At 38.9% G+C, this 70,452-nt stretch overlaps 7 protein-coding genes, 2 non-coding genes and 2 pseudogenes across 11 annotated transcripts; 6 read left to right on the top strand and 5 right to left on the bottom strand.

Annotated features, from left to right (window-relative positions):
• Nucleotides 1-18,086: 18,086 nt before the first annotated feature.
• Nucleotides 18,087-21,363, top strand: LOC121769562 (polyadenylate-binding protein 8-like). Of its 2 annotated transcripts, none has more exons than XM_042166418.1 (8): nt 18,087-18,373; nt 19,451-19,560; nt 19,631-20,266; nt 20,352-20,429; nt 20,503-20,592; nt 20,764-20,853; nt 20,922-21,035; nt 21,114-21,363. In XM_042166418.1, the coding sequence occupies exons 1-8, from the start codon at nt 18,163-18,165 to the stop codon at nt 21,306-21,308; spliced, it is 1,524 nt and encodes a 507-aa protein (XP_042022352.1). In that variant the 5' UTR covers nt 18,087-18,162; the 3' UTR covers nt 21,309-21,363. The 2 variants fall into 2 exon arrangements, with proteins under 2 accessions (XP_042022352.1, XP_042022349.1); XM_042166415.1 differs by having other exon boundaries at nt 20,662-20,853.
• A 1,370-nt stretch (nt 21,364-22,733) lies between these two features.
• Nucleotides 22,734-23,198, bottom strand: LOC121768904 (annotated as a pseudogene).
• A 2,484-nt stretch (nt 23,199-25,682) lies between these two features.
• On the top strand, nt 25,683-33,079 carry LOC121773612 (annotated as a pseudogene).
• A 1,971-nt stretch (nt 33,080-35,050) lies between these two features.
• On the top strand, nt 35,051-36,208 carry LOC121792625 (transcription factor bHLH95-like). The gene is made up of 3 exons (XM_042190635.1): nt 35,051-35,350; nt 35,625-35,957; nt 36,107-36,208. Exons 1-3 carry the CDS (start codon nt 35,054-35,056, stop codon nt 36,206-36,208), a joined length of 732 nt encoding a protein of 243 aa, XP_042046569.1. The 5' UTR covers nt 35,051-35,053.
• Nucleotides 36,209-41,580: 5,372 nt separating this feature from the next.
• Nucleotides 41,581-41,653, bottom strand: TRNAR-UCU. Its single transcript has one exon. It is a non-coding gene; the product is annotated as a tRNA-Arg (tRNA).
• A 113-nt stretch (nt 41,654-41,766) lies between these two features.
• Nucleotides 41,767-44,930, top strand: LOC121760955 (protein DJ-1 homolog C-like). The gene is made up of 8 exons (XM_042156545.1): nt 41,767-41,997; nt 42,186-42,386; nt 42,521-42,670; nt 42,771-42,950; nt 43,283-43,360; nt 43,494-43,694; nt 43,930-44,067; nt 44,336-44,930. Exons 1-8 carry the CDS (start codon nt 41,767-41,769, stop codon nt 44,540-44,542), a joined length of 1,386 nt encoding a protein of 461 aa, XP_042012479.1. The 3' UTR covers nt 44,543-44,930.
• Nucleotides 44,931-48,921: 3,991 nt separating this feature from the next.
• Nucleotides 48,922-50,954, top strand: LOC121760941. Of its 2 annotated transcripts, none has more exons than XM_042156533.1 (4): nt 48,922-49,110; nt 49,554-49,700; nt 49,795-49,966; nt 50,333-50,954. In XM_042156533.1, exons 2-4 carry the CDS (start codon nt 49,566-49,568, stop codon nt 50,428-50,430), a joined length of 405 nt encoding a protein of 134 aa, XP_042012467.1. In that variant the 5' UTR covers nt 48,922-49,110; nt 49,554-49,565; the 3' UTR covers nt 50,431-50,954. The 2 variants fall into 2 exon arrangements, with proteins under 2 accessions (XP_042012467.1, XP_042012471.1); XM_042156537.1 differs by having other exon boundaries at nt 48,924-49,075.
• Nucleotides 50,955-52,503: 1,549 nt separating this feature from the next.
• LOC121763554 (EKC/KEOPS complex subunit Tprkb-like) lies at nt 52,504-54,101 on the bottom strand. Its single transcript, XM_042159599.1, has 6 exons — nt 53,899-54,101; nt 53,429-53,495; nt 53,228-53,350; nt 53,075-53,158; nt 52,907-52,993; nt 52,504-52,791 (listed from the first exon to the last, which is right to left on the bottom strand). Exons 1-6 carry the CDS (start codon nt 53,970-53,972, stop codon nt 52,705-52,707), a joined length of 522 nt encoding a protein of 173 aa, XP_042015533.1. The 5' UTR covers nt 53,973-54,101; the 3' UTR covers nt 52,504-52,704.
• Nucleotides 54,102-54,838: 737 nt separating this feature from the next.
• Nucleotides 54,839-54,911, bottom strand: TRNAR-CCU. The gene has a single exon. It is a non-coding gene; the product is annotated as a tRNA-Arg (tRNA).
• A 2,019-nt stretch (nt 54,912-56,930) lies between these two features.
• On the top strand, nt 56,931-57,362 carry LOC121773603. The gene has a single exon (XM_042170497.1). It carries the CDS (start codon nt 56,931-56,933, stop codon nt 57,360-57,362), a length of 432 nt encoding a protein of 143 aa, XP_042026431.1.
• Nucleotides 57,363-57,499: 137 nt separating this feature from the next.
• Nucleotides 57,500-60,473, bottom strand: LOC121768126 (B3 domain-containing protein Os01g0234100-like). Its single transcript, XM_042164507.1, has 8 exons — nt 60,271-60,473; nt 60,118-60,156; nt 59,959-60,042; nt 59,402-59,439; nt 59,165-59,324; nt 58,881-59,087; nt 58,453-58,543; nt 57,500-58,375 (listed from the first exon to the last, which is right to left on the bottom strand). Exons 1-8 carry the CDS (start codon nt 60,316-60,318, stop codon nt 57,666-57,668), a joined length of 1,377 nt encoding a protein of 458 aa, XP_042020441.1. The 5' UTR covers nt 60,319-60,473; the 3' UTR covers nt 57,500-57,665.
• Between the last annotated feature and the right edge of the window lie 9,979 nt (nt 60,474-70,452).

The raw sequence follows: 70,452 nt of genomic DNA, 5'->3' as shown, positions 1-70,452 counted from the left end.
CTAGTTGACCACGCGGACCGTAGTTCTAATTTGAAAACTCACCTATTGCTTTCCCGAGCAATGAAAACGAACGACAATGAAAAGTGGGGCGAAATTTCCAAATTATCGAGATATGAGACTAGAGTATCGAGATAGAGGATGGAGACCAGTGGACCATGAAATTTTTCTATTTCTTGGAATGACGCTATGAACTTTGTATGCGAACATAGAGTGCCTAAGAAGTATGTTAGATTAAATGATATCGAATTTAGTTGTTGACAACTGCAATATCACTTTTCCGAGTGATAGGACAAATGGAAATATGTGGTGTGAACTCGAACTTTATCGAATGATTACAAATTCAGAATCGTTTTTCCCTGAATGACGAGAACAAAGAGAATGCGAAAGGACGTAGCATATGATAAAGAGTTTAAGAAAAGAAGAAGTGCAAATTGAAGAGATGTTCCAAACGAGAAAATGTTCGAGGCAAGAAGAGATGCGAAATGATCCTACAACGGATGTAGAGATCATACCTGCGATCTAATAGATAAATCCTATCTTCGGTCAAAAGTAGCGATTCGGCGAAAACGACCGTTATAGCATGTTGAGAGCGCGAGTATAACTACAACGTTTTAAGAAAATGACGATTATCACATGCAAGGAATATATGAAGATATGGCTTTCGACTACTGTTATTAGTTGTAACGACACGATGAATCTCAACTTGGAATCCGCAATTTCGTAGAACGATGTTACCATGTTCGGCCTCAGAAAGATGAACGAGAGAGTGTGACCCTCGTGGCTATAATGAATGATTTTAATCAGCAGTACTTACTTGGATCCTAAGAAATTCTTTCTACGTTCTTTCGATTAACGGGGAGCCCTGTTCAATTTAAGACTCTGTTTGACTCAAACCTTGCAAGTAATACTCATTATTTCTTTTTCCTATGTCAAGTCATGACTCATTTTTCAGTTCTTGAAATTTTGTGCTTGTCTTTGTAACTTTGGACATCTTGATTAGTAGTCTTCTTTGATTCATCTTTTGTAAGGACAATATTTTGACTTTATGAACTTCCGCCTTTGAGCTTCATTTCTAAAGTTGTTTGCAGTTATGACTTTCAGTACGATCTCATTCCCAAACATGTTTCTTCAAAGGATGGAATATTCTTCTTGGAACTTTTGTACACCTTTTTATTTCGTAACTATGCATGCGGCAAGTTCTTCCTTGCAGAAGTGAAATTTTTTTAGCTCAGTTTCACTACACATATTGTTTCATGCTCAATGATTTTCTTTCTGCAACACCAAGTTAAGGCTATTGTGTCTCTTTTTCCTTCACGTGGTTGATCTAACCGATCTTCCTAAAAAAAAGTTCACTTCACGTTGGTTGCAACCCTGTGAATCCATTGATGTGACATCATTATTCAATAACATGATGTCATCGAACTATGATCAGTGCTACCTCATGACATTTGTCTATGCTTCTAAATCCTATCACGATTGATCATCTCGTGTCATGACATGTGTGAACCATCATTCATTGATTTTGCAAATTTAATTTGACAATTGAAATATCTTATTTGGCAGCTTACTATGTAATTTGAGACCTGATTCAGTTTCATCCTGTTTTCAAGGCCTATCTCATATTCTTTCGAGCTCTCGTCAGAAGTAAAGTCTCAACCTTTATGAGTTTATTTGAAACCTTAATTTCCAGAATGAACATGATCAAGATCAATGAAACTTAGACCCTGCCTTATTTTTTTCAAACCAATTTCTGCAAGTTGGTGATGAGATCTAAAAGAGTCGAACTAGAAGTGTTGTTCTTGTTTTCTTGATTAATTCTACAACCTTTCTGATTAAGACACCTTCAGCAGTGTTGCTACAATTTTGAATTCAGTTCATATCCAAGTAAGACTGCATGATCAATTTTCGAGTTCTTGATACTAGACTTGGAGAAAAGGGAGGGGTTGAGCTTTTCGAATGCACACGGGGAAATAAGTTTCTATACTCAGACATGCGTAAAAGTGATGCACCAGCTAGAGGCAAATTTCTTTTCAAACCCCTGGCGACGAGCCGACTATTTTTTTGTAAGGGATTTCTTTAAATCAACAAACCTCTATAATCTCCGCATTGCAAGCAACCATGATGATAAGGAAAGGGCGTCCGGCGTATCTTGTGTACTTGAACGGAGAGGAAAGGAAGGAATTGAGAGTGGAAGAAGTGGCAGTAGTACTAGATTTTCTCGATGTGTTTTATAGAAGCTTTGTCTGGACCGCCAACCGACAGACAATTAGAGTTCACTATTGATTTGGAACCAGGGCCTGCGCCAGTATCGAAGGCGCCATACCGAATGGCCCCTAAAGAGTTGGCAGAGTTGAAGATTCAGTTGCAAGAATTGTTAGACTTGGGTTTTATCCGACCTAGTGTGACACCGTGGGGAGCGCCGGTGTTGTTCGTAAAGAAAAAAGGATGAAACGGTGAGAATGTGCATCGATTACCGTGAGCTCGACAAGATGACCTGAAGAATAAGTATCCACTGCCGAGGATTGATGATTTGTTTGACCAACTTCGAGGAGCGGGCATATTTTCAAAAAAAAAATGGACTTGAGGTCGGGATATCATCAACTAAAGGTCCGACGATAGGATGTACTTAAAACTGCTTTTCGCACTCGTTATGGCCATTATGAATTCGTGGTGATGCCATTTAGGCTGACCAACGCCCCGGCCGTCTTCATGGACTTGATGAACCGAGTTTTCCACGAGTATCTTGACAAGTTCGTGTTAGTCTTCTTCGACGATGTTTTAGTATACTCGAAGAACGAGGAGGAACATGGAGGGCATCTGCAAACTGTGTTGGAAACGTTACGAAGGGAGAAGCTTTATGCCAAGTTTAGTAAATATGAATTTTAGTTGACTCGAGTGAACTTTCTTGGTCATATCGTGACGGCAAATGAGATTCAAGTAGACCCCGCAAAGGTTTAGACTGTGCAAAATTTGAAATCGCAGAAAACGCCGAGTGAAATCCGCAGTTTCTTGGGATTGGCGGGATACTACCGATGCTTCATCGAGGGATTCTCTAAAATCGCGAGACCAATGACACAATTGTTGAAGAAAGGAATCAAAGAGGTTTGGACGCCGGAATGCGAGGCGAGTTTCCAACGATTGAAATAAAAGTTGACCACAGCACTTGTTCTAACGGTGCCGGCAGCCAACAAGGACTTCGCCGTCTCTACTGATACATCAAAAGTAGGACTTGGATGCGTGTTACTGCAAGATGGGAAGGTGATAGCATATGCTTCCCGACAGTTGAGACCGAATGAGCTGAATTTTCCGACTCATGATTTGGAACTACCAGCAGTAGTGCACGCACTGAAAATTTGGAGACACCATCTCTATGGAGTGTGATGTGAGATTTATACGGATCATAAGAGTCTCAAGTACTCGAGCAGAAGGAGCTAAACATGCGACAATGACGTTGGTTAGAAGTCGTGAAAGACTATGACTGTGGTATTCACTATCATCCGGGCAAGGCGAACGCAGTAGCCGATGCTTTGAGTAGGAAGAACCAACCGCAAATAGCTTATTTCCTAACGCAAGAGGAAGCGTTGATTCGCGAATTCGATAGAATGAGATTGGAAATAGAAAAAGAGCCCGAGACAGTAGGAGAAAGAATAACGACGCTAGTGATCGAGCCAGACTTGATAACCAAGCTCATAGAAGCCCAACGACGTGATGAGAAGTTGGAAGAATTACGTGTGAAGGTGAGAGCCGAGAAGCTCGATCATTATCGTGCGGAGGCAGATAATGTTTTGACGTACGATGGACGATTGGGTGTACCGAGCGATGAGGCGCTAAAAGATGAGATTTTAAGTGAAGCGCACGACACGCCTTATACTGCTCACCCCGGAAGTACGAAGATGTATCTTGATTTGAAGCAACATTTTTGGTGGAATGGGATGAAATGAGACGTAACGTCACATGTGGAATGATGTCTAGCGTGCCAACAAGTGAATGCCTTACACCAGCGGCCATATGGGAAGTTGCAACCACTCGAAATTCCCGAATGGAAGTGGGAGCATATAGCCATGGACTTCGTGATGAGTTTGCCAAAGTCACATAAGGGCAACACTGCGATTTTGGTGATTATCGATCGACTGACTAAAAGCGCGCACTTCTTACCGATTAAAGATTTCCTATGGATCGGACAAATTAGCTAAGATCTACGTGAGTGAGATTGTACGCTTGCATGGAGTGCCAAAGACTTTTGTGTCCGACCGCGATACGAAGTTCACATCAAAGTTTTGGATGAGTTTGCAACGAGTTTTGGGCACGAAATTGAACTTCAGAACTGCTTATCACCCGCAATCGGATGGACAGTCAGAGAGGAAGATTCAAAAGCTTGAAGATATGCTACGAGCCGATGTCTTAGATTGAGGGGAAAGTTGGGAAACTGTTCTGCCGTTGGTTGAATTCGCCTACAACAATAGCTACCAAGCGACGATCGATATGGCTCCGTATGAAGCTTTATATGGCAGGAAGTGTCAATCCCCACTATATTGGGATGAAGTTGGCGAGAGGAAGATGTTAAGACCCAACGCTATAAAGGAAATGACCGAAATTGTGCATCAAATCCGCGCAAGGATCAAGGAAGCTCAAGATAGGCAAAAGTCGTATGCTGACGTGCGTCGAACGGAAATCAAATTCGACGTTGGTGACAAAGTGTTCTTAAAAGTATCCCCGACGAAAGAAGTTGTGAGGTTTGGAATGAAGGGCAAGTTGAAATCGCGCTTTGTAGGACCGTACGAGTTTATCGATGAAGTAGGTCCTGTAGAGTATCGTTTGGCGTTACCTCCCAGTTTTGGGAATGTGCACAACGTGTTCCATGTGTCGCAGTTGCGCAAGTACGTGTTTGACCCCAAGCATGTGATTCGTCAAGAAAAAAGTGATCCTAAACCCCGACATGAGCTACGAGGAAAGGCCAGAGGCAATCCTAGATCAAAAGATACAAGAGTTGCGAAACAAGTCGATAGCATTCGAGAAAGTGTTGGAAACACCATGGTTCCAAGGAAGCCACGTGGGAGTTAGAAGATGAAATTAAAGAAAAGTACCCCGAGTTGTTTATGTAAGACGATCAAATTTTGGGACGAAATTTCTGTTAAGGTGGGTAGAATGTAACGACCCGTTAAATCGTTACCTACACGAAAGAATAAACCACGTATCAAATACACTTTCGACAACAAATCGAGACGAAAAGTTGGATAAGAATCGCGTCACATCAGGCACGTTTTCCAAGTGGATAAGAACCACGTCGCATCAGGCACGTTTTTCAACGCCGCATTAATTACTCGTCACCTCAAAACGAAAAGACGTGAATTTTTGTCTTTTATGAAATTTTTTTCTATAATTATGACCTCCCTCCTCTTTCATTTCTTTTACTTCTACGAACGAATCGAGAATCCGAGAGAGAGAAGAGAGAGGGAGGAGCCGATGGTGGCGGATCCGCGATGGCGGATTCGTGGCAGCGGCGGCAGCGGTGAAGGGAGAGGGACGAATCGTGTCAACGTTTGTTCTACCGATTCGTTTTGTGTCAAAGAAGGTATATTGTTCACTTTCTATCATCCTACCCGTTTTGACCATGTTCTTGAGTCCTACATGCATGTAGAGGGTGTAGGTTTGATAGATCGCAAGTTTAACGGGAGGGAAAGTGTGTTTCGTAAGAACTTGTTTGATTTTGCGCTGTTGATTGAAATCATGTGTGTTGGATTGAAATATTTGGTGAATAATATGAGTTTATGTGCAAATATGTGTATGAGGAACGTGTAAGCATGATTATGTGTTATCGAGCATGAAAAATCGGTGTTTGTGTTGTGGAAGTTTTAAAAACCATATTTTCGAACTTGAACCAGAAATCTGTGATGCACGACCAGTGACTTATGATCTGTATTTGACCCATCAAACGAACGAATTTTTCTATGAAATTTTTACTGAGTAAACTTCAAGTTGTTTTCTGTGTCTCGTATAAATTTCAGCCCTTTTTGTCGAAAAATGAATTTTTGAAAAATGTTTGAAGTTGACTGCGCAATTCTGCCAGTAACGTGTGTTCTCGGCCAGAATGTTTCGAAATCTTTTTGACCGACCAAATGACCTCCGATCGATGTGATTCTTGAACTATATGAACATTTAAAGTGTCTTCTGAGTCTTGTGAAAATTTCAGCCTTATTGGACATCGTATGAATTTACGGTGAATTTTTCAAATGAACTGCGCAGTGCTGCTAGAATTTTATGTTCCGATCAGAGAGTTGCATAAATGTTTTGACTGACCAAATGATATGATTTCAGTGTGCAATTTTAACTGGGTGAACTTGAATGTGTCTAATGTGTTGTGACCAAATTTTAGCATCATATGAGGAAGGATGAATTTTTGGTGAATTTTTGAAGTTTACTGCGCAATATTGTCAGAAATTATATGTTCTGACCAGAGAGTTCAATATGTGAAATGACTGACTAAATGGCGTGATTTCGATATGAAAATTTTCATGGATGAACTTGAATGTTTCCTCTGTATTGTGACCAAAATTTAGCATCTTTTGAGGTTGGGTGATTTTATAGTAATTTTTACAAAACGGTCGCGCAATTCTGCCAGTTTTCTGCCTTATTAAAATTACACCTAGTTTCAAGATTTAAAAGTGTTATATGATGCATGTATGTCCAAGAAACGTGTTTAAATGTTGAAATCACTTGTGATTAGTTGAAATGTGTTACGCGTGTCTTACACCTATGTGACGTATGCTGGGTTTGGGAAATTGAGGAAAACGACGAGAGAGAAGCGATAGGACATGCATAGTAAGATGATGTTGTGTGAGGCTGACTTGTGTTGTCATTGACAAGGGTGTTGTGTACTCGTGAACTCGAGGATCGAGAGTTGCTAAGTTGGGGTATGAATTGCTAAGAGAACGAGGTGGGCTTTCTTTTACTAAACTCTTTTACAACTTTCAAAAGCATGATTATGGTGTAATAAGGGTGGTTTAAAGTGTTATGTCATGCCATGTTTGTTTTGATGATGAGATTGTGCCTGATGCCTAGTTTGTGAGTGCGCTCCATTAGGCTATAGGGCTATGTTAAACGAATTCGGGTCTGAGTAGGGCCGCAAACCCTATCAGGCTAGTGTACACAGGTGGGATCGTGAGCCGTCCTTGCTAGTCGGCCGGTCTCGTGGGCGAATAGTGTGGCCACACTTTCGTCGCACTATGGAAAGAGAATGTGATTGAATGATTGATGAGAAAGTGGGGAGATTGATTGTCTGGCCAGACTTTGAAATATTTTTGTGTTCTCGTGATATTTCTTAACTACATAAAACTCGAGATCACTGGTATGGATGACATAACTGTTTTTATGAAAATGTTTTCGGCATGAGCCCATTGAGTACAACAAGTACTCAGCCCTGCATGTGTTTTCCCTATGTGCAGGTTGAGCGGGATGTTGCGGTGGATGTTGAGTCGGCATAGGGAATTTGGATGCGTTGTGTCTTCATACATAGGCGTCATCCTTGACTCTCTTTGAAACCTTATTTCCGCTGCTATATATATTTTTGAACTAAAATACTATTCTTTTAAGCTAATTGAGCATTTCTTATGAACTGTTATCCTTAAATGCTATACTTAAATGTTTGACCCTGGGTCACGATCGCCTCATTTGTAACACCCCTAGTATGGGCGGTCGTGACAGAAAACATAACCGATCATAGATCTTCTACTATCGACATCTCCAGCATAGTCAGAATCAGAATAACCAGTTACTGAACAATGAGTATCACCTCCATAAATGAGACCAACATCAGACGCACCTCTCAAGTAGCGAAAAAATCTCTTCACGGCTTGCCAGTGCTCCTTTCCCGGATGTCCCATGAACCTGCTGACAACATTAACAGCATGTGATATGTCTGGTCTAGTACAGACCATAGCATACATCAAACTCCCTACTGCATTAGAGTACGGGACTCGAGACATGTACTCCTCCTCAACTTCAGATTTCGGTGCATTATCCGATGACAGGTGAATATTTGTAGCACTTGGAGTATCAATAGGTTTAGCTCCAGACATGCCAAATCTTGACAGAATCTTCTCAATGTAGTTTTTCTGTAACAAACAGAGCTTCTTCTTTGCTCTTTCCCTAGATATCTCCATGCCCAGAATTTTCTTCGCATCACCCAAATCCTTCATATAATATTCAACACTGAGATGAGCTTTCAACTTCTGAATTTCGGACTTCGACTTTGCAGCTATAAGCATATCATCTACATACAGAACGAGATAGATCACAGAACCATCATCAGTTTTGTTGTGATACACACAACAATCATACGGACTCCTGCTGTATCCCAACTGGATCATGTAGCTGTCAAATCTCTTATACCATTGCCTCGGAGATTGCTTTAGTCCATACAAGGACTTCTTCAGCTTGCAAACATAATCCTCATTTCCAGGAACCACGAATCCCTCTGGCTGAGTCATGTAGATATCTTCTTCAAGCAATCCATGTAGGAAAGTTGTCTTCACGTCTAGTTACTCAAGCTCCAGATCATAATGTGCAACTATTGCTAGTAACACTCTGATGGAAGCGTGTCCGACCACTGGCGAAAAAATCTCATTGTAGTCAACCTCCTCCTTCTGCATGAACCCTCTTGCAACTAGCCGAGCTTTGTATCGAATACCCTCATCTACTGTGGTCCCTTCCTTCTTCTTGAAGATCCATTTGCAAGTAACAGTCTTTCTCCCCTTAGGCCGTTTGACTAGCTCCCATGTCAGATTCTTCCATAGTGATTCTATCTCTTCTTCCATTGCAGCGAGCCATTTAGCACGCTCACTGCTCGAAACAACTTCCTTATAGGTGGATGGTTCTTCAGTAGATGGTTCATCTTCCACCTCACTGGCAACTTGTAGTGCATATGCCATCATGTCCTCAAAGCCGTACTTCAACGGAGGCTTCACACCTGTCCTCCTAGCTCTGTCAATAGCAATGCTTCTCTGACGAGCTTCTGGATGAACATCAGAACTAGTAGTATCAATAGTAGCTTTAGCAGTAGTGTGCTGATCTTCTCCACCTTGGAGTTGTGATTCACTCTCATCGTGAGTGACTTGCAGCTCCACCTGTTTATCAACACCTTCCAAATCCTCTGCAGCAATAGACTTCACAGTAGAATTAAGCATAGAATTTTCATCAAACACCACATTCCGACTGAGAATAATTATATCCTCTGAAGGCGACCATATTCTGCATCCCTTAACTCCATTCCCATAACCAACAAATATACCCTTCTTAGCTCTCGGTTCTAGTTTACCCTCACTGATATAATAATAAACAGTACAACCAAAAACTCTAAGCGAAGAATAATCTGCAGGCATATCATTAGACCATACCTCGTAAGGTATCTTATAGTCAATGCCAGTGTAAGGACCACGGTTGATCAGATAACACGCCGTGTTTACTACATCTGCCCAAAACTTCCTAGTCAAACCATCATAAAAGAGCATGCATCTTGCTCTCTCCAACCATGTCTGATTCATGCGTTCTGCCACACCATTCTGCTGTGGTGTATGTGTAACGATGTGATGTCGAATGATCCCTTCACTCCTGCAGAACTCATTGAACTCAGACGAACAAAATTCCAGACCGTTATCTGTTCTCAATCGCTTGATCTTCTTCCCTGTCTGGTTTTCAATCAGAGTCTTCCACTCTTTGAACTTATTGAATGCTTCACCTTTACGTTTCATCATAATCACCCAAGTCATCCTCTAGTAGTCATCAATCACCGACACAAAATACTTGTGTCCTCCAATAGATTCAACACGTGAGGGACCCCAACAATCCATATGAATGTAGTCAACTGTCCCTTTCGTTCGATGAACACCCTTCTTTGGAAACTTGCTACGATGAATCTTCCCAAATACACGGTGTTCGCAGAAATCAAGTTTCTGCACTTTATGCCCAGGAAGAAAATCACGATTTGACATGATTCTCATGCCACGTTCTCCCATATGACCGAGCCTCATATGCCACAGCTTGTTCATATCCTTGGTTGCAACCTCGGATGATACAATATCAGCATAATTTGCCACGATGGAACCTCTTAGAACGTACAAGGTACCTCGTTCCAGATCTGTCAGAACCACCTTCGAACCTTTCAGAATATGCATTACTCCACCTTCACCTTTGAAACTGAGACCCTTACTGTCAAAAGTACTCAGCGATATCAGATCCTTAGTCATTTGTGGAACATGACTAACATCGTTCAAGGTGCAAAAGACCCCATCATGCGTCCTAATCTTGATTGAGCCGATGCCAACCACCTTGCAGACAGCACTGTTGGCCATGGTAACATTGCCTCTATCTATCTGCTCATAAGTAGTGAAATACTCCCTGTGAGTACAGAGATGATACGATGCTCCGGAATCCAAAATCCACACATCATTACAGTATGGCTGTTCATCCGCAACCAAGGCTAGTTCTTCTTCTGAGTTTGCGTCATCAGCTTCTGCCACGGTCGCAGAACCGTTAGCATCCTCTTTCTTGCCCAATTTTTTCTTTATCTTTGGACAATCAACCTTCCAATGCCCTGGTTCTTTACAATATCTGCAAATGTCATCTAACTTAGGGGCTTTAGGACCTTTTGAACTTTTGGTGTTCTGCTTCTTCTGTCCCTTACCTGTAACAGATAATCCCGATGCCAGATTTTCTATGGCTGAACTCGTTGCCTGTTGACGATCCTCTTTGATGTGAAGAGCAGATCGAACATCCTCTAAAGACAGAGTTTCTTTCCCAGTCATAAAAGACTCAATGAAATTCTCGTACGACTCAGGCAAAGAAACTAGCAGAATTAAAACAGCATCCTCGTCTTCTACTTTAACATCGACATTACGCAAATCCAATAAAATTTTGCTCAAATTTTCCAGATGATCCCGAAGGGGCATACCTTCCTGCATGCGTAATCGAAACAAACGTTGCTCCAGGAGCAACTTGTTGGTTAGAGACTTCGTCATGTATAGACTCTCCAACTTCGTCCAAAGGGCAGCAGCAGTCTCCTGATCAACAACTTCGATGATAACATCGTCAGACAGGCCCAACATGATGGTCGAGTGTGCCTTTTCGTCTAAGGTTATCCACTCCTCATCATCCTCCATTGCCTTCTTTGCTTTGAGCGGTGCCCACAAACACTGCTGCTTCAGCAGGGATCGCATCTTGATCTGCCATAAGCCAAAACTATTTCTCCCGGTAAATTTGTCGACCTTCACGTTCAGAGCAGACATCTTGATCGATTAACCCAGAAACCCTAACAGATGTGGAATTCAAAACCCTAGTCCGAAAACCAGGCTCTGATACCAGTTGGTTATGACAGAATATGACAATTGTGTGATCAAGATAAACAGAAACGTAAAGATGACACAGATTTACGTGGTTCGCCAATTGGCTACATCCACGGGCAAGAACGGAGAACAAATTGTATTATGACTGCAGTTGCAGATTTCAGATTTAAGATCACGATCTCAAAATTATGTGCTCTACTCACATATAAATAGGCACACATGAGATCCTATTCTAATTAGGAAACATAATCCTATCACAATTAGGAAACAAATTCAAGGCATACTAACATCCTCATTAATTATTAAAGTTTCAGATTCAATAGAACTCAATCACAAAAATTTACGAGCTCGAGCACAGAAGCACTTGATCTCAATGCCTAACAAGTAATATGTCATTTTGACATTTCTTTCCAGTATCTGTTTTCAGAAGATTTCTTTTCTGCAAAAATTAATTTTTTCTGAAGTTTTTTTTCAAAACGTTCTACGAAGTTTTCTCCAGTAAAGGTTTTAAATTATAATTTAATGCTTAATATATTATAAATTTTATTTGTTCACGAAGTATCTCGTTTTATTATTTTGAAACATTAACAATTTAAATTTTCATATAATTTTTTTAATACTACTAAATAAGTGACTTCGCACTTCACCAAATTATTATACTAATATTCACTATCAAATTAATACAATATTATTAACAAGCAGTTCAGCGCATTAGTGGAGTACACGATTCTTATCCTTATAGCTTCAAGCCATTACGCATGTGTTCAATTAAATATCATGACTGTTTATAGATTATTTGTCTGTTTTTAGATTATTTGTTTATGTATTCATGGGGCATTAAGCTCCTATTGCCCCCTAGTGTTAAGTTCCAAGTTAATACTAGCCATTAGATTATGATGATGGACGGATTAAATTAGTAGGAGATATGAGGGTTCGTTTTACATTATTGGGTTTGGTACATTATAGGGGTAGAAATGTAAACACTGCAATATTATCCTCCCTTTCAAAACTGCAAGCTCGAAAATTAAGCGTGATTTTTGGAATAATGATTGATATTCCAGTTCCACACACACTCTCTCATCATAAACGTCTCCCCCATTTCCACTATCGATCAAAACCCTCCCCAAATTCCACTCTCGATCAAACCCTAGCCGCCTAAAGTATATCAGAAAAACTGCACTACCACTCGTTTGACGACGTAAATAATACTTAATCTTGACATTACTCTGTCGTTTTGATATTTCTCCTCAGTTTACGGTTTATTTGGCGACGATGACGAAGCCGATGTCAACCATTTCGACCGAGGGAAAAATCCGGTAAGTTTTCCACCGTTGATTTTCAAAATATCTGCAGATTTTTTGGAAAATTGTGGTCTTTATTTGTGTAGTTCAGTTCGTAGTGTTGATTATTGTTAGGGTTTTGTTCATTATCGAGGAGTAACGTCTTTTTATGGTGAAGCATGTGTAATTGGTTGTTACTGGTGAAGCATGTGGACCTTTCTATAGAGGGTTTGGTTCATTGTTGTGAATTTATATTTCTGTATTGCTCGATTTCTTTATTGGTTGTTTGGTGTGTGTCTGATAAATTCTTTATTCATTTTTTTAGTTGAGAATTATAGAAGATCGAACTGAGAAAATGGCAAAAAGAGGACGATCGTTCAAGAGCCAACCAACCGAAATGCAGGCGATCAAATGTGTAGTTTCAGTAGATATTGCTACATTGTTTCTGGCATTTTATACATTATTTTACACTCGTACTCCAAAATAATTGGTATTGTATTATGCCCTGTACATGAACGGATTTTCTAACTATGGTCTGCTCTATTACATTTTATAGACACATGTTTACATTATTTCGTACTCATAAGCTACATTATTTGCATTTTATATGGAATGGACACTAATTGACAAATTGTATGATTACAAAAAATGTGATACATTATACTCATAAATATGTACATTATGCTAAAAATAATGTACTGTCACTAATTATTTGTTACATTATATGATACATTATACTCATAAATATGTACATTATATGTATTCATTTTTATTGACAGTTGCATATTGAGGTACACACTGTATACATTAATTAGGCAAAATTTTACATTATCTACTAGATATGCTCTACATTATGTTTTACTGATACACTACTGTATTAGATACATTGTTTAAACAATTAATTTCATTAGTTCAGACTATATTACTACATTGTTAAAGCATTTATGTACTTTATTCAATGTTAAATTATGCAGACATTTATCACATTATTCGTCACTGCTTTGTTACATTATTCTGTTTTGTTGTAATTTAACATTCAAGATGGCTCGCTTTGTTATGGAATATGCGTCATGGTTGTACATTTATTTAACATTTCAACTAATCTATGTACATTATTCAATTTCCTTTCAACATTATTCTCTTCAATCTGTACATTATTCACTGATCCGAATGTACATTATTAGATACTATTGGTACATTATTTACTGTACCAAATCTTAAACGCATTAAAAAATGAAATTTAATTCATGTGGTGGTGCTATAACCTAGCCCCATGGGTTGCTAAACCCAAGGGGAATGATTCAAACTCTCTGCCCTTCGTGATGGTTCCGTTTGTGGGTGAGTACTACAACCTAGCCACATGGATTGCTAAACCCAAAGGACAAGAATTCAATTTCCTTTCAACATTATTCTCTTCAATCTGTATATTATTCACTGATTCGTGCACATTATTAGATACTATTGGTACATTATTTACTGTACCAAATCTTAAACGCATTAAAAAATAAAATTTAATTCATGTGATAGTGCTATAACCTAGCCCCATGGGTTGCTAAACCCAAGGGGAATGATTCAAACTCTCTGCCCTTTGTGATGGTTCCGTTTGCGAGTGGGTACTACAACCTAGCCCCATGGATTGCTAAACCCAAATGGCTTGAATTCAAGTTCCTTTCAACATTGTTCTCTTCAATCTATACATTATTCACTGACCCGTGCACATTATTAGATACTATTGGTACATTATTTACTGTAACAAATCTTAAAGGCATTAAGAGCATCCACAACCGTGCTCTTGCCAGCGGCACGGTTGTGGGCCCGGGCGGTACTATTCATGCCTGCTCTCTGGCAAGAGCACAACACCCACAACTGTGCTCTTCCGCAAGGACGAGCACAATTAATTTAAAATTCAATTAAACAATAACATTTCCATAATATTAAAATTCATTTAAAAACCACAATAAATATTACAAATGACAAATAAAATTAAATATTACATAATTAAAATCCTAAAAATGAAAAATTACATAATTAAAATCCTAAAAATTAAAAATTACATAATTAAAATCCTAAAAATGAGTGAGAGATGAATGAGAGATGAATTGATGTGATAAATGAGTGATGAATGTGTGTATTTATAGATGATTTTGGGAAAAAAAATAAAAAAAAAATCAAAAAAATTCAGAAAAAACGGGAAAAAAACGGCCATATTTTTGGGATTTGGAAAATATTTTTTTTATTTTTTAGCATTATTTATAATTAAATAACGATTTTTAAAAATAAAAAATAAAAAATGTTTAAACACAACGGCTATGCCGTTGACGAATGGGAGCGCGCCACGTGTGCGTCCGCTGGCACGGACGTGCTCGATACATCGCTGCGCATGACGTCCGTGCCAGCGGCGCGGACGGCGGTGGCGACGGACGCCACCGCTGCGCATGCTCTAAAGAATGAAATTTAATTCATGTGGTGGTGCTATAACCTTGCCCCATGGGTCCAAAGGGAATGATTCAAACTCTTTGCGCTTGGTAATGGTTTCGTTTGTGAGTGGGTACTACAACCTAGCCCCATGGATTGCTGAACCCAAAGGGTATGAATTCAACTCTCATCAAACATTAAATACTTACACAGGTACATCATTTAGTATTACACATGTACATTAAAGGCCACTTGGCGTACATTATTTAATTCTACTTAGCCTAAACATTATTCCCTAAAACACGTACATAATTCAAAAATGAATTTTGATGTATGGGTTAGTAATATGCCCTAGCCCTATGGATTGCTAAATGCTATGAGAATGGCTCTAACTCCCTTCCCGTAGTCAAGGTTTTGTTAGTGAGACGGTACTATACCATAGCCTCATGGATTGCTGAACCCTTTGGGGAATGGATTTAACTTCTGTCACACATTAAACCCACTGTATTGTACATTATTCAAAGACGGCATATACATTATACAACTATAATCGTACATTAATACAATCTGTATTATACACTTAATATAGTACATTACTTGTCGAAATTTTACAATCTGTAACTTACGAAAAGAAAACACGAAAATATGTAAGCAATGGATGATTTCATGAAAATAAAACGACAATTGAAGCAAAATAAAACTAAATACAAGAACGAACTAATCACAAACAAATACAGAAAACCATAGATGTCAATTACACGACTAATACAATAACTTTCTACCAAAATTTATCAATAATAATAAAAAAAAGTTAATGTCTTCAATTGAAAAAGACCTTGATAGAAAAATGATTTATGTTTCAATTAAGTTTTTGAGGAAAATAAAGTTTGCAAAGGGTATGTATGCCATGTTTTTGTTTTGAGAAATGCCTATCTGTTTGTTTAGCAATGAAGTGGTCCCTACTAGACCTATTGAAATCGAATTCGGGTCTGACTAGGGAGTAAGTCTCTACTCAGGCTAGTGTACATCAATTCTTTTGGGTCGCCGATCCAGTGATTGAGTTTGCGGCCACATTCTCGTTTCACGAGTTGATGAGATTGTTGTTGTTGATCTTGATGATGGGCTAGGGAAGGGAATGACCCTACTATGCCAGACTATGGTAATCGAATTCGGGTCCTAGCAAGGGTGTGTCCCTACTCAGACTAGTGTACACGATGAGGATCGTGAGTCATCGAACGGGTTGGCCGGTTTTCATGCTCGTGGAAAGTGACCACCGTACACGACACCCTAAAGAACAGATATGACAATTTCTTAAATAACTCGAGGAGAAATGGTTGTGATTGCATTTTTGAAATGATGTGGGAAAGGATATGAAGATGTGTCGAAAGTTTGTGCTTACTAAATGTTTTTAGTGTTTCTCGATATTTTATTTTAAAGTAAAACCCGAGATTCACTCAATGGTGGCATGACATAACTGTTTTTATGAAAATGTTTTGGCATATGTTCATTGAGTACATCAAATATTCAACCCTGCATGTGTCTTCCCTATGTGCAGGTTGAGCTGTGACGAGCGCGGTGGATGCTGAGCATTGAAGTGAAGAAAATAGCAAATAGAATGTTCGGAATATATTATGTCTTCATACATAATATTATTATTCTCTCGAATGCTTCCGCTGAACGTTGTTTCTTTTGAGTTCAAGTATAGTTGAGATATTGTATCCCTTTGAGTTGTTGATTGTTGAAATAATACTCTGATTTTTATTTGAGCTATTCCTATTATATCGAGCTTTGGTCGAGTTGTGTTGTTTTCTCCTTTCTTCCCCGCTTCTTTAACCCTCCCATAATCGCGATTTATGAGAGGTCTAAAAATTATGCAAGAAATTCTATCCTTAGAAAATGGGTGCGTGAGATTTATGAGAGGTCCAAAAATTATGCATGAAATTCTTTTATGTAGTAAGTTTCGCTCTCTGTATATGCTTATTTTATTAATTCCCTTACAATATGATTTCTTTAATTAATATTATTATAATAATATCTTATTTCGTTCACAACTATATTCGCATGATCACAACCATCAGTAATATGCAATTATGCATTACAAATAAGCTAAATTTGCATTACATTTTTTTTGTCCTCATTTTTAGGTCTGTTTGAAATTTTTGGTTATCTCTTTATCCCACTAGTATTTTTCGCTAGTAATTATCTACATCTTAATTAACAAGATAAGTGTCTGATTTTGCCTAATTTTCATATATGACATTTTTTTGTTTAGTACTCCGTATTATTATTGGATTATCTTATGTGTAATGCAGATTACATATTGTTTTGATGCAAAATACTATTGTGAACGAAATAAGATATTGTTATAATAATATTAAATAAAGAAATAATATCACGAGAGAGTAAAATCATTGCAATGTTAGAAATTATACAGAACGAAACTTACCATATGAAAAAGATTACTTGCACGATTTTCGGACTTTCGGTAAACAAATTTACCTCTGTCTCTGTAATGCAATACTTACCATTCGTATAGGAGAAATCTAGGCCGTCCAATTAAAAATCTATTAAACCATATTAGTGGTACTTTATTACTTTTAAGGGGAGAATGACATTAGTGTTCATACACACATATATACATATATGAAAACCGCTCCAACAATAGAGTGTAATATTTGTCGTAGTCAAAGATAACAAAGATATTGAAATAAATTAAAAGATCTACTCCTTATTAAATACTACTAGTGAGTCCACGAACATAATTTAGTCCCATCACATAAAAGCGACTATAAAACTCTAATTTTTATAAAATAGGATAAAAAATATTTGATTATATCCATATTATAAAGATATACACGAAGATGTACTCCTGTATCGTTTTATTAGATATAACGTGACATATTTAATTAAGTAGATATAGGTTAGGATTAATTTCCTACTCTGCCGCTGACAATATTAAGAGAGAGGCACGGATCCCCGCTCCCATCAACTATATATAACCCTCAGATTGTGATGTCGCTCTTACTTCCACATTTAACCACAGAATCGGGTAAAAAGGAGGGAGTTGATGTATTAGTTGAATTTGGTATTATAACCGGTTACCTATTGTTGTTTCATTCGTCGAATTATACATGCCGGCCATGGAAGCGAAAGTGGTGCTGGAGCTGCCGCAGGATTTTTCGGCGCTTTATGTTGGCGACCTTGACAGCAGCGTGACGGAGGAAGAGCTGCGGCGATTTTTCAACCAAGCAGGCGGCTTCGTCTCCGTTAAGTTATGCACGGATCTGCTTAATCAGCAATCACTCGGATACGGTTACGTCAACTATGCAAATCCTGACGATGGTATCTGATTTTTTTTCTCTCATCATGGATTATATTTTCAATTTGTTCTAGTACTTCTCAACTTGGACTTTTAAGACTAAGTTCAGTTGTTGTTTATTTCAGTCCAAAATAATTAGGATTAGTCGAGTTAAACCAACGATTAATGTTATGCTGTTTTAAGTACGATTACAATCTAGGTCTAAGAGAATCTTAATTCTTAATAGTTATAGTCCAGCCCGTTCTGTTGTGACGTGACCCGCAAGAGACAAGGGTTTTGTAGGGACGTGACCGTATATACTCACATACATTGGCAGATTTAGGAGGATGGCCTCATGTCCTGATAAATATTATTAGTACGAGCTCAAAATAATATACTCAGTTTGTTACTTCAAATTTTTAGTAAAGAATTAAATTGTTAGTAGTTTAGTTGATTAAATTATTTCGTAGATTAACATGTAATATGGGGAATAGCAATTTGTTCTACAATTGTTTTTTTTATTTTTTTTCTATTTATTTCTGTTTTTTGCGCTTTATTATTATTATTATAGTTTTTTTAATGTTGTTATATGTAATTCCGTTTTTTTTATTTTCATTTTTTTTGTGTTTACTAGTACTATTATCTTTTCTTTTTTCTAAATTTTAGTTTTTATTAGTGTGTGAATTTTTTTAGTATATTAATTTTAAAAAATTATATTAGCATATACTTAAATTTTTTCATTGAATTTTACACTTCAAAATATATAAATAATTTAGTTTAATTAGAATATAAAATTAAAATAAAAAAATGATGAATAAAAGATTAAACGGTGGAATCCATGAGTAGTTGATGATAAGTAGTAGTAGTAGATGTTTTTTAAGTAAGGAATAATGTAAAAAAGTGTTTTGGGGTCTTTGAACATAGTGGAGGGAAGTATTAACAGTTAAGTGATATGCATGGTAGAGGTGGCCTAACTATTTTCTCTTAAATTAATTTAGCATATGGACTTTATGTAGACTTCTCATGGTAAAATTCTCTCAAATTCTAACAACAATTGAATTCTTTCTCCTCCGTTCATGATTTAATGACATTTGCTTCTAACGTGTGCGTGTTTGTAATAGCTGAAAAAGCGATGGATGCTCTCAACTTCACTCATCTCAATGGGAAATGCATTCGGATTGCATTTTTTAGGAGACCGGGAACTCAAACTGAGGCCAACTTATTCGTTAAGGTATTGCTTCATTCTGCAACAATAGTATTTGTTAGTAGTATTCATTTGTAAATGAATCACTCTCTTGCAGAATTTGGACCAAACAATCAACCACAAAGGTCTACACGAAATTTTTAGTCCATATGGGAAGATCATGTCGTGCAAAGTTGAGACCGACTCAAACGGTCAATCAAAGGGGTACGGTTACGTGCAATACAAGCACGAGGAATCTGCTGCAACAGCTATCCAACATCTGCACAGTGAGCTTTTGCTAGGGAAAGAGCTACATGTAGTCCCTTATCGCAGCAAGCAGGAGAGGGAGGCCAAATTCACAAATGTGTTCGTCAAGAACATCTCTGCAGCCACAACTGAAGAAGATCTAATGTCGATATTTGGAGAGTTTGGATCAACGACCAGTGTGGTAGTGATGCGAGACGAAGAAGGAAGTTCAAAATGCTTTGGATTTGTCAACTTTGAGAATGCAGCGGATGCAGCCAGGTCTGTTGATGAGCTTAATGGCAGAGAATTCAATGGAAAGGAATGGTTCGTTGGTAGAGCTAAGAAGAAGGTCGAAAGAGAGAAAGAGATTAAACTTGAGCGCGAGCGAATTGCACTTGAAAGTCCGTTGGATGTGAACAATGTGTACATCAAGAACATAGATGATGATATTGACAGTGACAAATTGAACGAGCTGTTTTCTCCGTTTGGCACCATAACGTCGTGCAAGGTTAGTTGGAAACTTATGATCCATTCATTAGTTTAGCTTTTCTCTTGTTGTGCTTATAGCTCATTGTGTAATTTGATCCTCCAAGGTTATGACTGATAAGAGAGGCATAAGCAGAGGGTATGGTTTTGTTGCCTACTCTACTGGCGAAGCAGCTGCAAGAGCAGTAAGTACTTCATCACTTACTTCGCTCTACTACTCGAGATAAGCAAAAAGGATATAATCTTTTTTGTGTGCAGATTTCAGAGATGAATGGGAAGATGATAGGCAGGAAGCCTTTTTATGTTAGGACTGCAGAGAGAAAGGAAGCTAGACGACAACGGTTGCAGGTATTTTCTGATTCAGTCTAATTTAACTGACTTCAAAGACTAAACCAAGTTTGTGATTTTCTTTACCAGTCTATCTTTTCTAATCATATGCACCCGGCTATGATGGTGCCTCCTCAACGCCCATTTTTTTATGGCAATGGTGTCTATCCACAAGGGTTTGTTCCTCCTCAGGCACCTATGGTTCCAAATTTCATGCATCCCATGGTCCAACATCCTAGCACCAGCCAACCAGCTCATCCTCTGATGCACATGCACCCGCAGGTTAGTGCTGCTTTTCGTATCTTCTCCTTTACCTCTCCATCACTAATAACTATCCTACTGCAAAGCAGATGCCTTTGAGGGGATTCAGAAGCTCCAATGGCACCATTTCACAAGGAGCCACGCCAACACAGAACACTCTGGCATCCGCTCTTGTAAATGCTCCCCCACATGATCAGAAAAATGTAACACTTTTTTTCTTGGTTGATACATGAAAACGTTATGCCTTTGGCTTCTTAAGCTAAGTATTTCGGTTTGTGCAGATGTTGGGCGCATATCTATACCCTCTGGTTCAGGTGCTAGAGCCTGTAATGGCGGGTAGAGTCACGGGCATGCTTCTAGAAATGGATCAGACCGAGGTTTTGCACTTGCTCGAATCACCTCAATCCCTTGTAACTAAAGTTATGGAGGCTGTGAATGTCCTAGCCAACGCTTCTCAATACAGAAATTGGTTTTGATGTCCTTGAATTAATCATTTACTCTTTTTCACCAACTGCTTGGTTTTGACTCTTATTTTTATTGTTGGAATTTCTTTTTTTGACATTATAGCTTTGTTTTGGTAGATTACTATTTTTGAGATCAATTTATTTTCTTTATCTAAAAAATGTCATGATATATGCAAAACTTAAACCACTATAAACCTCTAACGTACAATATGGGAGTTAATGCATTAGATGAATAGTTGATGATGCAGACTCCTTGAAAAACACTAGTTGGTTGAAGCCGCAACAGCTTCCTTCATTTCGCGCAATCCTGATTCTGAAACGAGTGCAGAAAAGTAAATGTGACAGTTAATACGGGACGGAAGTAGTGGATGAGTATCAAGGCCTCTCTTGTCAAGTATCAGTAATTGAGTCTTGTCAAGAAAGACATGAAAAGATTGATTATCAAATTGATCTCGACAGATTTCATTTATATTTTTCGAATATTATTACAAAGAATAGTGTCGCTAACAAAATAACCGTAATCAAGTCCATCAGTGACCAAAATCTGTCTTTAAATCACTTCACATAATCAGATTTCGTTACCCTAAAATAAAATTTAAAATTCCTCTTACTCGATCGATCATATAGATTTCATATTAGCGAAATGCAATATCAAATTATATACACTGGGAGTAATTGATTTGACGAATGAGATTTATAAAATTATAAGATTTAATATGATCAAATTAAATTATTTGGATTAATTCATGTTTGGTTAGGATTGATCATTATGGTGTATGATAAATTGAAGGATTATAGACCAAAATGCGAACAATTTATAATTTTGGTAAAATTTGTACTATAAATAAAGAATGATTAAATTGAACTAGCAACCTGAATGTAATTAATGTTAAACTATTCCATAAAAAAAAATTACCCTCAAGTCACCTAATTTTAGCACTCGGACTTGATAAGAAAATTCGCAGCTTTACAGCCATTAAAAATGACAGTTTTCCACGATAGTGTTTTGAGTTCACGAGATTTAATCCTTAATCATGGAATAATTAGCCATGGGTTGCCCTCTCCAATTAAAATAAGAAGAATTGACATACAAAGCTAAATTTAGTAAATAGCGGCAAAATGGCTTTAAAAATGACAGTTCTCCAAACAATACAATGAAATTAGGGATCAGTTCTGTTGGCTAAATAAGCACATATAGAAGAGCTCTCATTCTCCAATTTCTTCAAACCATTTAAACTGAGTTTTGAAATACCTGTTGGTTAAATTATAAATGAACTTTGAGAGCCACATTTAAACACTATTAAAGCATTCGATAAACTCAATAGTTAATCAGTTTCCACGAGGAAAACACAGTAGTACTATAGTATAATATAGTATGAGTAATAATTGAATGCGTTTCCGGGAAAAAAAGAAGAAAATTCCAATGCATCATCTTCATTCAGTGCAATCAAAATTCGATTATAAGAAGAAAAAACAAACATTTTAACGGTATGATTTCTGGAATCTGGAACGTGCACCGCGACCTCCAAACTTCTTTGGCTCGCAACCACGGGGATCAGCCACGAGCAAAGTACGAGAATGTCTTTAATCTCCTTCTTGGACTGCTCGTCAACGTACTTCTGGTAGAAGGCGACGAGCGCCTTGGCAATGGACTGGCGAATGGCGTAGATCTGGGAGGTGTGACCGCCTCCTTTCACGCGGATACGCATATCCACGCCGGCGAAGCGGTGGCGAGGAATGCCTTGTAGCGGAGGATTTCAGGCTGAATCAGCTCGATTGGAACACCGTTGATTTTGATCAGCCCGCGGCCGCGCTTGCAGTGAGTCACGGCAACCGCCGTCTTCTTGCGGGCGAAGCATTGGACCGATTCCGTGGTTGGGGTCGCCATGCTTACCCTATGGAAATTAGGTTTTTGCTTAAATATCCTTTTCCTGTATGGGCCGGATATACATATGTGGTGCCTTTCCTGGGCTTCAAACATATTGGGCTCTGAAAATTGGTCAGTCACATATACCCGAGTAGCTGGATTTCAGTTTATAATCCTTTCAATTTAGTGAACAAGTCAAATGGTGACGTTCCACAAGGGAGCTCACTATGCTTACGATGGCAAAATGGCAAATCCCATCAGATGTTTACTGAGTCCACAAGGAATCTCTTTAGAGCATCCGCAATGGGGTGGACGATAAGCCGCCCAATGCCTCGAGCGCGCCATCGTCCCCCAATGCATCGTCCGCGGACGATACGGCATCGTCCGTCCACTGTGGGCGACGCGGACGATGCAACGCGTTTTTATTTTTTAATTCCAAAAAATTTATTATATAAATACCCCCTACCCCACCTTCATTTGTAACCTTTCCATTCACTTTTCCACACTCAAATTACATTATAAAATGGATTCCGGTGAATACCCAAGTCCGAATAGTCCGATGTTTGGGGGTGGTGCACGTTGGCCGGGTACAGACCCTGACGAATATCGGCCGTTCAACTCCAACACGCAGTACGATCCCGAATTCAGTACGGTTTGTCTGACATGGAGCGCATCGCCGAGCGCTACAATGAGGCGAAGCCGCCGAGCGCGTACAATCGCCATAGGGAGCAGCTCCGCAAGCACTAGGATCAGGTGAAGAAGCAAGTCAACCTGTTCTCGGCGGAGTACGAGAAGTGCTCGAGGGAGCAGGGAAGCGGCGAGAGCTTGAGCGATGTGCGCGATAGAGCGTTGTTGTCATACCAGTCAATGTACGACGACTTCAAGCATTTCAACATTTGGGCGCTCTTGAAGGACAAGCAGAAGTTCCAGGGCAGGATTCTGCCATCGGCTGCCCCAAAGAGAACGAGGACAACCGAAGCCGGTGCTTACACAAGCAGCGAAAGCGGCGCATATCCGGTGGACCTCAACCGGACGATGTACTGGGAGGAGGAGAGTTCCAGCACACCGGTGTCTTCCTGACGTCCCATTGGCGTCAAGGCTGCGAAGAACAAGGGGAAGGCGAAGGCGACATCCTCCTCGCAAGCCGCGGCCGCCCCCCATCGCTGATCCCGACCCCGACCCCGGCGGCACTTGCCTACGCGGAGTTGGCAGCGGCCGCCAACCGGAGGACGTTGTTGGACACGCACAACGCCCTCATTCAATGTCAGGACCCAGCCAAAGCCGAATACCTCCAGGGGATGATCGATGAGCTGCGCCGCAAGTTGTGACTTTTGTAGTGTAGTCAACTTTTTTTCATTTCTAACTCGTGTAAAAAAAAAATTTAATCAATGTAGGATTTGCCGTTTTTAATTAATCGTGGTATTTTTTAATTATTTTGCATTGACATATTTAAAAACATTTAAATTAATTAACAAATTAATAGTGAAACCTATAGGGCAGCCTTTAGGACGCCTTATAGGGCGCCTCACTGCAGGTGGAAGGATATGAGGATAAAATACTGACGTGGCGGTGCATAGGACGGACTTTAGGGCGTCTCTTAGGGCGCCCCACTCTAATGCTCTTAAACACCAATTCAAATGGGAGAGATGAGAAATTACAAGGTAATAACCCTAAATGAAATGAAATAACGGCAAAGAAGGAAACTTTGTGTTTTTTGGACATTAATTCACCGAGACAGAAATAAATCGATGCAAATGAGTAGGAAAAAGTAACTACGGTACTATTAATAGAACCTATGGCTTCAACGAGCCTCGCATACATTCACGGGCTCATAAATAAACAAGCTTTATAAGTTTGACTAGAAACAATGTTTTTTCAAACATATCCTGTAAACATAAGTCTGTGGATTAGTAACGCTTTTGATTAACTATTTTATTCACAGTAAAATATTTTTATTTTTAATTTTGGTCCATTGATTAAAATTAATTTCCTTTTATTTGTTATAATAAATTTCATTCTTTAATCTCATTTTCACTAATAATAATTCAAACTTTGCTTTATCTCTTTATAGGTAGTAGTACATCGTAAATTTATGATTAAAATTATTTTCCTTATATAGAGGTATAAATAAAAAGTTTTTTGTAAACCAGTTAGTGCCGATAAATACTCCCTCCGTCACCGATTAATTGTCATTTTTTTCATTTTGGTCCGTCTATCAATAATTGTCACACTTCATTTTTATCATAAATGGTAGGTAGATCTAACATTCTACTAACTAACTCCACTCACATTTTTATTATAAAACCAATATAAAAAAGTGGGTCTCACGTCCCATCAAATTTTTTAACTAACTTTTCTTTACATTTCTTAAAACATAGTGTCATGTCAAAGAGGGACAATTAATCGGGGACGGAAGGAGTAACAAAATCAAATAGAGATGCTGCATCTTCACTCTATAATCAATAGATTCCCAAACACATTCGAATCCAGTGTTCCTCTTTCTTTCCCCTTCAGGATCACAACGCAAATGCAACGCCCTCATTCATTTTACTACGCTATCACCACCGCTCTTCCCCTCTCTCACGTATCATACACATTTATTAGTTGGGCGTATGTGCATCGAATACATCCACAGTTTAATTTGTTTAATATTATTTTTCAATTATTATTCCTTTTTAATGAACCCCTGTGCTTCATCTTCTCGTGGGCATCTCTTGAGGATATCTGTGTCACTGTCTGAAACTGTCGTTGGCGGTATATAAGAATTTCTTTTTTATTTTTTCCGAAAAAGGAATCACACTCTAAAGAGGAAAAAATTGCGGAGATATCCTAACCCCTCTAACTCCACGCAATATTTTCTTATGCCAAAAATTTGAAAACGGACTATCTCCTTTCAAATTTCTCCCGGAGAGGAAAACTAACCGCGGATCGTTCTCTTTATTCGCTGGCCCTGTTATTATTTTCTGCCCAATTTCTTGGTATTATTATTTTCTTCTTTTTTCAATTCTTCTGATTCTGGCCTAACCTTTTTTTTTCCGTGGACGGTGTTTGGTGAATTATTCATTTGATATCGTGGGATTGCTTTTTTTTTTTTTGTTTAGGAAATCGTATGAGATTGGGGGTCTTCGATATTTAGTTTCGAGTTTCAATAAAGTTAAGTGTTGTAAACTGGTAATTTTATTTGAATTCCGTATATTTCACTTAATTGAAATTAGTAGTTTGCCAAAGCCTGAACTTATTTATTTGTTTTTTCAACTAATTATGCAGGTCTTTTATTGTTATTATGCCTTGAATCTGTATAGATTATTTTTCTTAATTGGGATAGGATTATGTTGCCGAATTAGGATAGAATCTCATGTGTATCTATTTATATGAGAGTAGAGCACATAATTCTGAAGCTACACTCTGAAAAATTATCTGAATAAAATCTGATATCCGTTTCCTGCCCGTGGACGTAGTCAATTGGTGAATCATGTAAATCCGTGTTTCTTTACTTTTCTGTTTGTCTCGATTACACAATTGTTTTATTCTGTCACAACAAACTTGTATCTAGAGCCTGGTTTTCGAACTAGAATTTTTTGAATTCCGCATCCGTTAGGGGTTTCTGTGTTAATTGATCAAGATGTCTGCTCTAAACGTGAAGGTCGACAAATTCACTGAGAGAAATAGTTTCAGTTTATGGCAAATCAAGATGCGATCTCTGCTGAAGCAGCAGGGGCTGTGGGCACTGCTAACGAAAAAGGGAAAAGCGAAGAAGGCAGACGAGAAGGATGACGAGTGGGTAACCCTAGATGAAAAGGCTCACTCGACAATCATGTTATGTCTGTCTGGCGATGTTATCATCGAAGTCGCTGATCAGGAAACTGCGGCCGCCCTCTGGACGAAGTTGGAGGGTCTATACATGACGAAGTCTCTAACCAATAAGCTGCTTCTGAAGCAACGTCTGTTCCGATTACGCATGCAGGAAGGTACTCCCCTTCGGGAAGTATGATTGCCCGAAGAAGAAAAAGGATACCAACGGTTCAGCAACTATGGCTGAAGTTGATGACACAAACTTTGACAGCATGGTGCTGGTTGTGGACGAATAGCCACACTGTAATGATGTGTGGATTCTTGACTCAGGAGCATCGTACCATCTATGTCCAAGAGTATTTTGCCACTTACGAGCAGATAGAAGGAGGCAATATTACCATGGCCAACAGTGTTGTCTGCAAGGTGATTGGCATTGGCTCTATCAGGATAAGGACGCATGATGGGGTGTTCTGCACCTTGAACGATGTCAGGCATGTTCCACAGAGGTGTTCTGCACCTTGAACGATGTCAGGCATGTTCCACAGATGACGAAGAATCTGATATCTCTGAGTACCTTTGACAGTAAGGGACTCAGCTTCAAAGGTGAAAGTGGAGTAATGCATATTATGAAAGGTTCGAAGGTGGTTCTGAAGGCCTTGAAATGTGGTACCTTGTATGTTCTGAAAGGTTCCATCGTGACAGGCTCTATTGATATTGCATCATCCGAGATTCCGACTAAGGATATGACAAAGCTATGGCATATGAGGCTTGGTCATATAGGGGAACGAGGGATGCAAATTTTGTCAAACCGTGATCTTCTCCCTGTGCATAAAGTGAAGAATTTAGATTTCTGCAAACACTGTGTTTTTGGGAAGCTTCATCGCAACAAGTTCATAAAGAAGACTGTTCATCGGACCAAGGGAACACTCGACTACATTCATATGGATTGTTGGTGTCCATCACGTACTGAATCTATTGGAGGTCACAAGTACTTTGTGTCGATGATTGATGACTACTCAAGAATGACTTGGGTGATTATGATAAAGCATAAAGGTGACGCTTTCAAAAAGTTCAAACAGTGGAAGACCTTGGTGGAAAAACAGGCAGGGAATTAGATCAAGCGACTGAGAACTGTTCGTCTGAGTTTAATGAGTTCTGCAAGAACGAAGGAATTGTTCGACACCACACTATTAGATATACACCGCAACAGAATGGTGTGGCAAAACGCATGAATCAGACAATGCTGGAAAGAGCGAGATGCATTCTTCTCCAGGCTGGTTTGACTAGGAAGTTTTGGGCAGAAGCAGTAAACACGGCGTGTTACCAAATCAACCGTGGACCTCACACTGGCATTGACTACAAGCATATTGATGTGAGGTATCATTTTCTGAAGAATGAGAAGAGAATTGAGGTGAACAAAGTAGGTACTACTTATAATCCTGCTATGTTCACTAAGCCGATCCTGCAAAGCAAGTTTCAACATTGTTTGGACTTGCTTAACGTGATGAGCTGTTAATTGCCCGAGGAGGGCAAATCTGAGGCAGGGAAGGAGAAGTCTGTATCTGGCATTGAATGATGCATATGCAAGGGAGAATTCAAGTCAAGGTGGAGATTTGTTAGTATGACTTGAATCTGGATAGGATTATATTTCTTAATTGGGATAAGATTATATTTCTTAATTGGGATAGGATTATGTTTCCTAATTGGGATAGGATTTCAGGGGTGCCTATTTATATGGGAGTAGAGCACATAATTCTGTAATATGAAATCTGTAGCCACAATCTGAAAACAATCTGAATAAAATCTGTTATCCGTTCCTTCCCGTGGATGTAGCCAATTGGCGAACCACGTAAATTTTGTGTCTCTTTACGTTTCTGTTTATCTCGATTATACAATTGCTCTGTTCTGTCATAGCATTTACGTTCATAGTCCATTTTCCACCTTGCTTGTCAAAACTTGACTAGTGGAGCATTGTAGATTTCTTGACTTTTGGTGCTTTATTGTCATATGGCGTACTATATTATAGATTTCAAAACTAGAGCATATTATGACTCTTGCCTCAAGACCAAGCTCATAATTGGAAATTTAAGATTGTGAAACAAAATAAAATTAAACCATCATTAAGGTTTTGTTTTATAGGAGTATGTGTTGTTGATAAAAAAATATACATTTTCATCACGGTCGTTCATTGCTAAGAGAGTGGTCGCAGATTGAAAAATTTATAGTGTGATTAACTTTCTCAAGTAATTGCAACTTTACTGTTTTTAGTGATTTTGTTACCTCAATCCTTTACTGAACCTCTAAAGCATTTTCTGATGTGTTTGTCCTGAATGCAGTATCAAAGTCTTGAGATTCCTGCTATGGAAGGGCAAACAAATCAGAATGATTCTTTTTGTGGAATATTTGACTCACAGCAAGGGCCTCCTAACAGTTATGTGGATTGTTTAGCTTCTCTTGGTAACAGGCTCAGTCCAGCTGAGAGTAGATCGTCACAGCACATGCTTGCTCCCCATGATGGAAGTATTGGACACACAAGTACCCCTTGCAATCGTGCTCCGACAAATAGAGGCTGGGACCGCGGTGAGTCCAGTTCTACTGGAAATCAAGTGCAAGAACAAATGTTGGATGATGATTCAAAAATGAGGTTTGCATGGTATTCATCTTCCGGTACTTCTTCTGTGGCTCATATCAGTCCAGAAGATGGGCCTCCCGTACCTTCTACTTCTATCAATCCTGGTTATGTTGGAAACCAAGTGACAGACACATCCCATCCACTGACTTTTAGACCAAACCACATGTATTTGAGGGAGAATAGTAATCGCCCTAGTGGTCTAGTGGAAGGGAGACCTCACATTCTTTACGAATCCGGGCGCGTTGGGGCAGAGGAGACTTCTTCCAGTAATTTAGGTACTTCTTTATTTAGTTCTAGTCCTTCTATAGAATATAATGATGCACCAGCTCCTTCACTTGGTACTTGGGGTTCATCTTGTAAGCGGAAGGCTCTTAAAGGTAGTTCACATCACTTTTGTTGGGACTACCGCATCGGAAGACACAGAAAACAAACAGGTCCTTACGGATCTATTTAGGTGATTATGCATTCGATTCCAATTTCATGCAATTATTCTAAATATATAGATGAAACACACCAAATAAACATGTTAACATGCAATTTGATGTATATATGATTGTTACCTCTTTATCCATCATAGGATTGACGTTGCTAGCTGCACCACCCGGAGATCCTTGATTTATCGACCACGAATCTTCCATACTATTCCCACGTCCTTGATTATTCATCCGTGTGGGCGGATCTCGAAGAATCAATAAAAGTGATATGAGATCTAGGGAATACCAACACAAACACGAGATTGTCTTGATCTAATCCTATGAATTAGGATAGAATAAGAACAAAAACCAAAACCCTAATCTCCCACGTGCTAGGGCACGAAAATCGAGACCAAGAGGGAGAGAGAGAGCGACTTGGCGGCTAGGGTTAGGGTTAGGAGTGTTGTCTTGTGTGTTGTGGTGTGTGCTAGGGTGTTTCTCATCTCTTCACTATTTATAAGCTTGGACTTGTTGAGCTAGGATGGGGATCCATGGAATGATTTAGATATTGGGCTCACCCATTAGATAAATATCTAATTAAATCAAATGACCCATGATTTAATATATTATCAATGGAATATTATTTTGTTCAACTAAAGAATAATATTGCACTCCCATCTATTAGCAAGAAGCCTTAGACTTGTTTATTATATTTCAATAAATAAGTCATTATATTATACTATTATTTATTCTCATAATTAGTTAAACATGCCGACGTGGCGTTTCTCGTATACATGCACAAGCTGACTGTACAAAGGCATGTACACTCGAAGCATCTTTTAGTATACAAACCCCAACAACTCTTTTAGTATACAAACTCCAACAACTTTCACTCTGGTGGAAGCTCTAACTCCAACCAGCCAAAGGAGAGTGTAGTGGCCGTGGCACTGCCTCAAGAAATTTAATTACATCAACAAGTTCATTTAATACTGATCGATTGGAACAGCTGAATTCAAGTAGGGGAGTTGGTACTGGTAGATTATGCTCCAGACGTTTTCACTTCTTCAAGTGTTCAAGGAATCACACAAAGTCCGGTCAGAAACTTTGCTTCACGGTCAAGACCTAGGCTTGGGGAGTCGATTCCATTTCATGCAGCTAGAGGCCCTTCTGTTGAACATTCGACTTTATATGCATCACAAACACAGTCGGAACATATCTCAAACCTTAATGCTTTTGGAGTTGATGTCACCAATGACGCTGCCGTTGAATCTGAGCAATGCCCTAACCGAACCTTTTGTTAATGTAAATGAGGCTGGTCACACACATAATCGCTCATGGAATGACTCCCTCAGTTCTCGACATGGCAGTTCATCTGCTTCTTTGTTGCCCCCTAGAGAAAGAGGTTACCAAGTACGTGAAGAAGAGAATCTTAGAAGCTCGGTTTCAAATATTCCAGAGTACCTCGCGATTGGTCCTGCTTCAGATGCAATAAATATCTTTCGAAACCATATTGATGGGAGTTTTACTCCCGGAACTTCAGCATCTTCCAGAAATTATTCTGGTGGGAAGTTTCCTTCTGCTACATGGTTGGCTCATGGAAACCAGACACCACAAAATCCACAAAGATAGATAGAATCTGCTCATAGGATTCCATTCCCAAGCATTGAATCTGTTTCTGGGGACCAGAGAAGTCTAGTTGCACCTTTGCATCAGGCCTCAGCATCATCTGGTGAGAGGGAAAGACTTAGTCATGCAAGGCATCAGTCAGATCGAAGACAATCATCATTCTTGAGGGACGCACGAGGTGGTAATACTATTGGTCGTAATTTTTTAGCAGCTGTTGAGGGCAGACACAGACTGGTAAGCAGCCTTCCTTGAACTTCTTCTTACACATTTTAGTGTTAACCCTGATGAAATGTATATCATAGATTGTCAGCTTATGGAAACCTGTCTAAGGACAAGATATTTTCAGGCACTTACTTTCTAAGCATATCTACTAATTAACCAATAATGAATACGCCGTTGGCCTCAAGTTCCACCGAGAAGGAATCTGTAATATTTTTGAAATACAAGCTAATTAGCTCATACACTTATCAGTTATCAGGAACTGTGGTATTGAGATATGAACTTTCAACTTAAATTATTTGGTGATTGTTAACCTGTACTTTAACTTGTTTTGCTTTGACAAAACTATTGAATAATTGGTACATGAATATAGTTATGATTAGTGGCTTGCTAGATATCTATCTACAAGGAACATACCCTCCATTCTTGTGATCAGTAAATTGCTTTCATATTATTTCTTCTCCTTTTTTATAATGTGATTGACCTTAACTATTGTGAGCTAGCTTAAATGTCTCTTCACGGTCGCAGTATGGTTATCTGCATTGGAAGTTTCAAATCCTCTATTGTTTTTTATTTATTTATTCACTAGTTAATATACTGATCATTGGATGAAGTTTATATACCATTATATATGTTGGGATTGGGTGGGGACTGGAGACTTATGAATTAAGTTTATGAGCTTCAAATATCTTGGCTTCTATATAAGCTGGAGATCCAGAAGGTACTAGGCTTCCATTGAAGTTAATGATTCATGAATGGAGAGGACCTGGACTATGTTATCTACTCGTATAACGCCATCCCATAGTCAAATCTTTGATAACTTTTTGCAAAGACGTCAACTTCTATGTTTGCTTGGAGAGTATACATATAAGAGGAGAAAGAGTATAGCTGGTAGCAATGTGAAATTATCATCTAATCTTCGTTCTACCACCTATTTGACTAGTATAACATTATCTTTTGTCAATGATCAGGAGGATTATGTTGCTGGAGGTGAAATTGGGATATTGGATTGCCGGCACGAGTTCCATACAAGCTGCATCAAGCAATGGTTGATACTGAAGAAGATATGTCCGATCTGCAAAAACACGGCCTTGGGAACCTGAAAGGAGAACACCTTTTTTCTAGATTGTCGGGCGATGAAGAACAGTCGAACCCGGGTTAGTATGCTTTGATGAAACCCTTCACTTGTTACCATTGCCCTGGATTGGAAGGGCGTGCGTTATTTGGTAGACGTTTTGATCTCAATTTACTACTAATATTTAAATAAATAGATTAATGTGTTATTGAAGTTGTACTTGATCATAGATTCTTGGTCTTGTTGGCCTGTAAAGTTTCAAAAGGCATAACAGTCGGATTAACCTTGCTAGCATTTTAGCCAATTCATTAAAAAAATAAATACAGATTTGATTATATGAACTCGGTGCAATTTCAAATATTTGTAAATAAAGGTAAAGTTTAGTCGAACTCGAATTTATGCGGTTGTGTGCGCATGAAAGCGTTTAAGAATTCTGACAGCAGTTAAATCTTCAAGCTGATAGTTTTTTAAAGGGTCATTTTATTTTAAATAGTTTAATATTTTTGATTTTTTACTTCTAACTATTATTATTTTTTAATCTAAATACATATGAACTTGGAGATGTAGTTTTTCTTTAATTTCCTCCTAAATTAATTTTCTCTAAATTGAAGCTGACGTGATTGTCCAAAAGTGATAGTGCGATAAAAATTGGTGGGTGTTAAAACGACGTAGATTAAATAGAAGAACATAATTTGATTGTAAATACCTAAACTATTGAGGTGTTCTACAATTTCTCCCAAACTTTGATTTTTTTAAATTTTCTCTAAATAGTACTTCCTCCGTCCTGCTTTAACAATCTCAGTTGTTTTTTTGCACTCGTTTTGTAAAAATAATAATAAATAGTTAAAGTAGAAAAATAGTAAAGTACGAGAGAGAATAATGTAGATAAGACTCTTCTCTACCTTAATCTCTCTCTTACTTTACCATTTCTCCACTTTAACTATTTATTATCATTTTTATAAAATGAGTGCGCAAAAGTAACCAGGACTGCTAAAGCGGGACGAATGGAGTATTTAAGAAAAGAGGTCGAATAGATTTGTACAATTAGAAAGAGTAAAAAAAAGGTAAATAAATCTAAGCCTAATTAAGATATATAATGTGTAGGCTGGAGATTAGATACCAAAACAGAAACAACTAAAAATTCGGACATTGTCCTGCGTGGATCTGAGCCGCTCACACAAGTTGTGCAGCAGAACAGTTCTCTACAACTATGCATCTTATTTATGAAAACATATACGGTGTATCACATAATTAATTTATTGGCGGACACAAAGAGATACGATGTAGGGGCGCTCCTTAGAGATCACCTAAAACATCTACTAAAGCCCTACCATGATTAACTTTTTTTCTTTTTTTTAATAATATCTTGATTTTTTTTGTTTGTTAAAGTTTTATGCAAAAGTCTTTACAAAAATTTTAAATTACTTATAAATATATTTTCAAATAAACTTTAAAAATATTAGCTCTTGTCAAAAAAATTACTATTATGATTGTATTCTCTTATGTCTACTTAAAATCTCATGTTATTCAATAATGTGGTCTATCTTGAATAAAATATAGGAACAGTACTTATAGTATGAAATAAAACGTACATCTCGTGTTTAAGACACCTCAGCAATTATGAATTAGAGCATAAAGTACAAAATAAACTTATGGTAAGTAGTATTATAATAGAATATTTAGCAACTACACAAAATATTTCTCGAAAAGGTAATTTTTTATTTTAAAAATGTTTTCCTCTTTTTATGGTGTTTTTATTTTTAATTTTCGTTTTTCAATAATAGAAAGAAGTGGTGAATTTTGAACTCTACATTAATACCTCATGTTCCCGATAAGACAACATATATTACAAACAGTATTTAGTTCATAATGAAATATTTGGGAGTTTTCTTAATTAATTAAGGTATAGAGTGGACAATAGGTATGAAATTGTTTGAAATAATAATATAGTTTGCAAGTGAGTTAAGAAATTTAAAAATAGATTATAGAGGGAAAGATGTTGCTTAGCTATATTTGTTGTTTTGAAGCCAGTAATGGCATGTGGGTTATGATTGAGTCCCCATGGAATCATGGCTTTTCTCCCTCTATAAATACCCTTCCCTAATTCTCCATTCTTCATCATCACTGCGAGCCATGGCTGATGAAGGCAACCATGACAACAGCTTCTTGTGGAACGATGATCAATCGTGGACGTTTCCAGTTCTGGCGCCCGTTGAAGACAATGGCGGGAAGGTACTGATTGACAGCGGCAGGATAGTGATGGACGCCCCCGCCGAGCAAGAGCAGCAGAGGGTGAATGACAAGGGGAAGAAGAGGGTGAGTGTCTCTGATGATCACGACCTGCATATACAGATCGAGAGAGAGAGGAGAAAGAAGATGAGGGATATGTTTGCTATTCTTCATGATTTGATGCCTCACCTCCATCCCAGGGTAAACTCATTTAATTAAATTACTCTCTCCAATGATTTTTTAAGACTCTAGCTAAACTGTTTTTGGTTCAAGGAAGAATCTTGTAATTCAAGTTGTCTGCCAAAAATCAACAATCCAATGGCAATGTTATGCCATCATCAATTTCATTCAATTTATGATTTTTAGATCTAGGAATCAATTAATTAGAACAATCAACACCAACAAATTAAATAACAAAGCCTAGCTAGGTAGGTACATATGTACTCCTATTTGAAATTTGGATGGATATATGCAGGCAGACAAAACGAGCATAGTTGATGAAGCAGTGGAGTACATCAAGCATCTGCGGGTAACTCTGGAGGATCTGGAAAAGCACAAGGAGAAGAAACTGAAAGGAGAAAATGAATCATCATCGACAAGCCAGCTAGTAAATCTGAATGCTAGTTTCACAACATTGAGTTATCCAAATGTAGTGGTGAGTGTGTGTGGGATTGATGCCCATATCAATGTTGTTTGCAGCCCTACAAAGCCCAGGACTATCACTTATCTTGTCTTTCTCATCGACAAGTACAACCTCGACCTTGTCTCTGCTCACGTCTCCTCCGGCATCTACATGCTTCACGTCCGTGTAAGGCATTCAAGTTCTTAAATAATAGTACTAGTATAACGATATCATGATTGAACTAGGGTTTTTGATGTTGAGAACCTGAATATTTACAAAACCATCTTGCAATTTTTGTGATTGCATTTAGTTAAATTGATTGATGAATGAAGCAGGCAAATGGAGTTCCGCAGCAGTTCCCAGAGGCGGCACCATTTCTTGTGGAAGAAACCTACAAGCAAGTTGCAGCTGAGCTCATTCTTTGGATTAATTCGTAAATAATGTGTTTTTTTTCTGGAGACTATTGATTGAATTTCAAGAAAGGAATATCTGTTCCTTAACTAGATTTCATGTTTGTTGAGAGGTTATCTCCAATATCGTTCATGCTTATATTTAGCCAGTATTTTACTACTATCATTTTATTTTATGTAATGAATCTCTTAGTTGAAGTTTGTGTTTTTAAAGTCTATGAATTAGGAGTACTATATTTATGTTGGCCAAAGAAGTTTCAAGTTTTCCATATTATATTTCGCCAAAAGTAGAAATTCGCCCTCGTTGCTATAAACAAGATATATTAGTATTGGAAAAATCTGTTTTTAAATGAACAGGAACGTTGAGTGAATGCATAAAACAGACTGCATATAATGAGTATAAGGTAGCAGCTTCGGCTCCTAAATTCAAACACAATTGGAAGAAAATTTTAGACAAGTGCGCTGCAGATATTTCGAAACTAATTAAATAACAACAATATAATGAATCTAGAAAAAACAGAAAAATGCAGCAACTAAGAAATAATGAAATATCATCAGATTCTTGAATATTAACGAACAAAAAAACCAATTCAAGATCCAATTTATCCCTAAACCCAACCAAACTGGGAAAACCCTCATGGATATCTGCTAATAAGAAAGGATAAGGATGTCAAAAGAAAATTACTTGTCTGAAGAGGAGATGGAGGTAGGCATGCACAAACCGGCCCGGCCCGCCGGTTAACCGCCGGTTCGTGCCCGGCGGTTCATGAACCGGAACCGGGCCCGGAACCGGCGGTTTGAACCGGCAGGCGGGTTGAAGGGTCGGAAGGGCCAGTTCAGGTTCGGCAATATATTGAACCGTGAACCAGCGGTTCGGCGGTTCGAACCGCCGGTTCAAAGGATCGAACAGTGTTTCGTAGGTTAGGGGTTCGTAGGGTTCGCGTAGGGGTTTAGGATAGCCGTTGGAACCGGCGGTTTGCGGGGTAAACCGCCGGGTTGAGGGGTTAACCGGCGGTTTGTCGGGGTAAACCGGCGGTTCGGGAGCCGGTTTCCGACGGTTCCGGCAACTTTACAGAGGCTAGGTCGTAGGGTCAGTGTTTAGGCCTGCAAAACCGGTCATAAACCGCCAGTTTTCGGTCAGAAACCGGCGGTTTTCTGACGCAAACCGTGGCGAACCCGCCGGTTTAGGGTTGAACCGCCGGTTTCGGCGGTAAACCGGCGGTTCACGGCAGATTTCAAAATTTCAAATTTTTTTTTCATCCAATTTTACTCCTATAAATACCCCACTTCTCCTTCATTATTCCTTGCCTCATTCCTTGAATTTTCGGAATTTCATTCTCAATCTCCGTCTCTCTATTCTCTCCTCATTCTCTATAATTGCGCAAGTTTAATTCTACACTTTCTACTCACTACTATATTTGTTGTGCTCATAATTTACCACTTCTTTTATACTTCATACATATTTCATTCCAAGTCCATATTACTTTTCATTTATCAATATATTCAATATGTCTTCTTCTCGTGGTGGATCGGGACGTGGTGATCGGGGCAAGGGAATAGCCCAATATCAAAGCACTACGCGTCCCTCAAAATCTTTATGGAAGAGGTTTCCCGATTGGCAGCCGAACGCATGCAAGTAAGTAATGAAAAATTTGTTTTCCAATTCACATGCACAAAATTTCATTAATTTTTTTTTGCGTTCATACTTTTAACTTCTACGTACATAATATTTGTAGATGGAAGAAGATCATAGGACCGCCATGCTACTTGCGGAAATGCAACAAGGTGGGGGTAGGGGAGGTCGTTCCCAACAAGATGAGGAGTTCGCCGTTACTATATCGTCGGACTCGGACAACAACAAGGATAGATCGCATTCTCGTATTCCTTCTAGCACCGGCGGAAATGAGGAGATGCCTCCCCCTGCACCCACTAACACGGCAAAAGCTTTGAAATCGGACATTTTTATCAAACACTACAAGAAGGTCCCGGTGGTGATTCCAAGTCCTCACGATCCGAACTCTCAAGAAGAGACTTCGGACTTTTATGTTTACTGCAACTATTGCGATAAAGTGTACAAATGGTCCGCCGGTGGTGGATATGGCACCCTCCGTCGCCATTTAGTGGCAAAGCATCCGGTAGAATGCGGCACTGCCTCTACCCAAAGCCAACTAAACTTCCAACCCGCCGGCTCGGGTTCGTCAGGCGCGCCTCTATTTAAATATGATAAAAAGAATTTTGATGATACAATGACTAGATGGGCGGCTATGAAGCATATGCCCTTTAATGTTTTTGATGACAAAAGTTTTGAGGTTACTATGCAAAGTGGGTTGAATGTAGCAATCAAAAGAATAGGTAGAATGACCGTGCAACGATCTACCGTTCGGCAGTGCTTGGAGAAAAAGGTAGAATTATCACGTTATTTAGTTAACATGGGCCACAGGGTGAACATTTGCTCAGATGTTTGGACGGATTGTTTTAACCGTCATTCATACATGGGTATTACGGTTCACTTTGTGGACAACAGTTGGACTTTGAACAAGCGTTTAATTGGTTTTAGAGAATTTGAAAGTCCACACAATGCACCCGAAATTGCTTCTTTGATTATACAAGTGTTGAATGAGTTTCAGTTATGCAACAAGATATTTTCTATTGGTTTTGATAATGCAACTGCCAACACCGCAAGTATTGCCGATTTGATTGCGACTTGTACACCGGTAATTGGAGGTAAGTATTTTCATCAAAGATGCATTTGCCATATTTTAAATTTATGTGTACAGGATGCGCTTGAATTATGGCAAAAGCATGTTTCTCCTATTAGAAATGCAGTTAGATTAATCCATCAAAAGCCAGCTATTGGCAAAGCATGGAAGAAATATTGTCATCAAAAGAATGTTAGGTACACGAATTTTACTATGGATGTGTCCCATAGATGGAATTCGACATATGATTGTCTGAATTCTACTTTGACACATAAAGATGCTTTATGTGATTTTTATAGAACTAACCCCTACCGTGATTTATATCTTTCGCATAGTTGTTGGGATAACAGTTTGGCTTTATTTAAATTGTTCAAATATTTCAAAAATGCTACTGTTGAATTGTCGGGTGTTTATTAATGCACTGCTGTTCGTGTTTTGGAGCATTGCATGTACATATCCCTTGGTTTTAAAACTGCAATGAAAAATGCTTCCTCTTCTCCCGAGTTAATGTGCGTTTTGTATTATATGATTGAAAAATGGCTCAAGTATTTCAGTGGGATTCCTAACGTGTTTTTGATTGCAAAGGTATTGGATCCAAAATGGAAATTAGCAGGTACCTCTAGAATTTTAGATTTTTATTATAACAATTTGAGTTCAATTGATCTTGGTCCCCTTCAAGCAATCCAATCGGATACCAGTGACGAATTTGGAGTCGACCTCTCAGAAACCTTTCAAATAAACCTCCCGGACCAGTCAGTTGTGCAACAAAACCTCGAGTATAACTTGCGCTCTCTCTACACCGAATATGAAACCAAGTATAACACCACTCACCAAGTCAGAAGACCCCCTCCTCCACAACATAACTATGGCTTTGCATTTCAAGCCGATTATGATGACCCCGACGCGCAATCCCAACTAGCCGACCTATACAACTACAGCACCGGTGGAAGGTCCTCAGGTATGGTCAGTGAATTAGATTTATATTTTGAATCACTCTTTTCCTTTGGTGATGAAGGTCCTACTCCTCCCGCCCAAATCGACGTCCTCGATTGGTGGGGAACACACGAGAAAGATTTTCCCATCCTTGCTTCAATGGCCAAGGAGATTTTTTCTGTTCCGGCTTCCGCCGTCGCCGTCGAGTCCGCTTTTAGTGTTGACTCGCGCGTTTTGGATGAATCAAGAAGTAAGCTCTCGGCGAAAAATATGGAAGCCGTGATGTTACTTGATGATTGGGCCAAAGCTGACGTCCGAGAACAAGAAAATGATTGGAATGATCGTCAAGAGGGATCACAAGATGAATTCACCGGGGATGAAGATTAGGCCAACCGTCAACCGCCGCCGGCCAAGCCAAATAGGTAAGTAAGGTAAGAGAACTACGTGGACTTTGATTCCCTAATGCAAATGAGCAATTGGGATACGTAGGCACCTCAACTTAAATTTTTAATTTAAGTTGAGCTCAAGTCCTTTTTCTTTTATTTCTTTTTTTTCCCATTAATTCCTACTTTAAAAATATGCCAATACAATTACATAATTGTATTTGTATATACTCTAGTCGATGAAGTATATTTCTCTATACGGCTAAATGAGGGAAACTTTTGACAATTCTACTATAATTGTTGATTGTTAGACGAAACTCAACACTTAAAGTTGAATTGCTAAAGGTGTCCTTAATTTAGTTATGTAGAAAGATCTTCTTCACCGGTTAAGAGTATATATATAATACACTTATACGTTTAAGAACTTCAACGTCGTTTCTTGTCATTTGTAATTAGTTCTTCACTAGTAGTCTCATTTGTATTTAAATTTTGTTTAAGGCTTCAAGACCGCCATATGTTTTCAATTTGTAATTGTTGTAACTTGTAACGTGTAATTTGTAAACATGCAATTTCAATAAAATTGCAACTTTAGCCGTATTTTTTTCAATTTTATTTACTCACATTTCATATAAAAACAAACTTGAAAAGTGTAATGTAATTTGATTAAAATTGAAAAGTTAAAAAATGCAAAAAAAAAAAAAAAAATCGTCGAACCGTCGAACCGGCGGTTCAAGCCAAAAACCGGCGGTTTTGAACCGCCGCGTAAACCGCCGGTTTTTTGAACCGGAACCGGAACCGCCGGGAGCTAGGCGGGCCGGTTCAGGTTCATGGATTTCTCGACCCTTGACCCGCCGGTTCGGGCCCGGAACCGGCAATTCCCGACCCTTGTGCATGCCTAGATGGAGGTAGGATATGTGCCTACTCCCTCTGTCTCTGAAAATTTGTCACATATTTCTATATCCGTCTGTCACATAAAATTTGTTACATTTCACTTTTTGGTAGTAGACATCACGTTACACTGACTCATTTTCACTCACATTTTATTACAAACCAATATATTTAAAAGTAGAACTCGCGTTACACTAAGCTTTTCAACTCACTTTTCATTAAACTTTTTAAAATTTATGCCTGGTCAAAATATTACAAAATTTAAGAGAAAAAGGGAGTATGATATTAGTATACCAAAAAAAGTTAATAAATAGAGAGGACCTAACAGTACATAGAATTGATTATATCGCAGTTATGAAGAGATTAATTTGAATACAAATTACAAACAAACGTATATTTCAATTGTTTTTCCCCCTTAATGACGATGACCTCAAATTCTTGGGCTAAGTAAATACTCCCTCCGAACCTTATTTCGGCTTTTGAGCAAAAATAAAGTCACGCCCGGTGGGACTCGAACCCACAATCGCCTGATTAGAAGTCAGACGCCTTATCCATTAGGCCACGGGCGCCAATATGAATCTACTTTCAATTATAATAATACTAAAACAAATACTACTATGTCAGTCCTAAAAGGGAAAAATATAACAGATAAATTAGCAATTTCAGCCAAGATAGCAAAAAAATGGCGTTGAGGTCACTAACACTACCGCCTCTTTCTCCGGTGGCCGCTACGAAGAAGCCGGCAGCCGTGTATGCCGCAGTACAATCATCGACCTTGTCGGTTTATGGATCAATACGAAACTGCCAAACGCAGGAGAAACCCGTCGTTAAACGACGCTCCAAAAAACCCACCGGAATTATCTCACCAACTCCCGATACCTCATCCCCCTTGTCTCCAGTTCCTCTGAAAAAGGTGCCCTTTTTTAATTTTTGTCTAGTTTTCTAACTATTTTAAAGTTTCTTACTGTGGTTTTCGGCTAGTTTGGTTGTCATTTACACTTGCATTCTTTTCTATAATTGTTCAGCTGGTTTTAAGGAGACGGGTTCCTGCTTTGTTTGCTGATAGTGTACTCATCATCACTATGATTGTTTATGTGATAGGTTCTGGTCCCAATTGGGTTCGGGACGGAAGAGATGGAAGCGGTGATAATGATTGATGTTTTGCGGCGGTCAGGAGCCCATGTCACGGTGGCTTCCGTCGAGGAGCAGCTGGAGGTTGAGGCTGCTGGTGGCACCAGACTCGTGGCTGATGCCTTTATCTCTGCTTGCTCTGATCAGACCTTTGATCTTGTTGCCCTGCCGGTTTGTTTATATACTCACTTTTGTTTATCTGTTTGAATTTGAGCTTTATTGTCTATATAGCTTTGGTTTTGTTCTAATTGATATAGAATATTTGAAGTTCCGGGTTGTCACTAGACTTTGTTGTGTGTGATTAGGGAGGAATGCCAGGCTCTGCTCGCTTAAGGGACTGCCAAGTTCTTCGGGATATAACAATAAAACAAGCGGAGGCAAAGAGGTTATATGCTGCAATTTGTGCTGCTCCAGCAGTTGCACTTTTGCCTTGGGGTCTTCTTAAGAGGAAACAGGTAATTCCAATCGTTTGATGGCTAACTTTTACTTATATTCTTTCTCTATGTATATTTGTGTTCTTTGATTTAATGATGAGCTCATAGTATATGTGGTTAGACAACTTGTCACCCTGCGTTTATGGACAAACTACCCACTTTTTGGTCCGTTAAATCAAATTTACAAATTTCGGGAGAGCTGACAACTAGTCGAGGCCCTGGCACTTGTTTTGAGTTTTCTCTGTCGCTAGTGGAACAGCTATTTGGCGACTTGGTGACCGAGGAAATTGCTGCCACTTTGGTAAGAATCTCTGAATCACCTTTCTTTAGATAATAACTGAAACATATGCATGTCATAAGCATTATAATAGCCTAGCTAGTTTTTTAAGGACATCTTAAATGTGATTCTTAAAGCATGTGTCTAATTATGATGTAGTTCAAAATAGAATGTTGTATTTCACCTCAGAGCTAGATATGCTGCTTTTAGCAACAACAAATAGAATTTAGGTGAAGAGCTGCTAAAGTTTTCTTGTCCTGGAAATTTTGTTTTGTTTTCTGGCTAGTTCATAAAAGTGTATTTTATCTTTCAGCATTACCGGCTTGAGATAATATTATGCTTGTCTCGTTGCACAGCTGTTGAATGCTGCTGATGGTAACTCTAGGAAGGAAGAGTTTAACGAAGTTTCCTGGTCTTCTGGTCACCCACCTCAGGTAAGAATTTTAGCTACCTATGATACCCTAATATCTTCTGCAATTAGTACTTGGATCTTTTATCATTTGACTTTCTCATTGATTTATTTAACGTTTAAAGAACTTCAAATGTTGATTTTGGCAAATGTTGTAGGTTCTGATTCCGATTGCTAATGGTTGTGAAGAAATTGAAGTGGTGACCATTGTAGATATTCTACGACGAGCAAAAGCAAATGTTGTAGTTGCTTCAGTGGAAAAATCGTTGAAGGTTTTAGCATCCAGCGGAACAAAAATAATGGCAGACAAGGCGATTGGCGCTGCTGCAGATTCTGTTCATGATCTGATAATCCTGCCTGTAAGGTTTCAAAATTCATACCACCCTTCGTTCATGTGATTTCAACTATTTCTTAGCTTCTTTTGCATCTTCATATTTATCTGCTGTTAGAGCATGGCCAGGAATCGTGCAACTCAATCTTTTGGATGTTTACATTATTTATGTTCAACCCTCCCCAAGCTACAAGAAAGAAGAATCATTTGCTTCTGGCCTTGTTTTCGTATTTCCCTAGTCATTGCTCGCTCGTCAATTTCAGGGAGGAACTTTGGGGGTTGAGCGGCTACAGAGGTCTAGAATTGTAAAGAAAATGTTGAAAGAACAACAACTATCTGGAAGAATATTAGGAGCCATCTGTTCTTCGCCTACCATTCTTCACAAACAAGGACTGCTAAAGGTAATTGTCACTTCAATCAATCTATCTTTCAGCTGTATCCTTATAAGAGTTGGCTTAGGGTTGAATGACTAATATGAATAGATGCCTAATCTCCACGTAATTGTATTCGAAAAGTAAAAAATATTAATGAAATATCCCTGGCTGAATCGGCACACATGGTGACAAAGTGGGTAAACAATTCGTGTGTTTTTTTTCTTCTCTGCTTTCATGATTTGTTTTCTGCTAAATTTCTAATACACATCAAATAATACTTGCTCAACTTAAACAGGGTAAGAAAGCAACAGCTCATCCCTCCGTCATGAGCATGCTCGACGATGCTGTGAGTGGTGTCCGAGTAGTTATTGATGGCAAGGTGATCACTGGCAGGGGACTTGCCACTGCAACAGATTTCGGACTCGCTATTGTAGGTAAGCTTTTCGGGTCAGCAAGAGCAAGGAGTGTGGCAGAGGGTCTCGTTTTCGAGTACCCTAGATGATCCAAAACTCATGATGAGCATCGCATTATTTCTTCTTGGGTGGAGAAAGCTTGGGTTTTGTTAAAAATGCTGGATTGGAAGAATCAGCGGGTCAGCCCTAGTGATGATCCGATGGTGCAGTGTACCTTCGTCCTGTCGTGTGTGAAGCAATGCTCACCGGAAATGGAGGTATTGCTGGATTTATCAGTCGGTCTGTTTTCCTTCATTTGGCTCTATTTTTTGCTACCTTTGTTGGTATCCTTGCTTAGATTAATGGTCTACTATAGAAAGAAATCAAAAGGGGCCTTTCTGGAATTAGATTCCTTATTAGTTTCGACGATGTATGATTCACATAATTTGTCTACTATGATTTACATCTTCCATCTTGAGGCATACTTTAGTTTCTAAATATTGTGAATGAATTATGTCCTTACAAATTGATTTATGTATGGGGGGTTAATTTCTCAAAATAAAGAACTAATAGAGGTAGTTTTATCGAAAGAAGAAATAAAAATATACCATGGCATGGGGGAATGATTAAAAAAAGTTTCTATAAAAATGAGCACTCTTTATCTTTCAAAAAAATCGTAAAAAAGAAATAAGCATTCTTTCAAAATGATTTATGATTAAAAAAAAAGCATAACAGGTTTAAATGACTGATTCTTATAGACGATCAAAGAAGAAAATTAAATACATTGTTGTGGACAAAGAATGTAATCCACATAATTACATCCAATTAGTATTTAAGTTGTGATCATTATGATAAATACATCCAAATAATGAGGGTGTCTTTTTTATCCCTGTAAATGGAAGAATAATATCATGAGATGTTAATTTATCACTTTTAATGTGGATCGTGCATATTACTCATTTGGTTGAAATATTTATTTTCAGCATGAAGAAAAATGATAAAGGAGTAACCATGCATCTGAGCCGTCCGATGTTGATCGTCGAGATCAACGGCTGGAATTCAAGTGCAATGGTTAGTTTGGGAATGAAGGCGGTTCGTTGAAGCACGCCTCAAGCTGGGACCACGAGCTGAGGAGATGAGCTGCCACGTCAGTGTATAAATGTGAAAGCTCAATAGCGCTCACATCATTCACGTGCATTATTCTCATTAGATTCAACAATCCGTTTCTTCACTTGATTAACTTTGGGGAGAAAAGTTAGATCAGAGGTGCGAGATTGATAGTCGAGTTGTTGAGCTCTCTTGTTATTGTAATCTCTGCAAATCATCATCAATAAAGGATCACATCTGTTCTTCGCTCGTGGACATAGATCACTTGATCGAACCACGTTAAATCCTTGAGTATTGTTTCTTGTTGTTCTTGAGCATTCAATCGATCTCCTTGAGTATTGTTTCTTGTTGTTCTTGAGCATTCAATCGATCTCCGATTCATAACAAAAAATAATATTCATTGAGTTATACTAAAAAACTAATAAGAAATTAAAATGATTGAATTTTCGTAAAATAATGAAATGACATATTAAGTGACTAACCTAAAGGATCCTACTAAAATACTACCACTATCTTGGAATCTAGAGAATAAGCCACCAAGATTAAAATATAATGTCAACTGAGATTAAAATATACTAATACTCCCTCCGTCCCACATAATTTGACCCAGTATTCCATTTTAGTCCGTCCCATATAATTTGACCCATTTCACTTTTACCATTTTTTATAGTGAACCTCATATTCCACTAACTCATTCCTACTCACATTTGATTATAAAACTAATATATAAAAGTAGGACTCACATTCCACTCACTTTTTCAACTCACTTTTCATTACATTTCTTAAAACCCGTGCCTGGTCAAAGTGTCCCAAATTATGTGGGACGGAGGGAGTATGAATTTTAAACTTAGTTGGTAAAAATGTCAACATGGTTTAAATGTGACATTATATTGACATTGTTGGTCAATAAAACTAATAACTTAAAAATCATAATAATGATTTGATTATTAGAGCATCCGCAATGGCGCCTAGCGCACCGCCTAGCCGAGCGTCGGCGCTAGGCGAACCATTGCAACCGCCTAGCGGTTTTCGGATAAAAAAACCGCCTAGCGCTAGGCGATTTTGTGGCGCTGGGCGATCCGCTCGGCGCCATTGCAGCCTCCGGATCGCCTAGCGATGCCCAGCCGAATTTTGTATTTTTTTAAAAAATTTTCGAAACACTATATATACGCGCTTTGCATGTCATTTTCATTCGCACCACTTGTTTTAACGAGTATTCTCTCTATATTAATTTCTGTACAAGAGCAACAACACGAAATGGAGAACACCAACGAAGGTACTCTAGTGACGAGCGGGTTTCAAACTCTCCCGGTACCCGTGGGAGGTGGTTGGGTCCGATGTCAGGGTACTACAACATGTACCCGTGGCAGGGGATGATGCCCGGGATGGCAGCTAGGGGGAGTATGCCGGCGTGGCAGGGGTATCAGGGATGCAGCCCGGTGTGCAGATGATGCCGAGGTGGGCACTCGGGATGCAGATGATGCCTGGAGGGGACGACGATGCAGCCCCCGACGCAGGGGACGACAGGGTGGGTACCGGCGATGCAACCCCCGACAGGGGGGTACCGGGGACGCAGGGGACGCCGGGGGAGGAAAACGTCTATCGCCCCAGTTTTGATTTTTCGACTGCTTCTTCGCACACTTCGACCCCAGCGGAGGCGCAGTTCACGCAATTTGATACTTTCTCCTTAGATGAGTTGGGGTTTGATATGCTCGGGGTTATGAAAACTCCCGTTCAAACGGGGGGAGCAGTGCGGGACCAGGGCGCCCCAAAGAAGAAGGGCAAGGGGAAGAAGAAGGGCCAGTCGTCGCAGCCGGGTGAGGATAGCTAGGTCCGCTCGGCGCCATTGCAGCCTCCGGATCGCCTAGCGCATCGCCCAGCCGAATTTTGTAATTTTTTTTAAAATTTTCGAAACACTATATATACGCGCTTTGCACGTCATTTTCATTCGCACCATTTGTTTTAACGAGTACTCTCTCTATCTTAATTTCTGTACAAGAGCAACAACGCGAAATGGAGAACACCAACGAAGGTACTCCAGTGACGAGCGGGTCTCAAACTCCCCCGGTACCCGTGGGAGGTGGATGGGGTCCGATGCCAAGGTACTACAACATGTACCCGTAGCAGGGGATGATGCCAGGGATGGCAGCTAGGGGGAGTATGTCGGCGTGGCAGGGGGTACCGGGGATGCAGCCCGGTGTGCAGATGATGCCTGGGGGGGACGACGATGCAGCCCCCGACGCAGGGGACGACAGGGTGGGTACCGACGATGAAACCCCCGACAGGGGGGTTCCGGGGACGCAGGGGACGCCGGGGGAAGAAAACGTCTATCGCCCCAGTTTTGATTTTTCGACTGCTTCTTCGCACACTTCGACCCCAGCGGAGGCGCAGTTCATGCAATTTGATACTTTCTCCTTAGATGAGTTGGGGTTTGATATGCTCGGGTAGGGCTGGCAATTTTCGACACGACACGATAATCTGACACGACTCCGCACGAAATTATTGGGTTGGGGTCAAGTCTTATTGGATCCGTGTCCTTATCGGGTTGACCCATTAAGAACCCGATAATTTCGGGTTGGGTTCGGGTCGGATGCGGGTCGGATACGGGTAACCCATTAAAAAATAATATTATTATTTTTATTATTATTTAAAAATATATATATTACTTTATTTTTTTAATTTCTTATAAATTAGGTTTAAATAGTATAAAACGAATTTTAATTGTGTAAATTAGGTTAAAAATTAAGGTTTAATCGTGTAATATTAGGTTTTAATCGTGTAATATCAGGTTCGGGTAGTTATCGTGTCGTGTCAACCCATATTATATCGTGTCGATAACGGGTTCGTGTCGGGTGCGGGTCGTGTTCGGAATTGAAGGTAGCAGGTCGGGTTCGTGTTTGGATTTACAGTTTCCTTAACAGGCCGGGTTCAGGTTAGGCCTTATTGGGTTGGGTCATTATCAGGTTGACCCGATAACGACCCAATCCGCACGATTTGCCAGCCCTAGTAACAGTAAACAGTTCGACCAGTGATTAAACCGGTCCGACCGGTTGAACCATGAACCAGTAGCTTCACTGGTTCGCTTATCGGTCCGGTTTTTAAAACATTGGAAAATATGAATGAATAAAATGCCGGCCTATAGAGAATGATTACACGTGTATTAAAGATGATTTGAAAAGTTCGAAAAAGGGACCAGGGCCCCACACAGCCTCATCACATCACCAAAGCAATTACGCACACGCACCCAATTGGAGGCGCGTGAGTCACGCTCCTAGCTGACAACTGCCGAAGATATTTAAATCTGACGTGGCACCCTACCTTCTTTTACGCACAAGTGTCTTCTCTTCTCTTCTCTTCTCTTCTCTATGTGGAACTACCGACCTCCTCTCTCCCCCCCCCCCCTTAAAATTCTCTTCCCTTTTCGCGTGACGATTTACAAATCCCATCATCGCCCTTTTGGCTGTAAACTTTTATATGCAAAACAAACTCTCCGCCGCCAACGCTCGATATTTGTTGTGCTTCTTCCACTTTGACCGGTCAGATTTGCTAACATATTTTGCATCTATTCTCGGTAATTTCGTTTCTTCCCAATTCCCCCCCTTCTCGATGGTCTTTGTTTTTTACTTTTTTTTTTTTATTTCCTGTGAGAAATTGGGAAGGATTATTCTATGGTGAAGTTTATGTTTAGTATTTGCCGTCAAATTTTATCATGAGAAAAACAAGTCTGTATCAAATCCAAAATCTATCTGTTGATTCTGAGAGGCGAAGCAGGGCGAAGGAATTCTGTATACTAGTAGATGAGTCTAGATGGATGGTTCCTCCTATTCTTGAATGAAATCTAAATTTTATAGTGGAAGAAGAGATTTGGAAGTTTCAGATTCAGGTCGTAGAGATGTGGAAGATTTGCTTTACGCTTTGTTCTAATCTCTCTATTGCACACGGAACTGAAGGAATTTTATTATTTCGAAATGCTCTCTCTCATAATTATCTAAAGAATGTTCCTTGTTCCTGCAGGACGACAGCACGATGTGGACTGATCAGAAGCACAGCTTATTTCTCCAACATTTGGAACTCTCATTTGTTAAACAACTGCACCAGTCAATTAGTTTGCTTGATCAGGACGTGGAAGAAAAAAGCACTACACTAATAGATCATATAAATGTGCATAATACTACTTCTAAACACACATTTAATGCTAATATTTCATTTTGTTACTTTGACATACAATTCTTTTGATGGTATTTATGTGTTCCAGTTGGCTGGTCGGCTGCATGGATGTTGGAAGATAAAGTGCAATAGGGGTCATCCTCTTTCCCATGTTTCAGTTGATTCCATTGGCCATAGTAAACGTCCTACTGTATCAGCTCATGCACCAGAACCTTGGAAAGTTGTTAAGCCTAACTGTGATTTGCATGACTCCCAGAGAGGTGATTTGAACTCATTCTTGTGAATGAGATTGGCTTTTTCTATATTGACTCCAATAAGGAGTTTATAAATACTTGAGACATTTTTTGTTGTTGTGTGAGACGGTGAGTGATATGGCTGTTTGCTATCTCATGCATACTTTGTAGTTTTAGGGAGCACAAGACTATACATGCTTTAGAAATGTGAAGGTAGAACAACAATGTACTGATACATAAGAACAAGATCTGCTGTTGAGTTGAGTCCAGAGCAAATCATGCTACTATCACTTTCTAGTTTGTATTGTATTGAGTCATTCAGAATCATGCCTTGGTCTATTTTCTTTTTACTTTCACGGCTGAAATATGATTTAAGTTATTGGGTTCTTGCAGAGGGTACAGGTCAGAATTTTGTTGATGAAAACAATCAGTCAAACTCAGATACTGAATATCGTGTGAAAAGAACAAAGACTATGTTAGCGGATAAGTGAAGTAATTCTTTCTTTCTACAGAGAAAAATGACAGCTCTAATCTTGTAGGCTAACCTTTGAGATCATCATGTCCTCCCAAATTGAAATTTGCTGCGTTTGAAAGATGACAACTACGCAAGGGTGGTTGCCACTAGCCAGCTATTCTTTTATATTTGTCTTGCCGAATTTAGGAGCCAGGTTCAGGTTTGGTTTGTTTAAAAGTTTTGCATAATGTGATATCATAATATTGGCTTGCGACATGGATTCGTTTATTTGAGGAGATTGGGTGTAAAAATACGATTTGTTAGTAGGTAATATTTGTATATGTGCATGGACGAAGAGTCATGTATTTAGTTAATTAGTTATACTGCCTTTCTTCAGCGGAAAGATTATGTTTTAATGTGAAATGGCTAATATGTTAGCCCTTTTAGCTACAGGATCATGGGCATTGTTTCCGATTCTAGCTAGTGAGAATTGTGATGTACTAGTATTAATGTATTGTCGAGTTTTGAGTTTCTTTTAAGAACGTCACCATTTTATGTTTCTGATAATTAAAAAAAAAAGAAGCAAAATATGTTTCTGAAAGCGATCAATTCTTTATTCTTCTTTCTGCATTAAACTAAGTAATTACTACTTCCGTTGTACTATATTTTGTTGTAATCAGTTCTCCATATTGCTCTGCTCTATTAAGAGTGGTCCATATTGTTAGAGCATCTCTAGTGGCGGCCTTCCGGTAGGACGTCGGGTCGGACGTGTGGAAGGGCGTTGGGGACGTCCGCCATTGGAGCGTCGAAGGTCGGATATGGACGTCCCGTGAGGACGTCGGGTGTCCTCGGACGTCGGCGCGACGGGCGGGGGGACGTCCGCCATTGTGGCGTCCAGTCGGACGTCCCGTTTTTAAATTTTTTTTGTTTTTTTTTAAAACTCTATATATACGGCTCGTTGAATTTTATTTCATTCGTATTCTCGGTCAAATTTTATTTCCGTAAATGTAAATTGTTTTATTTGTAAATGTATGATTTTTTTATTGCGGGATGTCCTAGTGGGAAGGGCGATGGGAAGGGCGGATTGTGCAGGGGATGTCCTAGTGACGTGGCAGTGGGATGAGAAGTCTTAGTGACGTGGCAGGAGGTGTTTTTGGGATGTCCTAGTGGATGTCCTAATGGGACATCCGCCCACTGGAGATGCTCTTACATTGAGCCATTGGTTGGACTTTCTAAATAATTTTGACGTAATTAATAATTGATTGAATTACGTAAATTTAATATAAGAGTGAATTATATAAAGAGTGAACTACATAAATAACACTTGAACTTTGTGTTTTGAGCACCAATAGTCCATAAACTTTAAAAAATATCATGGTACTTTTAATAATTGAGTGAATTATGTAAATTCAATATAAGAGAGAATTATATAAAAAGCGAACTACATAAATGACCCCTAAACTTTATGTTTTGAGCACCAATAGTCCCTAAATTTTAAAAATATCATGGTACTTCCTTGGACTAAAGTGTATCATATTCGTTGTACTTTTTCACTATTCATCTCAATTTTTCATTAAAAATGCCTAGATGAGGATATCTAGGTATTGGGGAGTATAATAATCCCATTTTTCTTTTTTTGTCCGTCCCGCAATAGATGTTCCATATTACTTTTACTGTATTCGGTAAGTGAGGCATACACTGCACTAACTCATTTCACTCACATTTTATTATAAAACTAAGTATGAAAGTAAGCTTCACATTTCACTAACTTTTTCTACACATTTTACTTCATAAGGTCATATAATTTCTTAAACCCCATGCCGGTCAAATATGGGACTGTAAATCATAAACAGAGGGAGTATTTTCTTAATAATTTGAGGCCGGGAATAATATTTTTCATTTGACTTCCATCATTTTATGTCAAATCCTATTTCTTTCTTTTTCTCTTAAACTTTTAGAAAGTAAAAATTTAAAATAAAAAAATGACATGAAATTATTAAATATATTAATTATAAAATTAAAATTATAAATTTAACTATTAAAATGGCTTGTTTGCAAATACTTCATGTGGAATTATAAGACATGCTACTAAAACTATATCAAAACTTGGTTAACAAATCCAAGTAATGTGGCACTACCAGATACTACCATCAGGAAACACATTGCGTAATTGTTCTTCCACAATATGCTATAGAAACCAGTAAATCTGGGGAGAGAAACAATATAAATTACATTTGTAATCTTATTACAAATTGAGTGTCAATGGAAGGATCAAAATATTAGCAATCACAGAACAAACTGGGCGCTTTTCTTACAAAGCATCACGAGCAGAGATCCTGCATATAATAGCATCCGACACTGAAGATATCCCCAACTCCGGCACTGATATTTTGTAGTGCTGAAATCAAAACCAGCATATCAGCAACAACAATACAACATGCTTAAATAATCTTTTTTTCTGGAGCAATAAAATATGGAAACTAAGATGGGATGAGTAGATATGATGAACAAACCTTGTGTATCTGGGCTCGGTCAGCTCGTGTTTCCAATTCGTCCAACCCTATTTCTGTCCCTTTTATATGTCCCTTTATGGCTGTCATCTGCCAAAACAACAATCATATAACAAAGAAAGAGAATGACAGTTTGAAGATCCATATTAATTTTCATTCCAATGGTCTCACCTCATCAGATGAAGCACCAAAACGAGCTGCGAGGATGTAAGTGGTGCTGTCTGATATGCCGCACCTCTTCAAGGACTCTGATATCTGGTTCAAAAAGGTAATAACTCAAGCAGAGTTCCAGAAGACTAACACAAAGAAGCACAACATTCTTACATGTTTGGAGCCGGAGTAGTTGTAGACAAGCTCTGAATGAAGAGTGCGGGTAGTGAGAGACTCTCGTGATTTTGCTACAAGCGTCTTGTATGCAGCAGCAAGAACAGGGAAAACAACGGGTACCTGTCCAATCGCAAGTCACGAATATCACAGATATTCCGCAAATCCACAAGTGTCAATACTACAACAATCTGTACTTACAAGTGAAGCATTGAGAAATGCTACTTCTGGTTCCAAAGTCCCTGCTTGCATCAACTCAAGAAGCTCCCTGCACACGAAAACCAAGTTTCACCATTACTTGTTACCAGCAGCTAGAATCTGCATCTCCTCAATAAAAGATTCAAACAGAATATTCAAACAATCTCTCACTGGAGTTTCATAAACCTTTTATAACCAAATTAATGGATGACATTATGTCCAATCAGAAATTTAAACACACTCAGTCATTATAATCTCAGAAGCAGTCAGGTATTGGCTAGAAACACCAGCAAATTTCTATCTTCGAATTATCTCAGAAGCAGTCAGGTATTGGCTAGAAACAACAGCAAATTTTTATCTTCTTCTCTATGGAAGTTATATGCAAACAAAAAAGATGCCAAATTAAGTATCTCTAATAGAATTGAAAAGCAAATTAATGAAATCAGGAAGAAAGATAAAATGGAGTAACGTACTTGGAATTAGTAACATCGACGAACAAAGCGAGAGAAAGAGAGATACCACCGATCCCGATCTCGAAGCTCTTCATTTATGCGTTCGTAAGCGAAGAATTGTAGTGGATTTGGGGGATTTAGGATACGATTTCAACGACGAGCTTCACTATGCTAGGGTTTCTAAAGGGGCCGTGAGATATTAAATGGCCAGTTCTAATTTGAATTACAAAATCATATTAGTACAAATAATAACAGTTACTAATGAAACTATACTGAATTTGAATTAATATATATCAATTCAACTATTCTCTCTGTTTAAATATATTTTTCATCTCACTAAATTGAATATTCTAAAATTTTATAATAACAATTGTAAAATAAATGGTTATTATAAACTCAAGTTATTTACTAACGCAATTGTTATAAAAAGTTCGTCTGGGGGGCTGACTAGTTAGTACAAATAATAACAGTTACTACTACTTCTTGTAGACGTCGCTGTGTGAAAATAATAAAATTAACAAAACAGAAACCGAATGATAACGAAATACTCCCTCCGTCCCGGGCTACTCGCTCATTTCCTTTTCGGCTCGGAGATTAAGGAATGAGTGTATAGGAAAGTCAAAAATGACGGCTGTAGGTGAAATTTTTTACTAAAAATGGAAAGAGTGCAAGTAACTTGGGACGCCCAAAAAGGAAATAAGTGCGAGTAGTGCGGGACGGATGGAGTATAAATTAAATGGGTAAAAATAAGCAAATAAAATTTGAATAAGAAAATGGTACAAAAAATATATGGAAATATCTAAATACAAATTAATACAAACTTGAATGAGAAAATCATAAATAAAAAATGGTGCAAAAATGTGGGGGAAATTACATACTAGTAAAACAAAACGATAACAAAAATTTTAAAATAATTTGAATGAGAAAATCTTTAAAAAAACGTAGATTCAAAACAATGTATCGCGCCAGGTAGGGGTCGAACCTACGACTTTCTGCTTAGGAAACAGACGCTCTATCCACTGAGCTACAGGCGCTTTTTGTTTAGAATTCGATGTTATTCCAATATGTCAAGATCATTATGTAATTAAAATAATGAACAATTTGGTTTATTTTCATCTAGATCACAGGTTATTTCTCTAAGTATTTCTAAATTAAAATACATAAACCCTTGGACAAGTTATAGTGCTTCAGTAAAATTGATTATCTTTGGTTCAATCTCATTTACTTACCTAAATACATGGACAATCCCTTCTCCCGTTAGTGTCCACAATAATGTGGACAAGCCCAAGGCAATGTCACAAAAATTTGTCCGCAGCCATAAAAAACTTATCCAGCCCAACAATGGACTTGTCCACAGCCACAAATCACATTATTTTATCCAAAAAAAAAAGGAATTGGCCGCCGCTCACGGTGGACACTCTTATGATCTTGCACATTTAGTGGTAAATCTCTGGATTTATGTATCCTGGTTAAGTCATTCTTCTCATAGATTAAGTTCTTCAGCCACAACTTCAATAAGTTGCAAATATTTATTTCAAATTTCTCACATTCTTGGTGTGTGGTGTTCTAGTTTCCCTCCATTTTAGATGAATTTAGTATTTTTAGTTAGTTATGCCACAGTGCTAAACTTTAGTTGATTGCATAATTTACATTGCAATTTAATGCATATTTCAACTAAATTACATCCATTATTAAGAATGCAAATCCCCACTTCTCAAGCAATAATTGGACAAAGTCCGTGACTATTATTTATGGGTAATAAAGGATAGAGGATAAAAGGAAATATTAAAAAATAAACTGTGTCTGAAAAGATTACATGAACAAAAAGAAGACAAACAGAAATAGGAGTTAAAAAAACAATGGCTGTTTACTTAATGGGAAACCAAAAGAGACACAAACCTAATTTTCCTCCACTTTTTCTTGACGATTTTTTTGTCCATTTTTTGCCTTGTGGTTTGTTTTTAGATACCATGGGGAATCAAGTATCTAAGAACAACCCATAATTTGACTAATCCAAATTAGTAGAATATTAATTAAGGACTAATCATGTGAGGCTCACCTGTGGTCACTCATTGGAATGGGAATCTTTTTCACCTTATTTAGGTACTAAAGAAGAAAAAGGGAAAAACAGATTTTTATTTTATTGCTAGTCAAGATTCAAAACTAAAGTTAAATTAACTCCCATGTGAAAATGTCATGAGGCTTGTTGCCTGTTTTGGTGTCCATGCATGATTTGTGGTGAAGTCTAATGTGTTATGAGCTGATTGTTTAAGTCACTAATATGATCAATAAGTAATACTCCTATAAGTAACAATATCACATGCACTTGCAACTAAAATGAACAATATGAACTCTGAAGAATGACCAAAGATTAACTCAATTTAAATAACCACATGCATGCTATCAATAATTGTTAGTATTTTTTTTTTCTTTGCAGTTGTCTCTTTATGATAATGGATTTATAGTTTATAAAAAAAAATAAGTGTGGTTATTGGAATAAGAAATATTATGAAATAAAATGAATATGAAACTTCACATGGGGAAGGGCCTTTGAAAAGAGTAAATCTGATTTTCCATGTGGTCAAGAATACCCTATATGAATGGATAAATATTATGATTCATTCAACATAGCAGGGTTATATTTATAGCTTATTTCAAGATTAAGATGCTCTTGTAACCTTTGGCTCGTTTCACCACAATGTATACTAACCAGCTTTTACTAGTGAGAAAGCATAGAAAAATAAAGAGAAAAAGACATAAAACTTGGCATCCTATATGATTGAATATTGATATAGACAGATCTATGTAAACATTATTATATGCTTATCACGTTTCTAGCTCAAAAACAACGCCATGATTGAGGCCATTTTGTCTTGAACAAGTAAATACCATTTCTTCATCACCATAAAGGGGCAGTCACATTTATTAATACCTACTCAAAAAAATTTGAAGAAGCCCTATATAAAGACACATTGCATTCCAACTCCAACTCCAACAGTAAATTAAGCAAAAGAAAGAAATACTGCATATTTTTGCTCTTGCTCTATTCTGCAATGGCATGCTTAAACATGTCTAGCAACGATCAAGCCTTGTACAACACAATCACAGGTCCAAGAATCTCATTTTCAAATGATTTTCTCGAGCCCGTCAAGCTAGATAAGAGCTACAGAGAAGCTCCTGTGTCCTCCGATTTCGAGTTCTCTGTCCGGAACTACTCTATGATCTCTGCAGATGAGGTTTTCTCCAATGGCAAAATGCTGCCATCAAGGGAGAGCTTCTCCAAGACGAAAACTCTCAGAGACGAGCTCCTTGCTGGTGACGATGATTATGAGGATGTCTCGTCGCTAAGGCTGGTGAAGGGTGCGAGCCGATGGAGGGAGAGGTTTGGGCTGAAGAGATCACACAATGTGGTGCCTAAGAAGAGTTTGGGAAGTATAGATGAGATGAAGGCCTCAGAGATTGGTGCTTTTGCTAGGAAGAAGTAATGCATTTTGTAAAATTAGTCTATTTTTGTTTTGTTGTAAAGCTTTGAGTTTTGGATGCTACTGCTGCTCAAGTTCGAAAAATCGATGTAGATGTTGATCCCTTTTTCTCTAATCTAACATTTTGAATCCTATGTTTCTTACTATTCCAATATTTATATATTTCATATTTCAACATCACCATGTAGAATTGTTCAACAGTCACTAAAACTAAAACGCGAGACTGAAACACAAAACGGGACTAAAGATTCTCATAACGAGATTAGCAAAACATGAACACTACGGGATAAGAGAAGAGGGCCTTTTTCACCATGGAGCAGCAGCAACCTCTCTAAAAATATAGCTCTGCTCTTCGTTTTTCTTTACAAGACCATCGATCTCAGCATCAAGATTCTGTATCCGCACCTTGACATCCAAGAGCTTTATGTTGAGGCGCCGAGTTTCTTCCTTGGCTTCAGCTCTTTCCTGCCTCTTCAGCTTAATCGTAGCTTGGGCTTCGCGATAAATAGAAAGCAAATTGCCTATACGGGCACGAAGGAATCCCACCTCCATGCCTAAATCCTCAAAAGCTTTCAGAGTCGTATCCCAGTTATGTAAGTGGTCAGTGGCAGCATCTGTGGCTGCTCTGATGGCACCGGCTATGTTGATTGTCTCGGATATCATACCAGCAGCTAGTTTCGTGTTGAACCCCTTCATAAGATTCTCATGAAGAAAATTGTTTTGGCTGCGACAGATCTCATAATACTTAGTTCTGAGATGTAAAGGTATCTCCGCGTCAATCATGAGGCCATCAACGTGGATGCTGAAATCTTTGAAGCACTTCACGTCTTTGAAACTAACAACAGATTCTGAGAATCTGATTGCATTCATGCTTTCTGTACTAGAATAATCATTGCCGTCTACGGATGCAGCCTCATTAGGATTAATATCATTGATTTTATTACCATTTTCAGCAGAAATGAGCTTCAGACATTTTCTTGCTGTTTTGGTAATCAACACTTCTTCTTCCAGTTTCACTAGAGAATTTGCAGTGAACATGTAAATTATAAGTTTTAGGATGCAACAAATTAAGATTAAGGTTGAATTAGGATACCTTTTTTGATTGGCTCTGTATTCAAACTTAGATTTGGAAGGCTTCCTACTTCAACATTTTCTGTAAAGCTTCTTTCTCTCAATATATGTACCTTGAGAAAAGCAAAGGGTAAAGAGAGTCAGATATGAGTTCTAACCAAATGATCTTACACTTTAAACTAGGCTAGATGTTAGCATAGTACAAGAGGAATATGTCGTACTTCCATGCGCATCACGTTGCAGATCCAATGTTCGCAATTGACCAAGGTTAGGATCATGTTTCTATTACCATGTGATAATGTGTAATTGACAACAGTCTGCTTCTCAAATGCGAAGTGGTCTAGACTTTGCTAACATCTTCATGCCTCTTACATAGAAGCAAACTCCGACAAGAAAATAGAAAAACAAATATAAAACGCGGAGAACCAAGATTTAGCCTAACAAGATTACCTTTAACTTGCGCGGCTCAATCAGTTGATAAACTAAAACATCTCCTGCAAGCAACTTATGTGCAATCGAGAAGGTTCTCCATCCACCGCTTAGACCAGTTTTCTCCACCAAGTACCTTGTAGTGTATTCATATTCGTTTTCACCTACCAAAACTACTATCTCATCATGTTTCGGTAGATGTGCAACACAAAAGTTCTTTGGTAGGCCCTGCATTTCAAAGAGTATACTTAATGCATTTTATGTACCCTACAAAGGTATATTTGCCTTAAATGAATTCAACTCACCAACCAGAATCCACCAGATACATGAGATTTGAGCATTAGCTTTATAAAACTAGGGAATTTCGGTGACAGATTCGCTTGAACCTCTTGAGCTCGTTCCATTGGGGAGCTCGAGACACCAACATTTGTGTTAACATCAGTAGGACTCTCTTTGGGTCTATGACTATAAGATTAAAAAAAATAGTCATTTAAAAAGGGGGAATGTAGTCTTTGTAAGCATATGCAGCATCAATCACTTACACTATAATAGCCGTTTCCACAGGAATGGACTCTTCCTGCTGGAGTAATAAAATGAATTTCTATTTAGCCAATTACGAAAAAACATTATAGCAACAGAGTGTATCAAGAATTCATTGATATTTTGGAAGAAGATGAGCAATACCAATTGCACACCAAGTTGTAAGATTGTGGTAATGCTAGTAATACTTTATTGAGGGTGGTGGAGTGATACTAGAAGAAGAAGAAGTCTTTTCAGGTCAAACCATTGCTCATGTAAATTTGATTTTTGTGCTTATGCTATTTAAAAGAGTCTTTAAGAATTGCACATGAAAGTTTTGCAACATTATTTAAGCAATTTCCTTTTGACTACTGTTGTTCTTCTGCACCTAATTGGTAAAGTAATTTTAGCAAGGCCCAAAAAACACAACCCTCAACAGAAGAGAAACAAATCAAATGGGAATAGAAAGTAGCACGATCTCACCACTGCTTAACACATTTATAAATAGTGAAAAATCAGAAAGAAAAAAAAAGAGCAGTTGTTGAATTTTATGAGTGAAACAAACATAAAAAAATCTCACAGTTTGGTGTGCATGGTCAAGGTTCATAAGCCTCTGCTCCACCAGCCTTCTCTTGGTCTCCCATATAGCATTCCTGTGCTTAGCCTACATTCCAAAACCCATTTAGAAAAATAGAATATAGTTGAAATGATCATCAATTTGAAGAAAAGAGAGAATCACCTTGGACTCCTCCGGTGTAGCAATTTTCCGCTTAAGCTTCTGCATAACATTCACACACAAATCAGAAATTTTTTTTGTTTAAAAAAAAAACCTTGACAATATATGCCTTTAAATGATGAATAATCAACAATTTATTGAGAGAGAGGCGGTGACCTTGCAAATAATAGTTCCAGTAGAATCATGGACGGGAGAGACGGCCATAGTTGCTTTTGCTTCTTTTTGTGTTTTGAAAAATCGATAGATTATACAGAGTTGCTGATCATCGTGCCGTTGATTTCAAAATAAGTTGCTAGTTTGAGTAGTGGGATTTTGACAATGTGTCAGACCAACATTTCTGGGATAATGCGAGAGACAGAGGGAAATGGGGAAATTGGAAATAAATATATAACTTAGTACAAAATGTATTATATTTTTTTAATTAGTATAAAAAGTTTTAACTTGACATAAATCATACAAAAAGTTTTTTTCGTGTTCAATTTAGTACATTCCGTTATATATGTTTAAACGGTATTAACTTTTTACTTATATGACCTACAAACTATGAAACAATTATAAAATTTTTTGTACCAATATGAAACAATCATAAAACTTTTTATACCAACATGAAACAATGATGAAATATTTTGTACTTCACATAGACCAAGAGTTAACGCCTTTTAAACATATATAACGAAATGTACTAAATTGAAACACAAAAGAAACTATTTGTATGATTTATGTCAACTTCAAACTTTTTGTATTAATATGAAACAAACGTGATACATTTTGTATGAGTTATATATTTACCCCGGAAATTGGTATTCAGTTCTATTTCTAGACTCTAGGTTTTATTACCACAATACACAATTCTCATCTACATTCTCTCATTTCCATTCTCATCTACATTCTCTCATCTCCATTCTCAATCTTTCTTCTACTCCTACAACATAACAATGTCAGGCGACGGCGATTACCCCCGGGCTCCCACGGTTGGAACTCCGATTGGGTCGGTTCACAACCGTTTCCTAGTCCGGAAACGGAATTTTCGGCCCCTCCTCAAACCCAAAGTTCGAGAGTTCCCGGTGGCTACTGGCCTTACCCGATCGACGACCAAGAAGCCCCCGAAGGGCTATACGGGTGGACACCCGAGCCTAGAGCGAGGTCGACCGCCCCCTCCCAAACTTCGACTCCTGCTCCTACTCGCGGTGTCCGCACACCGCACACTCCGGTGGAGATGGAGCAATTGTTCAAGGCGTTCTTGTCAATCTCCGAAGATCCGGAGGTTGGCACCAACCAATCCGGCGATCACTATTGGTGGCGCATCTGTCGCCGGTACAATGAAAACCGGCCGGCGGGAACAATCGAGCGCAACGAGAGTATGGTGCGCAACGCCATCTACCGAGCCAACGAAGAAATGCAAAAGTTCCAGGTGTATTACCTCCAGGAAGATCGGTCGCCGGGGAGCGGCCGGAGCGAGGTCGACGTCATCACTGTCGCGATGAACACCTACCAATCCATGAACTACAAGCCGTTCAAGTACCTCAACATTTGGCAGGAGACGCGGTCGCATCCGAAGTATAGGGGAGGCGTAACATCCTCCTCTAGCGGCTCCTCCAAACGGTGAAGGTCGGTATCCCTATCCGACGCTGGCTCCGAAGACGTGGTTAGCCAACTCGCCGGAGCTAACTTGGGTAGCCCCGACGCCGGCCCGAGCGGTTCCCAACGCCGACCGCAAGGAAGGAAGAAGGCGGAGGCCAACCGCCGTCGCGCCGCGACTCCATCCGGCGATGCTCCCGAACCCGCTCCCGTTCCCGTGCCCTATGTGCCACCTCCACCCCCCACCAACTCGTTGTGGGGGATTTTTGCCCAACTCAATATGGCCGATAGGTCAACTATGACCCCCGCGCAACTTCGATCGCACGAGGCCATGATATTGAGCCTCCAAAAATAATTGGGGGTAGTGCCGCCGGATGAATAGTCTTCCACGGGGATATTTTTAGCTTTAATTATGTAATTTTAAATTTTTAGTATTTTAATTATGTAATTTTTAATTTTTAGGATTTTAATTATGTAATTTTTATTTTTTAGGATTTTAATCATGTCTTTTTTATTTTATTTGTAATTTGTAATATTATTTCGGTTTTTTTAATGAATTTTAATATTATGAAAATGTTTTTATTTAAATTGAATAATAGAATGGTGGGACCCTTGTGCTCGTCCTTGCGGAAGAGCACAGCTGTGGGTGTTATGTTCTTGCCTAAGAGCAGGCAGAAAAAGTGGGGTAGGGCCCACAACCGTGCTCGTTGGCAAGAGCACGGTTGTGGGTGCTCTTAACACAACCATTTTATTCTCGCGAGCTTGCCACGTCAGTCCACTCGTGGGAGGTTGTGGCTATGTGGATTCTCATTAATTTATAGGCTCGTTGTCCAATACGTGTCCCATTTTGATTTGACACTAATTTTAAAAATGTAACAGAAATTGAGTTAAAAGAAATTATAGAATATGCAATCTATTACTAAAAGTTGTAAAAATGAAGTGAGAAAATTAAATAGGACGAATCAAAATGGAATACTATAGCTAATCATGGGGAAGGGATAGAGTAATATGTTTTTAATGTCAATTAATTTTCCCAGATTAAATTGGCCTGACAAATTTAATTTAAGTTTCATTCCTAGACGTTGCTGTACTACATCAGTATAAATAAATTTAATTTATGAACTTTGCATGGCACGTTCACTGAACCATGCCAACTTCGACCATAGTTCGATACTTTTGTGTTCTCATCGGTCATCGCCATGCATGTATCTATATATAAGTTCAAATCCTAATTTTCCTTGCATTTTACAGTTTTTATTGGTAAATAACATAAGAAAAAAAAGCGAAATATTCAAAAGTATTGTTTTAATTTTAATAGTACATTACAAAATCGTTCCCAATCATAATTAATACTTCCTCCATCCCATCATAAACGAGACACTTCTTTTGAACATGGAATTTAAGAAATTTATATTTAAAGAGTAGAGTAAAGTATATGAGAGAAAAAATAGAGTGGGTAGAGAATAAAGTAGATAAGAATATAAAGTAAGAATGAGGAAAGATACCTCGTGATCAGTCCACCAATGGTCCACCACAAGAGTATAAAAATGTAATGGAAAATGAATGGAAAAAAATCCTAGTGGAATTGTTTGAAGTGTGGGTCGCCATTTCGGAGGATACGGTTGTGAGAACCGTACAATCTCGTAAGGTTTTCTAGGAGAAGGTTTGTGAAATCTACAATGCGAATAAGTCGGAAATAACTCCCTGCCACACAATGAAGATGCTTTGTTCACATTTCAGTTGAGCGAACCCGAAAATTCAAACATTCGTCGGAGTAACTATTTATGAAACTAATTGTTACCACTACAATGCACTAAGCACGAGCCCACAACGATGGTAAGAAATAATTAAGTAGGAATAACTATTTATTAAACTACTTACAATTACAAGAAGACATTTATATGTACATATAATGACTACTACGATATGCACAACAAAATAATTTGCAAAAAAGGTTAGGTCAGATCAAAACTATTGCAATACAGCGTGTGAAAGCGGCAATACCATCAAAACCACTATGCTTAATCTTTAGAGTTGGCGTACTTGAGCATAACTAATATCCCGTGCATTACCTTTATTTACATAGTAGTCTACATCATAACATTGATCTTTGCTTCATTGCTAGGTCACGGTACAGAGGCAATACTTAGGGTATCCACTATGGATAGCCGCGGCTATAGCCGCGGTTTGGGGCGGAAGCGGGGCGGCTTATAGTGGCGTTGGTGTCCGCCCCGGGGCAGACACCGAAATGGGGGCGGACGGGCTTCAGGCGACTCCAGGGCGAGGACGCGCCTCCTCTGGGGCGGACGCGGCGATAGGCGCGGCGCCTATAGTGGCGGACCTGTCCGCCGCGCCGGTGGACGATTTTAATTAATTTTTTTATTCATTTTAATTCACTTATAAATACACCCCATTCCATTCATTATTTTCACACCATTCCAACTCTACATCACTCAAAATTTCTCTCACTAGAATTTGTGGTCGGAAATGAACAATTTGTGGAGAGACTCCTGGAATGCTTTGATTCAACAGGTGCAACACCAGGCCGCCCAGGAGGATGCGGCCCGCTTGGCGGAGGATGCGATCCCTCGTGCCATTACTCATCGACGGACAATCCCACGAGACCACGACGGTGCGCACCAGCGTCTAATGGGTTATTACTTTGTGGATAACCCCCGTTATCCACCCGAGATATTCCACCGAAGATTCAGGATGTCGCAACGGCTGTTCAACTATATAGCGACGAATTTGGCGGAGCGTTACCGGTGCTTCACCCTCCGACGTGATGCGGCTGGCCGGATCGGGCTGTCTACGCAACAGAAGTGCACCGCTGCAATCCGGCAGCTTGCCTACGCCGGACCAGCGGATATGTTCGATGAATACCTACAGATGGGTGAGACAACTAGCCTCACGGTGCTTAGGCAGTTCTGTAAGGGGATCCGAAAAATTTTCGGTGGGGAGTTTCTACGGAAGCCCACCCCGGATGAGTGTCAGCGCCTACTGGATATGCACGGTTCGATGCACGGGTTCCCAGGAATGTTAGGAAGCATCGATTACATGCATTGGGAGTGGAGGAACTGCCCCGTGGCATGGAAAGGCCAGTTCATAACTGGATTCAAAAGCAAACATCCAACGCTGATTCTGGAAGCCGTGGCGGACTACCGTTTGCGGATCTGACATGCGTATTTTGGTGTGGCAGGTTCGAACAACGACATCAATGTTCTTCAGTCGTCGCCGCTCTTCAACGAGGAGTGCCGGGGGGAGGGTCCAGAAATCAGCTTCGTAGCCAATGGCACGCAGTACAGTAGGGGCTACTATTTGGTAGATGGGATATATCCGCGATGGCCCGTATTCGTGAAGACTGTCCGCCAACCGGTTGGACCGAAGAAACAATATTTTGCGCGCAAACAAGAGAGTGCTAGGAAGGATGTTGAGCGGACTTTTGGTGTCCTCCAATCGCGGTGGGCAATTATACGGTGTCCGGCACGAGTGTGGCACGAAGATGATGTCGCGAATATTATGTTAGCATGTATCATATTGCATAATATGATAATAGAAGATGAAGGATTTGCGGCAAAGCGATGGGCGCCGGAAGAGGGCGCAAGTAAAAGTCACGGTGTTGCCTCCGCGCCGATCCAGATGGGCGTACCACGGAGCAATGAATATTTGATCCAACGCTTCGCTGATATGCGCAGGACCACATAACATAACACACTCCAGGCCGATTTGATTGAAGAAGTGTGGGCAAGTAGGGGAGGTGGCGGCGCAATGTGAACATCTTAGTGATTTGTATTAGATTAAATTTTCATTGTATAATTTTTCATGTACTTTAATAACATGAAAATTTAGTGTTTAATTTTAATTCCTTCACGTCTAGTCGTCTTCTTCTAATTACGTATAGCCCGATAAATTTATTCATAATTGCTTGAAACATTATAAAATTAAAATTGATTATAAAATTTGGGGGTTATTGGAGGTGTCCACTATAGCTATGGGCTATGGACAAAAACTGGGGCGGGGTTATTGGGGGTGTCCGCCTTATAGTCGATACTCTTAGTCAATTCAAACTTCCCAAGTGCAATGCATAAACGCTAATACAATCTCATTTTTATTGAGCGAAATGTAGAAGAGACACAAATTCTCTTAATGACGTTGACACTTGAAACACAATTTCCTCACTCCATATATACTTCATCAAATACTATCATGAATCCCGGATATGCTTTTGTTTTATATATATCAATCATGGAGTATTTGATATGCATTGCATTGTATCATTTAATTTTGATTCCAATTAACACTATAATCTTAGATGATCATCATGATTAGTCCATTAGAAGAAAGAGGAAAATAAGATACAGTACAAAATTAATTTCAAGTGACATTTCAGGTTTTATATCAATCATGTATTCATGTATCTCTTGTATCGCATATTCCCATGTATACCCATCGCTAAGAGCATCCACAATAGCGCCTAGCGCACCGCCTAGCCGAGCGCCGGTGCTAGGCGGTCTATTGCAACCGCCCAGCCATTTCCGGATTTAAAAACTGCCTAGCGCTCGGCGGTTCCGTGGCGCTAGGCGGTGCGCTGGGCGATCCGCTCGGCGCTATTGCAGCGCTCCGGATCGCCTAGCGGATTTTTTAATTTTTTTTATTTAATGTTTTTTTTGTGAAACTCATTCTTGGTTGTTTCTCTTTTATAGAGACACCCTTGAATGTTTTATGTTCCACTTTCGATGTGGGACAAACTCATTCTTGGTTGTTTCTCTTTTATAGAGACACCCTTGAATGTTTTATGTTCCACTTTCGATGTGGGACAAACTCATTCTTGGTTGTTTCTCTTTTATAGAGACACCCTTGAATGTTTTATGTTCCACTTTCGATGTGGGACAAACTCATTCTTGGTTGTTTCTCTTTTATAGAGACATCCTTGAATGTTTTATGTTCCACTTTCGATGTGGGACAAACTCATTCTTGGTTGTTTCTGTAACACCCGCGAAAAAAAAGAAAAAAAAGAGGAAAAAAAAAAATTAATCTAATTAAATATTTTTCTTCTGTTGACTTGGTCACCAAGTTAATAATTCAAATTTAATTAAAGATTCTGGAGAGATTTTTCCTCCTCCGTGATCTGCAAATAAAATACCAAACAAATCCAAAATTTTCAGAATCACGTTAAAAAAAGAATCGCCTCCCACTCTTTTCTCCACATTGAAAACTGCCTCCCCTCACTCCATAAATCTCTCCCCCATTTAAACCAAATCTCCACATATATATACCTCCCCCATGATTCCACGTTTTCTTTAGTCCAATCAATTCCATGAAAAGTAATCAGGAAATTTATTAGTTATCAAAAATTCAAGCATTCAACTAGCAGAGACGTAAATATGCCCTCCAGTCACCAGGATACTCCTCTTTCCGGCATAGAATCGAGCATGGGCGGAGAAATCGGAAGCATCGTCGGCACTCTCCATGCGTTGACGACAGCGAATGCGATCACGGCAGCGGCGGCGAGGCTGCTGAACGACGTGCTGGAGGAAGGCGGCGCCGGCTCGGTGCTGGCAGCAGCGACCACGTCTGCACGGCAGTGCGATCTGCACCGAGCAGCAGCGGCGATGCGACGTCGACTGCACCGTGACAGCAGCGGCGAGCGGACTGCGCAGCCCACGACGGCGATGGAGAAAGCATGACGACGCTGTGCAATTGAAACGGAAAGTATGGAGAGTTCACGGTTGCGACGATGGCTGCACGGCGGACAGCGGACGTCTCGATCTGGAGCAGCGGCGACTGGACTTCGGCAGCGACGGTGAGAAGGGGGGCGGCGGCAATTGCTCCGAGACTCCACTGATTTGAGAATGAGGAGGGAGGCGGAATTGAGAGAGAAATAGACGACGGCAGCGGCGACGAATTGTCACAGAGAGAGAAAGAACAGCGACGAACGCCCCCGTGTGGAAGAGCTGCTCGACGGAAAGCTGTAGAAGAGTGAGCAGAGAGAGAGATGAGAGATGACAGCGTGTGCTTGATTGGAGAAGAGGACTTCAATTCCATTCCAAAATTTCACGTAAGGTGAGAAAGAGAGACTGTTAATTTTAATATTTGGGCCTAATGAATTAATTTTAATATTTGGGCTTACTGTTTTGATAAGGAGTTGGAATTGATTTGGGTTGAGATAAATTAATTGAATGGAAGATTGGGCCGGAGTACTCTAAATCAATGGGTGACTTCAAGCACGCTTTTCGAGGACAGAATGAAACACAAGTTAATGCTTTAAACGAACGAGGTGGGCTTTCTTTTTAAATAAGGGCAATGCCCTAAGTATATTTTTATGTGAAAATGATATGAATATTTGTCATGCCAAGTTTTGTTTTATTCTATGGAACCTATCTGATGTGGCTTTTGCCATCAATGGATAATCGAATTCGGGTCTGTCTAGGGAGTGAGTCCCTATTCAGGCTAGTGTACACCTATGGAGATCGTGAGCCGTCTTTTGGGTCGGCCGGTCTAGTGACTTGGAATGTGGCCACGTTCCTTGTCATCAATGGATCAGATATGGTAGATAGCTATGGGAAAATGGTTGATCAACCGAATTTTACAATGGAAATGATTTTAGTGTCTCGGGCATTTTCAAAGTTAAACCCGAGGTCACTCAATGGTGGCATGATAAATATTTTTTATAAAATATTTTCGGCATGAGTCCACTGAGTGCATCAAGTACTCAGCCCTGCTTTTCTTTTAAAAAATTGCAGGTTGAGCGTGACGGGTGCGGTGGGTGTTGAGCAAGACCGTTGAAGAAATTAAGTGTTTAGAATGTGTCATGTCTTCACACGTGGCATATTCATTCTCTCAAATGCTTCCGCTAAGTAGTTGTTCTTCTTTTGAGTTCTTGTATCGTTGAGATAGTATTCATTCTTGAGTTGTTGATTGTTGAGATACTCTGATTTTTATTCGAGCTATTCCCATTTGTTTCGAGCTATGGTCGAGTTGCGTTGTTTTCCCCCTTTCTTTAATCCTCCCCTAGTCGCGATAAATCGTGTTTTCTATCCTTAGAAAATGCGGGCGTGACAAAGTGGTATCAGAGCAATTTTTCTTTCCGCTCTGGACCGAGAGTCTTTTTCAGTCCTAGTCTAGACTTGTTTCGCTAGACTAAAATAATAAATAAAATAAAATAAAAGAAGATAAAATAATAATTGTGTATCGAAGGCTCAACATCCCGCTTCGCCACGCTCAATCAAGAAAGAGGTAATTTATTTTTATGAAAAATTTTTATGAGAAAGTTTTCAGGAAATGAGATGAGAAGCTATGGTTATGAAAACAAAGTATGTTTTACAATGGGATAGAAGAACTATGGTTATGAAAAATAAGTATGTTTTACAATGGGATAGAGGAGCTATGGTTGTAAAATATATATATATATATATGTGTGTGTTTTGCGAGAAGATGAATATCTATGGTGATAGAAAGATGTATGTCTAGCAATGGGATGACTTGTCTTTTATGAAAAGATTTGATCAATAGAAAATACTGTGTTTATGGATTGTTCGAAAATTTTTGAGTTCGAGAAAAATACATTTTACTTTTTCGTTTGGAAAATTGAGCTATGGAAGTGTGATGATATTTATGTTATGAGGTGCAAAGTATGATGTGTTATTCTATGGAGTGTTTTACATGAGGGATGAAAGTTGATGTGATAGTACGTTTTAGTTTTGAGTCAAAACTTTTACTTTAAAATTGAAAGTAAGATTGGAAATTTTTGAGGAAAAGGGCGAGAGTTTGAAGAAAGCTTTTGTGTCAAAATTTTATGAATGTAAATGTGAAGTGCGAAAGTGTTTTGCTATGGGATGTGAAAATGTTGTGTGTTTATCTTGTGGTATAAATGACGTTAATTGTGGTAGATGTTGAGATGTGAGATGATGAAGTATGTTGCGAACATAGAGTGCTTATGTTGTAGACTAGATTGTGTATGCGCGAACCGTAGTTTTAAGTTGAAATAATCGATCACTTTCCCGAGTGACAAAAACGAACGAGAATCTGAAAGTTTGGGGTGAACCCCTAATTTGTCAAGGCACGACGAGGCAAGGAGATCGAGAGTGCGAATGGAGGCCGGTGGACCATGAAACTTTTCCTTGAAATGGCGCGAAACGTTGGAGCAAGCTTGATGTGCGAACTATTTTACTATTTCCTACGTTTTCCCTGAACGACAAGAACAAAAAGAATACGAGGAAGATTTCAAGAAGTGGAAGATAGCAAAGACGAAATGTCCAAACGCAAAAGAGCGTGCAAGACAAGGAGGGATGATGCGAAGTGCGCGATTTAATTTAATATAGTCTAATCTAGCGTAATTTTATTAAAAGTGTTAGCGAGGTGACTTTCAACTACAATGTTAATTAAACGATATGAGGAAGCTGCTTGGAAGACAAGACGATGGAGAAATTCTATACTCGAAGGACGTAAGCAAATTTCGGGACGAAATTTTTGTTAAGATAGGTAGATTGTAACACCCGAAAAAAAAAAAGAAAAAAAAGAGAAAAAAAAATAAATTAATCTAATTAAATCTTTTTCTTCTGTTGACTTGGTCACCAAGTTAATAATTCAAATTTAATTAAAGATTCTGGAGAGATTTTTCCTCCTCCGTGATCTGCAAATAAAATACCAAACAAATCCAAAATTTTCAGAATCACGTTAAAAAAAAATCGCCTCCCACTCTTTTCTCCACATTGAAAACTGCATCCCCTCACTCCATAAATCTCTCCCCCATTTAAACCA

The sequence above is a fragment of the Salvia splendens genome, chromosome 2 (genome assembly GCF_004379255.2).
Source record: "Salvia splendens isolate huo1 chromosome 2, SspV2, whole genome shotgun sequence".
NCBI lineage: Eukaryota > Viridiplantae > Streptophyta > Magnoliopsida > Lamiales > Lamiaceae > Salvia > Salvia splendens.
The sequence above is the reverse complement of the archived record's forward strand: the minus strand, read 5'-3'. Positions and strand labels throughout refer to the sequence as shown.

Bases quoted from the DNA above. Each gene is read 5' to 3' on its own strand.
- LOC121769562 (XM_042166415.1), top strand. From the start codon at position 18,163: ATGCCGGCCATGGAAGCGAAAGTGGTGCTGGAGCTGCCGCAGGATTTT. The intron at 19,561-19,630 runs GTATTGCTTCAT...ACTCTCTTGCAG, and splicing joins AGGCCAACTTATTCGTTAAG to AATTTGGACCAAACAATCAA. The intron at 20,854-20,921 runs GTTAGTGCTGCT...ACTGCAAAGCAG, and splicing joins TGATGCACATGCACCCGCAG to ATGCCTTTGAGGGGATTCAG.
- LOC121792625 (XM_042190635.1), top strand. From the start codon at position 35,054: ATGGCTGATGAAGGCAACCATGACAACAGCTTCTTGTGGAACGATGAT. The intron at 35,351-35,624 runs GTAAACTCATTT...GGATATATGCAG, and splicing joins TGCCTCACCTCCATCCCAGG to GCAGACAAAACGAGCATAGT. The intron at 35,958-36,106 runs GTAAGGCATTCA...TGAATGAAGCAG, and splicing joins TCTACATGCTTCACGTCCGT to GCAAATGGAGTTCCGCAGCA.
- LOC121760955 (XM_042156545.1), top strand. From the start codon at position 41,767: ATGGCGTTGAGGTCACTAACACTACCGCCTCTTTCTCCGGTGGCCGCT. The intron at 42,671-42,770 runs GTAATTCCAATC...ATATGTGGTTAG, and splicing joins GTCTTCTTAAGAGGAAACAG to ACAACTTGTCACCCTGCGTT. The intron at 44,068-44,335 runs GTAATTGTCACT...CAACTTAAACAG, and splicing joins ACAAACAAGGACTGCTAAAG to GGTAAGAAAGCAACAGCTCA.
- LOC121760941 (XM_042156533.1), top strand. From the start codon at position 49,566: ATGTGGACTGATCAGAAGCACAGCTTATTTCTCCAACATTTGGAACTC. The intron at 49,701-49,794 runs GTGCATAATACT...TATGTGTTCCAG, and splicing joins CACTAATAGATCATATAAAT to TTGGCTGGTCGGCTGCATGG. The intron at 49,967-50,332 runs GTGATTTGAACT...GGGTTCTTGCAG, and splicing joins TTTGCATGACTCCCAGAGAG to AGGGTACAGGTCAGAATTTT.
- LOC121763554 (XM_042159599.1), bottom strand. From the start codon at position 53,972: ATGAAGAGCTTCGAGATCGGGATCGGTGGTATCTCTCTTTCTCTCGCT. The intron at 52,994-53,074 runs GTGAGACCATTG...TTGTTTTGGCAG, and splicing joins TTGGTGCTTCATCTGATGAG to ATGACAGCCATAAAGGGACA. The intron at 52,792-52,906 runs GTTTGTTCATCA...TTTTGATTTCAG, and splicing joins ACCGAGCCCAGATACACAAG to CACTACAAAATATCAGTGCC.
- LOC121773603 (XM_042170497.1), top strand. From the start codon at position 56,931: ATGGCATGCTTAAACATGTCTAGCAACGATCAAGCCTTGTACAACACA.
- LOC121768126 (XM_042164507.1), bottom strand. From the start codon at position 60,318: ATGGCCGTCTCTCCCGTCCATGATTCTACTGGAACTATTATTTGCAAG. The intron at 59,088-59,164 runs GTGAGTTGAATT...TTTGAAATGCAG, and splicing joins TATCTGGTGGATTCTGGTTG to GGCCTACCAAAGAACTTTTG. The intron at 58,376-58,452 runs GTATCCTAATTC...CAAATTCTCTAG, and splicing joins TACAGAGCCAATCAAAAAAG to TGAAACTGGAAGAAGAAGTG.